Below are 72,089 nucleotides of genomic sequence, written 5' to 3' on the forward strand. Positions count from 1 at the left end.
ATTTTCAAGTATCCGAGAATGGGATTCTGAAGTTCCGTGGTCGGTTATGTGTACCCGGTGATGCAGAACTGAGGGAAGAGATTTTGTCTGAAGCACACCGTAGCAATTACAGTATTCACCCGGGTAGTACGAAAATATATCAGAACTTACGATAATATTATTGGTGGAACGGCATGAAAATGGATGTAGCCAAGCACATGGCCAAGTGTTTAACATGTCAGCAAGTGAAGGCGCAACATTGCAAGCCGGGTGGAACGTTGCAGCCATTGGAAATTCCCGAGTGGAAATGGGAGCACATCACGATGGACTTTGTGATGGGATTACCGAGAAGTCAAAGGGGTCATGATTCGATTTGGGTGGTAGTCGACCGATTGGCAAAATCAGCACATTTTCAGGCAGTGCGAAAGGACTTCGCGTTAGAAAGGTACGCAGATCTGTACGTACAATAGATAGTTCGTTTACATGGAGTGCCAGTGACGATCATCTCGGATCGTGATCCCAAGTTTATTGCTGCTTTTGGAAAAGTCTTCATACGACATTAGGAACGAAGTTACAATTTAGCACGGCCTATCATCCCCAAACGGATGGCCAGTCTGAAAGGACGATTTAGACTTTAGAACACATGCTGCGAGCGTGTGTATTGGATTTTAAAGGTAGTTAGGAGGAACAGTTACATTTGGTTGAATTTGCCTACAACAATAGCTACCAGCAGAGTATCAGAATGGTACCATTTGAAGCACTATATGGTAGAGCTTGCAAAACACCGATTTGCTGGGATGAAGTGGGTGAGAGGAGCATCATGGGCCCCGAGTTGGTTTAGCAGTCAGTCGAAGCGGTCAAGGTGATTTGGGACAGGCTTAAGACTGCTCAGAGCCGTCAAAAGAATTATGCAGATCAGAGATGTAGGCCTTTGGAATTTTAAGTAGGGGACCACGTTTTCCTCAAAGTGTCGCTGATGAGAGGATTGTCACGGTTTGGCAAGAAAGCAAAGTTAAGCCCGAGGTACGTAGGTCTATTTGAGGTCTTAGAGAGAATTGGCACCCTGGCTTATCGTCTCGCATTACCACCGAAATTGTCTCAAGTGCACAATGTGTTCCACGTGTCTACGTTAAGGAAGTACAAGCCGGATCCGACCCACGTGCTAAATTATGAACAAATAGATGTGGACGACCGAGTATCGTACGTGGAAAAGCCAGTAAGGATCGAGGATAGAATGGAACGAGTGTTGCGGAGCAAGACAATTTCGATGGTCAAGGTGATTTGGGAGCACCATGGAATCGAAGGCGCGACATGGGAAAGCAAAGAGTTGATGCGACACCAATACCTCCATTTGTTTGAATAGTTGGGTTGGATTGTAAATTTCAAGGATGAAATTTTTGTATGGGGGGAAGAGTTATGACATTCCGAATTTCGGCCCATTTTTGGGATTAATAAAACGTGTAATTCGTCAGTGTGCTTATAGTAAAATCTTACCCGGGAACTGATCACTCTCGGTTATTATTTTTAAATTGGAGAATTCGCTAGAATCGCACTCGATCGAATTTGGCCGTTATTTAGAGCCCAAACTTTGGTGTCGAATTTCTCAGAATTCCGGGACAAATTTAATTGGACGATTTTGATATTATTGTGGCCAGCCTCAAGATTACCCGGGATATGTGAAAAGTGGATTTTTTATCGGGTACAAATTTGGACTAGTAGACCTCCCTCGTAGTGTGTTTTGGGCCATTTTCTTTTGGCCCTTTATCCTAAATTATTAACTAGGATTTTCGTGGGCCGTTAGATCGTTTTTGGGTTGGAACCGTGACCGTTGGATCATAATTATCGCGTTGACTTTTCTCTCTCTCTCTCTCTCCTCCCTCTGCTGCGTCTATTCCTATCCTCTCCGCGCACGTCCACTACCCCTCCCCCATGCAGACCCGTCCCCTCCCCCTCTCTTTCTCCTCTTTTCTCTTCTTCTTGTTCTCTCTCCTTCGCCACGCCATTGTTTCTGCTTCTGCTTCTGCTTCTGCTCGCCCCAGACGACGCCGACCGAGCTCGCCTCTAGCACCGTCGTCATCGCCACCGTCGCCCGACCGTCGTCGCGCCGTCCGTCCGCCGCCGTGCCCCTTGGGCCGACTGCCTTTCTCCCTCTCATTCGCGCGCTTGCGGCAGCCCGTCGCCGTCGCGCGCCGCCGCCGCCGCCCGACCTCTGCTCGTCACCTGTCGCCGCCACCGTCACCACCGAACCCCCTAGCCATTCCTCCCATGTCTCTGTTTGCACGAGTAGCAAGCTCGCCGCCGCAACAGCCACTCACTCGTGTGCTGGCCGCTCGTCCGGCCGAGTTACCGCCGCGCAGTTCGCCCGTACGCCTTACCCGAGCTCATAGACGTCGCCGTTGCCAGCTCGCCGCCGTAGCACGTCGTCGCCACCGTGCCGCCCCATCGCCGCCGGCTGGCACCCCCTCAGCCCCAGCCCTCTCTCTCTCTCGCCATCACTACCCTAGGCTGACCTTTCCCTCCCCTTCAGTTCGTCACTGCCGCGTCGCCGTCGCAGCTGCTCGCTGTTGCCGCCTCCGCCGCCGTTCGCCCACCCCGGCCAGCCAGCCCAGGCCGTGGCCGAGCAGCCCAGGCCAGCCCAAGCCGCTCACCCAGCCGTGCCCGAGCTTGCCCAGGCCGTGGCTGAGCGCCTCGCCCGTTGCCCATGCGCCTGCTCGCCCGCTCGCTCACCCGGCCATTTGCTCGTGCCTGGCCGAGTGCCTTGCCCGTGGCTAAGCACTGTGCCCATGGCCGAGGGCCGTACCGAGCGCCTTGCCCATGGCCGACCGCCGTGCCCGTGCGTGTGCCGATCCAGCACTGTTCACCTGGGCCATTTTAGGCCCGAGGTGATTTTTCCCGGGCCAAAACCTAGTAAGTGACTTCCTAATCTCTACTTAGTACTTTGGGTATTTATAGACTTGTTTAGGGGTTAATTAGTACCGGTTTAGTAGGAAAGCTTGGGTTAGGGCCAAATTAAAAATGTGGTTAATCGGTGGATTGAATTGTGGTGATTATGTGGCATGTTTAGTGGCTAAATTATGTGGGTGCAATGATCGAATTGTCGTGGCGGGTGTGGGTGAAATTGACGTTTGATTGGGCCGATTGAGTGTTGAATTGGCGGGTTAGTGTGATGAGTTTGTGATTGGAATTGGAGTCTATGATTGATTGATGGGCACGTATGTGGCTGGTTTGTCGTGGTGCTTGCGAGTGCAATTTGATGCTTGATGGTGGCCGGTTTGTGATGGATCATGGGTTGAATATGACTGGGTCAAATGTTGGAATTGTGGGCCATAGTGGCAAGCACATGACTTGAAATTGAATATGTGCAATGTGTTAGATTGATGATTGTGCAATGTGGCTAGCTTGTGATGCTTTACGAATTGAGTTTGATACTTGCATGGATTGATTGGGATGATTGGCATGGAATCGATTGAAGCTTATGACGTGTGTGCCTGTCCAAATAACATGAGGCAGGATAGACCTGATGCGTGTTTACGCGGGTCATTGGACAAAGCTCGGATTGATCGGAGGGCTGAGCCTGAGGCGCAGTAGCGGGGGCTGTAAGAATGAGCCTGAGGCGCAGTAGTGCGGGCTGTGAGAATGGGCCTGAGGCGCAGTAGCACGGGCAGTGCGAAAGGACCTGGGAGGTTGTGAGAAAGTTGGCTGGACCACGCATGTTGCAAAGTGTTTGATTATGGAGTGAATACTGCTAGGCATGGTATGGGACATGCCTAAGTGGTTTTATCTTATAATCGAGACACGCGCGAGTGTTGTTGTATGATGCATGGGAAATTTCCTTGTGTGCTCTGAATATGAGTTATGCTGGATGCATTAATATGATTTGACTATTATATAGAGTAGGCGTGTGAATGGCGGCGAGGTATGTATGTTTATGTGAGTTCTAGTATGTCGATTGTTAGATTGCATGTTGAGACTCGTCTGGGTACGCATTGGCCTAGGTGGGGTTTAGGGTGTTACTTATTGAGACTCGTTCTCACGGTTATTATATAACCATTTTCAGATCCGCGACCGTGATTAATTGGAGATGCCACCCAGGTATCTCGGGGATAGAGGACGGGTCAAGTTACTCCATATTTTGTGCGCCCCTCTTTTGTATAGCGAAGTAGGATATCCAACCACTGTTCCCTTTTGATGTTGTGTGGTTGGAGTTATTGTTTTGTGCTACCCCTTTGTCATTATTTATTGTCTGGGTTATTTAATTTCGCTTCCGCTTGCCTTTATCGTTGGGTGTTTCGTTTGGGTCGGCGACGCGTCCTGGGACGTCGCATTCAATACGACCGTCGAAGGGGTATCACGAGCCCGTTGGGGTTCGGGGCGTGACAGTTTATTATGAATAGAGCTCACTTGCTTTCCCAACAATACAATATGTATACGAGTTAAAAAGCTCTATCTATGTCATTATAATGCCGTCACTCCGGAAAGCTAAGGGAAGAAATTGATAAGTGAAAGCAAGGAGGGAGCAGAAAGAATATGGATTGTACAGATTGTGTCAATACATAATCGACTTATTCGAGGTACATTGTCACGCCCCGAACCCTATCGAGCATGCAACACACTTCTCTGGTCGAATAAAGCGACGTCTCGGAAAATCGCCGACCTAATTAAACTTATCATAAATTTATCAATCAGCGAAAGCCACAATCAATACCCGGACAATAATAACTGGGGTAAACAGGGGAGATTAACCACATCTATTACTGATTCAAACTTATACAATATCCATAATTTACACACCACAATATACATGAGCACACCGAACTTTTACTCTATAAATCACAGACATTGAAAAAGATCAGTAGCCTGGGTATATCTATCACCAAAAATGGTACGCTTCAAAAAGCCTATTCGCAACCCCTACACTAGCCCCTACGTCATCTGCTTGGCGTCCACTCCAAATCTGATTCCCTCTGAACCTCTGGCTCGTCTGTTGGGCACTCTACCACGTCATGGTCGGTGTGCATCGGTATCCCAAAACACTGCGGTGGCGGAGGAAGATTCATTGCTCAGGCCGGGGTTCTGAAAATGTTGGTTGAAACAACCATGAGATCACATCTCAATAAGCACACACCCTAAACCCCACCTAGGCTATCACGTACCTCCAGACAATCACAACACACAATCACATTCAACCATAGCATCGCAAGCACACAATTCTGCTTACCTGGGCCTTTCCAGCGTGCAACCTGCACGTTAGGCATAACAGCACGATTTCACTCACATGCATGTTATAATTATATTTCGTGCATTTGTTCCAACCTCATCACATCTTTTCCACAACTCTCGCCAGTGACCCGCGTTATAGTACACGCCTCAGGTTCACTGCGACCAACTCATCACAACACTCCAGGGCCTGCGTTACAGTACACGCCTCAGGGCATGTCTCTTGCCCGCGTTATAGTACACGCCTCAGGCTCAACACCTACCACCTACGGCACAACCTGCGTTGAAGCACACGCCTCAGGTTGGCAGTCTTCCGGTAATAACGGGCATCGTCCCGCGTTAAAGTACACGCCTCAGGACGGCACAATTCCCCACGTAATGGTACCGCCTCAGGGATTTCCACAATCACGCATGCCACACCACACACCATTTCTTACTCATTCACATGCTCAACACTCACATGCCAACATATTGGCCATTCACACTTGGCCCGTGCACGCATCAAACCACGCATTTCTCATGCTCAATAAGCATCCAACACGGTCAATTGACAATCAATTCAATTCGACCCGAGCGTGCACAAAACAAGCACATTTCAATCCATCAAATCACGGTACAATAAACACACAAGGCCACTCACAGGCCCACAAACACAGCCACGTTCATAGGCATAAATTCGACATTTCCAAGCTCATTTCCAACCATATTAAACACCACAATCCAGCCACACTACCATACACCAAACCGACACCATTTGTCCTTAATTCGAGCCCTAAGCTCGTCAATTCCATCCCACAACGTTCGACACTCTATTCAGTCTCACTCCAGCCCCGAAACATCCTCATTTCATCCTCAAATCAACTCATATAACACACATTCAAGCATCAATTCTAGTCATGAGGGCAGCAACTATTCAACCTCGACACCCCCACCATTCCGCTCATAAAAATGAACATCCATAGAATCAGGGTAAATCTGGGTAGTTTACACAGTAACCAAAATCCCATCACAATAAATAGTAAACGAACTCCAAAAATTCTAAATTTTGGATATATCATAAAAAACATCTTAATAAACATTTCTTACGAAGAACACGAAATCCGGTTTGTCGCGACCAACCTCACGAGGGCCGAACTCGAGAAGGCGGGTTTAGAGATAAGTGTTCATGAAACGGCTCATATGGCACATCATAAAAATGATTTTACTGAAGCATAAATCTTTTGGTTATTCATATGGCCCATTGATCATGAACGTGGATTTTCCCTAAATCCATATCTCGCGTGACAGCAGATCGATTTTATTTTTTTTAGGAGTCGCCACTAGCCTAGGTCGGGGGTCGGCTAGAATACCCAACCGAAACGCGGGAGTTTCGTTTCGGTTTCTACGAAACTCAAAGATCATGGGTTCGGGGACTAGCTTACATTAATGTTTTCACTTACGCCCTTTCGGTACTGCTAAACTTAACATGGTTGTTATCTAAGTTGTTGTGCATTTGTTCTTTACCATTTTCATGTTAAAGTCTTAGTTCACTAGGTGATCATGCATCTTGTTTTTGTATTTTCATTTAAGATTCTAAACTAATCCTATCTTAGTCTAGAAAAAGAAAGAAACAATCAATTGTATTGAAAGACATTTCGTAAAGTAAACACTTAAAGTATTGAAAAGACGATCTAATTCTAAGTGCAAAAAAGTAAAACCCGCAACTCGTCCGGTGTTTATTACAACACAAATTGAAAACCCGAGACATGATCGGGGATGAATGAATTGCATACAAACTGAAACCGGATCGAACATTGGTCTATCGCCACTGTCAAGTGAATACAAATTGAAACCGGATTGGACATCGGTCTATCGACTTGGTCTTTTACAATTTTGGATTATCCCCTCCATGGACCGCCTCTCGAGTGTGAGCGTTTAGATTCACAACATACATTCACGACAAACAATGCACAAAGGAACAACCAAAGAAAAGCAATGGCGCAAACAATTCACTAATCAAACACCGGCCTCGTGGTCAGCCTTTGCTTTACATGCATTTCGATTCACCCACCCTCCTAATCATTTAACATTATTTGATCAATGGTTAACGATAACGGGCTACCATTTGCATTCACAAAACGGCAACTCATATCGATTAACCCCTAAAGTCGGGTTTTAAGTGACCATAATGGGCTACCTGCCGAACATACATCGGGCCTAACATACATCTAGCAAGCACATGCATAGCAATGAAATAAGCATACATTCAGGCCCATGAGCCTTATTTTTCAACCAATCAAGCAATGAGAAGTGGGCTTCATAAGGAGACCACCTATTCAGTTATTATCTAATTCGGATTGCTTCCGTTCAGATATGATTAACTACCCTAATGATGTCCAAATGAAGTGATTTAGGTGTCATTAGAAATATTATGACATGAGAATCAAAAGTCAAGAAGGATATTTTTCCTAAATCCTTTCCCTCGAGTTTGTTTCAACTTTTTAATTACACTATCTCTCTCCCTCGAGGAGAGATGCCGGAGTGGGTTCTCCCTATTGAAGAGGATTCCATATTTTTCATGACTTCAAATGACTTATATGACAAGTTTTTTGGATTAGCTCTCTGTGTCACTCTCGATAAGAATAATTATGAGGAGAAAATGAAAGACTCATATCATTTTGTTACCCATGTTAATGGCCAAAAGGAGGAAAGTTTTTCATTCTATTACACACCGTTGGAGTTAAATCATATCAAACTTCGTTATCTCACACCCCTGGTGTTGTGGGGAGAAGTCGATTTTGGTGAAATTGACGGGAGTCATGCACAATTTAGCCTTGCAGTATTCGGTAAATACATAAAAAAGTGAGGATTCCGAATATTTTGAAAGAAACTGGAGGATGATCTAAAAATCATGCTCCAAGATGATCGGCTAATCGATCCAGCTTTACTTTACGAGATTGATCACGAATCAATACGTTCGGAAGTCGAGAGTTTATTTATGCACGAAGGTGGTTGGACCAAAAGAGATCTACAAGAAGACCTTGGTTCGATCGAAACAGCTCTAGAGGAGGACCTGCAAGATCATCAAAGGAGAAACGAGAGAGATGAACAAATAGCACCCAAGAGAAAGCATGGGCTTATTCCCGCTCAAGGCAAGCGAATCAAGACCACGTCGACTTCCGATTCGACCGATGGAGAAGAGAATGATCAAGAAACTTGCGACGGAAGCAATTCGTAGGTAAGTGAGCTCCCAGATTTTTTCTTTTCTTACTTGTTCTTCTCGTTTTCTCCTCTTTTTATCTCTTCTTCTCTGTTTTTTTTTTTAGATTTTCTCTCTCCACCGATGCCACTTTCAGCATCACGACTCCTCCTCATCTTCCTCCATCCGACACCACCACCGATCTCTGACGAAACGGAAAATCACCACCTGCCGACGGAGGCGACGAGCGAATCGACGGCTACGGAGACCGGCGAGTGGGAGGCGACGGACTACCACCACCGACCGAAGCCACGGAAACTGAAAAAGCAGCTTGGGGTGAACGATTCTCTCTTGAGGTTTTGGGCTTCATGCAAATTGCTATAGATCAGCTCGATTTTGAATTCGATTCGCATGGCGCTACAATTGCGCGGGAGCTTGAAGAATGTGTCCGTGAATTTGTTAGAGAGACGTTGGATAAGGTGCTTCTTCGTAAGTTTAGTCTGGGGATGCTTGGTGGTGAATTCACTGGCAATCGACATTACACGCTGCAAAATCAGCAACGATCCCTAGAAGGTATTTCTTTTCTCTCTTTCTTTTGATAAGTAGCAATTTATTCGAAGAAGTAGGTGAAGTCTAGGTTCAATGGGAAAAACAAGCAGAGGGAAAGTGAAACAATGGGAAGTAGCTTGTGCATGGTTTGGTTTAGTTCGCTTTTCAGGCGAAAACTGAGCCAATCCGGGTGCTATAGGTTGGGACTCCCTTACGCGAATCCAGGCATTGCAGCGGACAACCAGCCACAGTGGTGTTAAGGGGGGTTTGCTTTTGAGGTGTCTAGGGAATGTGGATATGTAGTATGTACAATTCATACAGATGTGCAGCGGGTAAAAGGTTTTCCAGGACTATTGAATTGAGATAAACTTCGATCGCTGGGATAGGGCTCTATCTCCATGTTTTATGCGGCGCTTGAAGAGGCAAAACCATTCAGTAATGGAGGAGATGCAGTGAGATGGCAAGCCACCAGGAAAGGTTGCTGGACAGTTGAGTCCTTTTACCACTTGTTGACTTTGGCATCTACGGAGAATTAAAAACCAAATTTACTTAGAGCATGAGTTGTGCCCATGGATAACCTGGTTAGGTGGTTATTTTCTTTCTCCTTGTGGACTGTGGGTATGAAAAAGAAAAAAATCACAAGAAACACGGAGTTTACATAAGTTATTCAGTAGAATAGAGACAAAAGCACGAATAGCTGATTGTCAATTCTGATTTCTGAGGCCTTTGCAACAGTTTAGCGTTCACTTTTTATGCTTATGTGCTATAGCGTTTATGGACGAAATTGACCTAGAAGCTAAAGCTCCCAGAAGCTTCTTGAATGTTTGAGTGAAACCTAATTAATGAAAGAAAAGCTTCTGAGGTACCAATGATAAGAGTCACTGGAGTCAGCGACATGTAGTTTCTCAAATTAGTTGCTGTTTTTGCTTGAGTGTTGTTAAATCCATATCAGTTCAACAGTTAGGTGGGATTCGCATCTGAATGACAGGATGAGTATGTGGTAATAACCATTGCTTGGAATTTGTGACCAGTAGATTATACAGGACCTGCAAGATCTTGATCACATAGCTATGAGACATGCATTCATTTGATCAGTAGCTACGAGACATGCTGAATATTTCTACTGGTAGCAACTTGATGCTGATTTCCTCTTGAATTATTTCTGACTCTTATCCTCATGATTTCTTTTCCTAGCCAGTAATGAGACCTATTTGCTTTTCGTATATAACGCAAAGCTTGCTTTCGAAAGCTTGAAGTTCCAGTTGGGTAAGAAACTGATTTTCAGTAACTAGGTGCATTTCAGATGTGTTACCTTATTTTCTAATTAAGATGATTTGTATTTTAGTCTAAATTAGCGAATGGTTTTCAATAATATATCTGAACAAATCTGTTAATAGTGGAATTTTGCATGCATAATTAGGCTGTAAAGGGTTTTGTTCGCATTATTCTTTCATAAGATATGACTAAGGCCAACAATAGCAATATTCTTGCTTTATTATGCACAATGTGTTGCGTTTTTCATTTACCATTGTGCTCTGTCTGGAGCCATATTATGGTCTTTATCTGTTTTTGTGAAGTTCCTGACATTGTTTTCTTAGGCTGTATGTTAGCTTGACTTTGGTATTCTTACTTGGTATAAAAATGCACTGTGAGCATTGTATTTGTCACGCCCCGAACCCCAACGGGGTCGCGACACCCCTTCCACGGTCGTATTGAACGCGACGTCCCAGGACGCGTCGCCAACCCAAATGAACTACGCAAGCGGAAGCGAAATAAAACAACCCAGACAGTAAAATATGATGAAGGGATAGCACAAAACAACAATTCCAAATACACAACATTAAAACGGAGTAGTGGTTGGATATCCTACTTCGCTATACAAAAGAGGGGCACACAAAAATATGGGGCAACTTGACCCGTACTTGATCTCCGAGATACCCTTGCAGCGTCTCCAGTCACTCATGGTCGCGGATCTGAAATCGTTATATAATAAACGTGAGAACGAGTCTCAATAAGCAACCCCCTATACCCCATGTAGGCCAATGCGTACCCAGACAAGTCGTACATGCAATCTACCCCACAACATATAAAATTCACGTCATTGTACTTACCTCGCCATCAAACGCATGCTCTGCACGTTAGTTAAACGTGACAATGCAATATTAATAGTCTAATAACATATCACAATCACTCAAGCACCAACCACACTAGCACTCAATCAATCCAACCAATTCAATCACACATTCAATCGCCGGTCAATCAATTCAATCACACTCAACTCGCATACGTGGCCGAACAACTTTCCACGACCTCCCAGGTCCTTTCACACTGCCCTCGCCACTGCGCCTCAGGCCCAATCTCACAGCCCGCGCCACTGCGCCTCAGGCTCAGCCCTTAGATCAAGCCGGGCTTGGTCCCGCGTAACCACGCCTCAGGACATTTCTCTTGACCTGCGTAATCACGCCTCGGGTCATTACTTGCCTTTCTAGCCACCCGCGTAACCACGCCTCGGAGTTGGCAGCCTCGGATCAAGCGGGCTCGCCCTGCGTAACCACGCCTCGGGACATTTTCTCGACCCGCGTAACCACGCCTCGGGTCATTACTTGCCTTTCTAGCCACACCCGCGTAACCACGCCTCGGGTTGGCGACCCCGAGATCAAGCGGGCTCGGTCCGCGTAACCACGCCTCGGGACATTTTTCCTTTCCAATGACCCGCGTAACCTACGCCTCGGGTCTAACTCACCTTTCACGGCCGCGTAAACACGCCTCGGGCTCGACCCTCCGATCGATCCGGGCTTTTCTCATGCACATGCACCACAATACAAAATTCACCATGTTCTTAGTCATATAAATCAATTTCAATCACCACCCATTCACCAATGTCAATCTAGCACGCCACATCAGTCAACTCAATTCATGCTCCCGACATCGGCCCACCGACCTGACATTCAAGTCGGCACATTCAATTAATCGAATTCACCCACAAGCGCCACGACAATTCGGTCAGGCATATTTATCTCGGTCAATCACTAAATCAGCCGCACAATTATCGCCATAATAATTCACCAATTAAGCACAATCAGTCTAATTAGCCAACGCCTAATTAAAGTCCTAAGCCGGTACTAAATTTCACCCTAAACAAGTCTAAAAATACCCAAAGTACTAGGTAAGGTTTAGGAAGTCACTTACCTAAGTTTGGCCCGGGAAAAGTCGGCTCGGGCCCAAAATGGCCCGGGTGAAACGATCTGGGACCCGGGCGCGGCCTTGAGCAACGGGCGCGGTGGCCGGCCAACGCGGGCACAATGGCCGATCGGCGTGCTGGCGCGCAGGCGCGATGGCGTGCGCGTGCGAGGCGCACGGGGCGACGGACGGGCGACAGCGCCTGGTCGGATGGGCGACAGCGCACAGTCGGACGGGCACGGCGCGCAGCAGCTCGGCCACGGGCGCGGGCACGGGCGTGGCGGCAGGCGTGGGCACGGGCGCGGGCGTGGGCGCGGCAGTCGCGTGGGCGGCAGGCCAAGCCACGGCACTGGGGCGGCCAGGGCCAAGAGGTAGGCCCCAGTTAGGCAGAGAGCGGCGGCAGCGGCGGCCGGCGGCAGCGGCGGCGGCTGCGGCACGGCGGCGACGGCGGCGAGCACGGGAGAGAAAAAGAGTGGCCGGGGGTGAGGATGAGGGAGAGAGGGATCGAGGCGAGGGGAGGTGGCGAGCCGCGGCGGCAGGGCGGCGCGGCGGCTCGCAGCGGCAGCAGGCCTGGCTGAGCCGAATCAGCGGGCAATGCCGGCGAACCGCGACAGGCCGGACGTGGCGAGCTTTGGATGTCGCTCGCTGGCAGCGGCGGCGGCAGTCGGTGCGTCGGGGAGCAGGGCGATAGCCCGAGCACGGCCGGCAGTGGCCGGGCTGGAGCGAAGCGGAGGCGAAGCACGCGGCGGGCTCGAGCTGCAAGCCGGGCGCGAAGGGGAAGAAGAGACCGGCCGGTCGGGCAATGGCAGCGGGCGATCTGTGGCGGTCGAGCTAAATTGTGACTGGCGGCTGGCGTGGCGCCGGCTGTGATCGAGCGAGCTCGGGCGAAGCGAAGTAGAACCCGGTCGGGGCAGGGGAGGAAGAAGGAAGAGGAAGAAGAAGAAAAGAAGAAGAAGAGAGAGAGAAAGGGGAAGAAGGAAAGAGGAGAGAGAGTGTCAGGGGTCTGCATGGGCGGAGACGTGCGCGACCAGATGGGAAAGAGAGAGGGAAAGAAAGAGAGAGGGAGAGAGAGAGAGAGAAGGACAGACGTGCGCGAAGGGACGTCGCACGGGAGTGGGTGGTGCGGCGCAGAGGAGAGAGGAGAGAGAGAGACGGAGAGAGAGACTCAAAAGTCAAACCTCTCACTCAAGTGCGATCCGACGGACACGGTTCAAACCCAAAAATGATCTAACGGTCACGAAAAACCCCAAATAATAATATAGGACAAAGGGCTAAAATAAAATAATCCAAAACACACTACGAGGGAGGCCTACTAGTCCAAATTCGCACCCGGTCAAAAATCCACTTTTCACACATTCCTGGCAATAGCGACGCTGGCCACAATAATATCGACACCGTCCAATTTATTTCGTCCCGAAACACCCGAAAATCGACTGCCAAGTTCAGGGTCTAAATAACGGCCAAATTCGATCAAGTGCGATTCTAGCGAAATCTCTAATTTAAAATGATAACCGGGAGTGATCAGTTCCCGGGCGAGATTTTACTATAAGCACACTGACAAATTACGCGTTTTATAAAACCCAAAAATGGGCCGAAATTCGGGATGTCACAACTCTTCCCCCCTTACAAAAATTTCGTCTTCGAAATTTACAATCCAAACCCGACTACTCAAACAATTGGGGGTACTTGTTGTCGCATCGCCTCCTCGCTTTCCCATGTGGCACCTTCCGTCCCGTGATGTTCCCGAGATAACTTTAACCAACGGAATCGTCTTGCTCCTCAAAACCTATTCCTTCCTGTCCTCGATCCGAACTGGCTTCTCCACGTACGACACCCTATCGTCCACGTCTATTACCACATGATTCAGCACGTAGGTCGGATCCGGTTCGTACTTCCTCAACATCGACACGTGGGAGACGTTATGAACTTGCGACAAATTCGGCGGCAAGGCGAGACGGTAGGCCAACGTCCCAATCCTTTCCAAAATCTCGAACGGGTCTATATACCTTGGACTTAGTTTCCCTTTCTTGCCAAACCGAGATAGTCCCCTCATTAGCGAGATCTTAAGAAATACATGGTCGCCAATCGAAACTCTAACGGCCTACGCCTTCGGTGCGCGTAACTTTTCGACGACTACAGGCTGTTCTCAACCTTTCCTAGGATAGCCTTTCTTGTTTTCACCGATTGCTGAACTAACTCTGGACCCGTTATACTTCTTTCCCCACTTCATCCCAACACAATGGTGTTCGCATGCGCCCGCCATATAGTGCCTCAAACGGTGCCATTCGATACTCTGTGGTAGTTATTATTGTAGGTAAATTCCACCAAATGCAACTGTTCTTCCCACTTGCCCTGAAAGTCTAACACACACGCCCTCAGCATATCCTCTAATGTCTGAATAGTCCTCTCAGACTAGCCATCCGTCTGCGGATGATAGGCCGTGCTGAATTGCAACTTAGTCCCCATGGCCGATTGCAGACTTTTTCAAAAATTCGCAGTAAACCGAGGATCACGGTCCGAAGTGATTGATACCGGTACTCTATGAAGACGAACAAACGTCGCACATATAACTCTGCGGCCTTTCTAGCTCGAAGTCCTTTCGCACCGCCGGGAAGTGCGCGACTTCGTCAATCTATCTACTATCACCCAAATAGAATCATGTCCCCTCGGCTTCTCAGCGGTCCGTTACAAAATCCATTGTGATATGTTCCCATTTCTATTCTGGGATTTCCAACGGTTGCAACATTCTATCAGGCTTACAATGTTGTGCCTTCACTTGTTGGCACGTCAAACACTTGGCCACATGCTTGGCTACGTCTACTTTCATTCCATTCCACCAATAGTGTTGACGAAGGTTCTGTTACATCGTAGTGCTGCCCGGGTGGATACTGTAATTGCTCCTATGAGCCTTCGACAAAATCTCTTCCTTAAGTCCCCAATCATCGGGCACGCATAACGTCCTCGAAACTTAAGAATTCCGTCCTCGGACACTTGGAAGTCCGGTTTCCTCTTAGTGCATCCATCTCCAAAATCTTCTGAATCTCAGGGTCCATAGACTGCAACGCCTTAATCTTGGCTTGTACTTCCGGTTCAATCCTTAATGTCGCCATCGACTAGAGAGGTGTCCTACCTCGAACTTAAATTCCGAGTTCGCGCTCCCTCCAATAAAATTCACTCTTTGACCAATAAATGCGCGATGCTCGATTTCCGACTCAAGGCATCCGCTACCCGGTTGGCTTTACTGGGATGATACAATATATCACAATCATAGTCCTTTAGCAATTCCATCCAACGCCTTTGGCTCATATTCAATTCCTGAAAACTCTCTTTGCGCTTTTCCGTCCATTCAAACTTAGTCTCCTTCTTAAGCAACCTTGTCAATGGAGTGGCTATTGCCGAGAATCTTTCCACAAATCGTCTATAGTAACCTGCCAGTCCTAAGAAGCTTCGAACCTCAGTAACTGTCGTCGGTCTCGGCCAATCCATCACTGCCTCAATCTTTGCCGGATCCACGGAGATTCCTTCTCCGGAAATTATGTGCCCAAGAAACGCTACACGGTTCAGCCAAAACTCGCACTTGCTAAACTTAGTATACAGTGCATGCTCCCTTAACGTCCGTAGAACTCTTTCCAAATGTACCTCATGTTCCTCGGAACTCTTTGAATACACCAGAATATCATCTATGAACACGATCACAAACTGATCTAAAAATTCCTTGAATACCCGATTCATTAAATCCATGAAAGGAGCGAGGGCATTAGTTAGTCCAAATGGCATTACTGTAAACTCATAGTGCCCATATCTCGTCCTAAATGCCGTTTTCGGTATATCCTCCTTAATCCTCAATTGGTGGTAATCCGTCCTCAAGTCGATCTTTGAAAATATCGATGCACCTTGCAACTGATCAAACATGTCATCTATCCTTGGCAACGGATACTTATTCTTAATGGTCACCTGGTTCAATTGTCTGTAGTCAATGCACAACCTCAAGGATCCATCCTTTTTCCTCACGAACAACACTGGCGCTCCCCATGGAGACGCACTCGGCGAATAAAACCTTTATCCAATAACTCCTGCGTTTGGACCTTCAATTCCTTCAATTCCGACGGTGACATCCTATAGGGCACTTTCAAGATCGGTTCTATCCCGGGGCTAATTCACCCACAAACTCCACTTCTCTATCGGTGGCAATTCCGGCAATTCCCGAGGAAAGACATCGGGAAAGATTACACACTTCGGCTATGTCCTCTAGCCTTGACTCCTTAACTAACGAGTTAATCACAAGATAGTTATCTTTCCACACCTCAAAGACGAGACTTAATCCCTCCAATTTCAATCCAACAGTCTCCCAAATTAAATCACCTCGGTTCTTTACAAAATCTGAAATTTCTAAGCAATACTCATCCTTCCAAACCAGTCCAAAAATATCATCAGTAATTCAGAAATCTTCAAAATGATTGCACCTATTCACCATAAGTGATTATAAGTCTTACATGACCATTCAAGTAATAACTTCAAAATCATCTCCTATTGTACCCAATACCATTTCACAACGCATCTAGACTTTCAAGGCACATCCTTCACTTCCTTCTCAGCCACAACATACACTTTTCCTTACGTCCTTAGTCGATTATGATAAATCTGCGAGGCGGCTCTCAAGCTTAATGTCCCACTGCGGTCATTGCGATTGCATTAGTAACCTAACCTATCGGTTCAACAATTTCTCACTTGGTGACCTTACTGTCCACATCCACAACATGCTCCACTTCTACCTTGGCAATAGTCATTCCTATGCCTCTTTCCATAAGACCGACATGCGGCGTTGGAGTAGTAGTTCGACTTTCCAAAGTTCCTATTGTCCCTAGTCGGCGCGTATCGCGATCCATATACGGTAACCCTCTCATTCATATCCCTTTCAACCGTTTAAGCCTTGTCATACAGCTCATTACAATCCCTTAAGTTCATTAACATCAACTGACTGCGGAGGTTCGGTTTCAGTCCATCCCGGAACCTCCTTGTCCTATCCACACGATCATTAACTATCCTTGGTGCGTACTTAAACAACCTTACCAACTCTACCTCGTACTGATCGACTGACATTCAATTTTAGTGAAGCCGAAGAAACTCTGTCATTTTCTGTCCTCACGCGCTCTCTGAAAGTACCTCCCATTGAAGGCCTCGATAACGACACCCCAGCTTAGAAATATGCCCTCTGAAATATCCCACTTTGGGGGCCTTCTTACCAATCATTTACATTTCCTTAAAGTTGATATATAGCCAGGGTCACTTTCTCCTCACCAGTGCACCCGAATACCTCCAAAGCAATGTAGCCTCAGGGTCACCTTTACCATCGAACTTCGGAGGTTTCAATTTCAAATATTTTCCAACCGGTGACGCATCTATCGATCGCATTAACTTGCCCTTGACCTTGATTCCCAACATTTCCATTAACAGCGACAATAATGGCCTCAGCATCAGTGGCATTAGTAGCAACAGTAGCATTTCGCTCCTCAGTTTGCCTTCCCATTAAAATTCCAACTCCCTCGAGTGCCCTCAAAATTCCATCCACTATGGGATCCTCTGCAACTCTAACTTGCGGACCTACACGACCTCGACCTCGACCTCTTCCTCGGCTACTCATACTCACAGGGTTCACACCACCCACTTACCTGCTATAATTCCCCTCGGGAATTAAAGACCTGGGCCAACTATACCAGTCTAAAGCCCTAGGAAGTGAATCACAGCAATAATTCACTAAGCAGGCAGCCAATCACAATCGACAACCAATCACAACCAACATAGTTCGTGCACTTACCTCAAGTCCTGACGCACCTGCACCTCACATAATATTGCATAAAAATCACTTAGCAAATCACAATCACACAGTCTGGGGTACGCATGGCACACAAATCTCCCTAACTAACTACCCCAAAGTCATCGCTCCTTATCACTCCAGTTTCGACCATCTTGGTTCGAGCTAACCTTGCTCTGATACCAAATCAACAGGGATGTCACGCCCCGAACCCCAACGGGCTCGCGACACCCCTTCCACGGTCGTATTGAACGCGACGTCCCAGAACGCGTCGCCGACCCAAACGAACTACGCAAGCGGAAGCGAAATAAAACAACCCAGACAGTAAAATATGACGAAGGGATAGCACAAAACAATAATTCCAAATACACAACATTAAAACGGAGTAGTGGTTGGATATCCTACTTCGCTATACAAAAGAGGGGCACACAAAAATATGGGGCAACTTGACCCGCACTTGATCTCCGAGATACCCTTGCAGCGTCTGAAGTCACTCATGGTCGCGGATCTGAAATGGTTATATAATAACCGTGAGAACGAGTCTCAATAAGCAACCCCCTATACCCCACGTAAGCCAATGCATACCCAGACAAGTCGTACATGCAATCTACCCCACAACATATAAAATTCACGTCATTGTACTTACCTCGCCATCAAACGCATGCTCTGCACGTTAGTTAAACGTGACAATGCAATATTAATAGTCTAATAACATATCACAATCACTCAAGCACCAACCACACTAGCACTCAATCAATCCAACCAATTCAATCACACATTCAATCGCCGGTCAATCAATTCAATCACACTCAACTCGCATACGTGGCCGAACAACTTTCCACGACCTCCCGGGTCCTTTCACACTTGCCCGCGCCACGCGCTCGTGCCCAATCTCACGGCCGCGCCCTGCGCCTCGAGGCTCGGCCCTTAGATAAAGCCGGGCTCGGTCCCGCGTAACCACGCCTCAGGACATTTCTCTCGACCCGCGTAACCACGCCTCAGGTTGGCAGCCCTCAGATCAAGCCGGGCTCAGTCCCGCGTAACCATGCCTCAGGACATTTCTCTTGACCCACGTAACCACGCCTCAGGTCATTACTTGCCTTTCTAGCCACATCCGCGTAACCACGCCTTAGGTTGGCAGCCCTCAGATCAAGCCGGGCTCGGTCCCGCGTAACCACGCCTCGGGACATTTTTCCCTTTCCAATGACCCGTAACCTACGCCTCGGGTCTAACTCACCTTTCACGGCCGCGTAAACACGCTCGGGCTCGGCCCTCCGATCGATCCGGGCTTTTCTCATGCACATGCACCACAATACAAAATTCACCATGCTCTTAGTCATATAAATCAATTTCAATCACCACCCATTCACCAATGTCAATCTAGCACGCCACATCAGTCAACTCAATTCATGCTCCCGACATCGGCCCATCGACCCGACATTCAAGTCGGCACATTCAATTAATCGAATTCACCCACAAGCGCCACGACAATTCGATCGGGCATATTTATCTCGATCAATCACTAAATCAGCCGCACAATTATCGCCACAATAATTCACCAATTAAGCACAATCGGTCTAATTAGCCAACGCCTAATTAAAGTCCTAAGCCGGTACTAAATTTCACCCTAAACAAGTCTAAAAATACCCAAAGTACTAGGTAAGGTTTAGGAAGTCACTTACCTAAGTTTGGCCGGGAAAAGTCGGCTCGGGCCCAAAATGGCCAGGTGAACGATCTCGGACCAGGCGTGGGCGCGGGCCCACGAGCGCGGTGGCCGGCCAACGCGAAGCACAATGGCCGTCGGCGTGCTTGGCGCACGGGCGCGATGGCCGTGCGGCGTGCGGGGCGCACGGGCGAACGCGGCCCGGGCGGCTGGCCTGGTCGAGATGGGCGCCGCGCTGGTCGGGCAGACACGGCGCCGGGCGAAGCTTCGGCCACGGGGCGCGGGCACGGGCGTGGCGACGGGGGCGCGGGCGCGGGCGCGCGGCGTGGGCGTGGGCGCGGCTTGGTCGCATGGGCGACGAGTCGGCCACGGCACAGGGGCTGGTTGGTTGGTTGGCGGCGGCCGGCGACAGCGGCGACAGCGGTGACGACGGCTGGCGGGCGGCGGCCGAGCGGCGGCATGATTTGAGCGGGGGAGAAAAAGAGTGAGCCGGGGGAGGTGAGGATGAGGGAGAGGGATCGAGGCGAGGGAGGTGGCGAACCGGGGCGACGGGCGGGGCGGCCTCGCGGCAGCGGCCGTGGCCGAACCCGGCGGACGGCGAACGGCGAACCGCGACGGGCGTGGCGAGCTCGCGATCTGGGGCGTCCGTGGCAGCGACGGCGGCAGTCGGGGGCGAGGGCGGCGATAGCGAGCGCGCCCAGGCTGGCGCCGGGCGGCGAAGCGGAGGCGAAGACGCGGCGGGCTCGAGCAGCAAGCCGGGGCGCGGAGGAAGGAGAGACCCGGCCGGTCGGGCGGAGCGGACGGTGCGGCGGTCGAGGTTGCGGCGATGGGCGCACGGCGGTCGGCGAGCTCGGGCGGAGCGAAGCAGAACCAGTCGGGGCTGGGGGAGGAAGAAGGAAGAGGAAGAAGAAGAAAAGAAGAAGAAGAGAGAGAGAAAGGGGAAGAAGGAAAGAGGAGAGAGAGTGTCAGGGGTCTGCATGGGCGGAGACGTGCGCGACCAGATGGGAAAGAGAGAGGGAAAGAAAGAGAGAGGGAGAGAGAGAGAGAGAAGGACAGACGTGCGCGAAGGGACGTCGCACGGGAGTGGGTGGCGCGGCGCAGAGGAGAGAGGAGAGAGAGAGAGGGAGAGAGAGACTCAAAAGTCAAACCTCTCACTCAAGTGCGATCCGACGGACACGGTTCAAACCCAAAAACGATCTAACGGTCACGAAAAACCCCAAATAATAATATAGGACAAAGGGCTAAAATAAAATAATCCAAAACACACTACGAGGGAGGCCTACTAGTCCAAATTTGCACCCGGTCAAAAATCCACTTTTCACACATTCCTGGCAATAGCGACGCTGGCCACAATAATATCGACACCGTCCAATTTATTTCGTCCCGAAACTCCCGAAAATCGACTGCCAAGTTCAGGGTCTAAATAACGGCCAAATTCGATCGAGTGCGATTCTAGCGAAATCTCTAATTTAAAATGATAACCGGGAGTGATCAGTTTCCGGGCGAGATTTTACTATAAGCACACTGACAAATTACGCGTTTTATAAAACCCAAAAATGGGCCGAAATTCGGGATGTCACATTATTGCCTTTTAAGATTTAAGAACCAACTCTTTGGGCACATTTCTTCGTACAATGGCCACATGTACACAAATAGTTTAAGCCTAGTTTTTGGTAAAGATCATCTCCTGTCTAATAGTCTATTGCTGCAATTATTTATAGTTTTATGGTGATAATACACTACTATAAATGATTTTATGGACAGTAATGAATAGTTGATACGAAAAATATATGGCCCTTTTAGTATCTTGTGGAGCATACTGAAAGCATAAAGGCACCTTGCTACAGGGTATATATAAAAATACTGTTATAAAAGGCAAAGGTGGCTAATCCAGTATGAAGCCTCTTTTTCCATGTGAGATTCTCAGCAACTTCAACCGGGCAAAAATTGTTGAGTTCATGTAGTATATGCCTTAATCTATCTTATATATTCTCTCAATTAGTTAACTTGAAGGAGAAAACATTCCTCATGAAATGCATTTCCTAAATTTATGCTAACCTACACTGTGAGAAACTATCTTTCTGACAAAGCTCCTAAATTTGATATGCTTGCTTTGTTTTTCTTCTTGCTCTTTCATAGGCAACAAGACATGCAGAGATGGAAGCTCTTGATGTCCTTCAGGAACAGTGGCAGAGGACTGGATCTTCAGCTACAGAAGTTGGAGAGAAGTTTTCAGCATGCTCCCTTTACGTGACATGTGAACCATGCATATGTGTGCAGTAGCATTATCAATCATTGGTACATCTGTTGGTCATACTGAAATAAAACTAAACTTTCCTAAATTGGTTTATTCATAAATAATAAGATTTGTCTTGCCCCTTTTTAGGTATAAAGGAAGTATATTATGGCTGTGCAAATGATAAATTTGGAGACTGTGGCTCAATACTGGGTTGCATTCAAGTAGCTCCAAGGCATGCATTTCTGAACTTGCTTTTGTTGCGGATTTCATAGCTACTCAGCTCCACTTTGTAATTGTGACATTTGATGATTGACAACTAAAGCTTACTGGAGGTCTTCCTTATGTTGATTTCTGATGGATGTGATTTCGTGGTGGTTCTGTTTGTTGTCACTATTTAAATATTGCAACACATAACCATGAAAGTAAATGGAGGTTTATGAACTAATTTTCCATCTTTTCTGTCCTTAAGTGGAGTTTCTGGAAGCGTCAAGAATTCAAGTGTATATTAATTCTAAATTTCTCTGCCTTGTTTCCTTTTCCTTGAATTCTTTGTGATTGGTTAGACATTTCTGTACTCTTTTCATATGACCAAGAAGATGTACAGTTCTGGGAAGTGCTACAAGTTAAGCTAACATTAGTTTCTTCTTTCCTGTTCCCTTTCCCCCTTGTTTATCACGTTTTCTCACTGCAGTGAGATTTTTGATGTCTTTAGTGTTGTCATGGTTAAATCTGGAAATCTGCAAAGAAATGTGATAATTTAATCATGATTAAATTATACTTTCTGATATGCCATGGGCAATGTACTTGATAAGGAAACCTCTGTTTGTGTTTATTAGCTGTAATTGTCTCTTCTTGCATACGTGAGAGCAGGTGCCTACTAAGTTTCGGTGTATGGCTTGTGTTTCCAGAATGATATTTCATCTGTCTGACGCTGCTATGATCTAACATTTCATGTTTTCCAAGCTTGTTTAAAACTCATCAAGGTTTCACTCAAACTTTGTTGACACAAAAGTTAAAACGTTGAAACAGGATCTGTTTCATTGTGATTTACGCAGTACATGAAGTAGCTAATCTAGATTACGGACATTGTTTTTCTATTCAAGTATTTTTTAAAGAACAACAGCTCAAGTACAGGGAGAAGAAGCAAGAGATGTACTAAGGATGCATCTTAACAAAAAAAATTAAGGAAAAGGAAATAAACCATGAAAACTCTTGACTTTTAGAGATTGAAATTTATAGTTATATTGCTCTTAATAATCTGACTATGAGTCAAAAGTATTGTGGGAGACATGAACTAGCTTATTGCCTTTCTGAATGCGACATCAAGCAAGAGGACTCATCTTGCAGATAAAGGACTGCCTTGCTCAATTTCCTCCCTCTCGAGCTAAAAAACTAGCCCTAATCATTGCATAGTTTCACGATAGAGTATGAGACTGTTGTTATAAGGGTGAGCATGGTTCCTATGCAATGTTTGGAAGACATAGCAGATTGAAACCCACCCTAGCCAGTACTAGTAGACAAATCATCCACAAATCTTCTCTCATTGAGATGCTGGTACCAACATTTCTCTGAAGAGAAGTTGTCCATCTGAATTAAAAGCCTCTAAGTATCACCCTGTTTACAGCATGTTAGTAGTTCTCCATGGACATTGGGTTTTACGTTGAAGAGAAAATATAGAGCGGCCAAAGGCATTGTTAAAGTAAAAAATTTTAAGCTATAGTTACCCCAAACACACATCTTTTTTAGATTTGATCCAAGAATTTTGCCAAGGTCAATGGCGCTAATAGAGCCTAGTTACTGTCAATTGAATCAAATGGTACACTTCAGAGATAATTTGCTTGAATGAAAACCTATTTCCTAGAGTACAGACATTTCTTAAAATTGATAATCTGAAGACCGAAATGTAAACTTCTTAAACAAGACATATTCTCCTATCGGCAAACTTGTTTTTGCTTACATAGTACCTTCTTTTGCAAAGTGCTTTGTCAATTAGTTCTGCTAAATTATCTCTGCCGTGATATTTGGACACGTTTTGCAATTGGAATTCGTTCCGGGTTTCAAGCTGATGAACTAGGTAAAAATGCAGAATCATTAGGAACATTGGCTGGTTTTCATAGAAATTTCATCTATGTTCCCCTTTCAAGTGTCTGCCCGATTGATGAATGTTTCCAACTTTTTTCTTGTTTCTCTTGCAGTAATGGGAATTCTGGATCAAAGGGTTTCAAATGTTGTGGAGGGATAATGGCATCAAAAGCGGTTTCTCTTCTGTGAGATTTTTATGAACAAGGAAACTATAATGGTGGGTACACTTTACCAGACTGACACTAAGTATAGTTTCTTGAGTGGACCGGTTTTCAGCCATGTAATGGTTGCTATGAATAGGTGTAGAATATGCCCAGTAAAGAAAAGTTAAAGAGTTTCAGACGGCCAGTCCTTTTTTTGGGCCAATTTTCAGATGCTCTGTTTATCAAATATAGCTTTCCTCTAGACTAGGTATTCTTAGCTAGATTGCCATTTGAGAAATGGGATGTAAGGAAAAAAACGAAGTGCAGTATCTTAATAGTTGATAATCCGTTGGTTAGACTCGTTGAGAGAAATTATCTTCTTCCTTGATCCCTATCGTGAATTACTAAAACATATATGGTTCTTGGTCGAGCAATTCTCCAATTTGAGCTCTTTATTTGCAAATAGTTGAAGAGACTGATCTGACCAGAACCTTTTTGTGCTTCTGAGATCATTAGAAAGCTTTGGAAACTCGTTACATACAGAAAAGATGGTGTTGAAATAATTTATCTACGCAATGATAAAATGAATTTGGTTTTCTTCTCTATTCTATAGAACCCCGTAACATGAATATCATTCTTGTTCACCGTTTTTCCCCTCCTTTTCCATTCATTTGCTGTTTGCAACATTGTGGAATCGTTTTTTTTGTTTGAGTATTATAGATATATGCCAAATGCTAATATTTTGATTTCAGCTCCAAAGCTTCACAGGCCATGGGTTAATCAGGCTTATCATTTGATCTCTGTGCATTGATTCTTCTTGTTGAATCCTCTCCTGCCTTTGTACAACTAGGTAAGACCTTTCAACTTATGATTCCTTGTTTTTCTGAACATCATGTACATCATGTAAAGTTTTATGATGCACCTTTGCTGTGTATTGAATGATTATCAGTTCCTTGTGCATATAACAAGTGGGCTGCATTGTGTGACCTTTCTATATTATAACCTGTTAACAATGGAATGACATTGATTAGCACGCTGGGGCAATGTTTCTTGCTTTGGCAGTACGATGTGATGCTCATACCAAGATTGAGTATACTTATGGCTTTAGATTTCCTTGTATGATGGGAGTCAATAACAACATGGACAATATAAAGGTCTTCAAGATGAAGTTAGAAAATATCCTCGCTCCTCATTCCTGATTCTTGGTTTATTCTGATTTTACTGTTTATTGTTCTTATTCTTGTTGGTTAATCTCTTCATTTGACTATAACCTAAGTCAAACTTGCAGTTCAAGGTAGTTCCCATTCTTGAGTTAAGCTCATCGCAAAATAACTTGAACTATAGTGTTGTGACTCTTTGTATTCTACATGCAAAGCACAAATCTAGATGTGACGTCAGTGGTACCGGTTCTAGCAAAATAAGATTCTCTCTCATTTGTGTGTGATGTCGGAAACAGTTAATTATTTTGTCACAAGATGTTAAAACATTTCGTATTCATAGTTTGTTCAAACAGCCCTTTTAATATAGAGATCCATGTGAATGTTACTAACGATGATTAGCATTCTATTTTATGGTAAGAAGATGTAGTTAAATATCTAGCATTCCATGAAAAGGCTTAGAGGATTCTGTGCACTCTGGAATATTATGACATGGAATCCTCTCCCTCGAGGATATTTTTCCCGAAAATATCAAATTCACTCTCGGTGACAGACTGGACCCAGTTCTGTTATGGATTTCAAAATAATGGTGGGAAAAATAACAAACCTTATCAAAACTGCGTGAAATTTTTAGGAAGTTAGGATTCTCCGTGTAAAATAACTTTTATGTTTTGAGTTTTTGCTAAAAAGTCCCCCAAATTTTTATAAAATTAGGTTTTCACAAAGGACTCAATTGCAAATCAAATTTTAACCCAAGCAGGCCTTATATGAAATTTTAAGCAAATTGATCCTCCAAAAATTGCTATTAGGCCCTCAAAATTTTCAGTCAACATAATGAGATCTCAATGAACAACTTTGTAATTTTGATTTTTTGCAAAGGAGGACTCTAACTTTATCAATTTCGGAGAAACATCTTTTGAATTTCAAAGGAATGAAAATCAGATCCGAACACAGATACTGATTCGATCATAAAAATTCCTTTTGAAAATTCAAATGAACTCCGATTTTGATGAAATTAGTATCAATGGAAAGATCTCGATCTCAGTGTAAACTTTTGTGAAGAAAATTTTTTCATATTTTGAACACACGAATTTATGAAAATCGAAGAACACACGAAGGTCAATCAGAAACCAGTCTGTCACCCGATTCATGCATAGATGACGTTGCAGATTGTACCATGCTAACATGCTTGGAATTTTATGAAAATTTTATGATAAACAGATTAAGATGTAAATTACGACTTTCATGAAGTGTTTCAAAAAATGATTGTAGAAAATCGGAAATATCATCAAACAGCACAACGTCAATCAGGAAATCATCAGAACAGAGTTGAACATCACAATCTAGATTCTGATCCTAATTTTCGAAATTTGCTAAGTCCGATTGAGGCATGCAATATATCAAAACGAAGCTTAAGATGTGTTTTACGATTCTCTAGTTCATCACTTCGCAAGATTTTGACATTAACGAGCTGAAATCGGCATCTCAAACATGCAGGTTTCTCTATACACGAATTTGCAGAACAACATTCAAGTTTACTTACCTTGTTTAACGATGCTCCGACGCGCAATCGAGCGATCCGGCCTCCGTATTCAGATCAAGAACAGCACGGAGAAGTCTCGGAAAGCTCGACAACCTATGAGAAGAGATTGCACAAACTATAGTGAGAATCGATTCGATCTCGCACTAGTGAACTAATAACGGAAAATCAAGTCACAATAAACGATCCGGTGGCTGTTCAACGAGAAGCCAGCCACCACAGCGACATGAAGACGCAGAGGAATGCTGCTGGAGGTTCTGGATCGCCGGAGGGAACGCCGGTTGGCCGGTTCAGCCGCTTGAACCGGCGGATCAAATCACCGGCGGCAACGCCAGTGATGCTGCCGTGGAGGAAAACTCGCCGGAATGAGGAGCTCCGGCCACCAGCGAGGTCGCCTGGTCTTGCGACCGGCCTTGTGGCACCGTGGGGGACGACGGTGAGGCGGTGGTTCGCCGGAAAGCTGATGGCGAAGAGGCGAGATGGCCGGCGGCCGAGAGAGAACGAGAGAGAGAGATACGTGAGTTTAGAGAGAGAGGGAGAGAGAGAGAGAAAGAGGAGAGAGAATTCAGATCTGAAAATGAGTGTCCCCCCCTATTTTGGAGGGAAAAAAAACTATATACTCCCCTCAACCTTGAATCCTAGCCCTTAGATTAATCCAATGGCCTAAAATGCATCCTTAATGATTAAGAATATTCCTTAAGGGCTAAGGATTGGTGACATGGCATCATGGATGGACATGATCAATTCTAAATGAATGGCCATGATTGATTTGCTTATCCCCTAATTAATTTGCTTAATCCTTGAAGAAGGGTATTTTAGTAATTTTTCTTAGGGGCATTTTCGTAATTTTCAATTAAGGGCATTTTTGTCATTTTTTGGGCTCAAAAGGATGTGGCCGGCCTTGGCTGGTCGGAATGGACCGTCGATTGCCGGATTTTTTATCGGAAAATGGCCAATCTGATCAAACCGGTTCAATTTGAATCAAACCGGGTTGAGCCGGTTAGCCCCGAATTTGGCCTGATTGAACTAGTTCAATCCTTGATTCCATTTGTTCCTATTTTGTACAATTTGATCTCTATCATGATTAATTGACCCCATTAATATCGAATTCGATCAAATTGAATTGAATCGATTTGAAATTCATACACAAATTGATCCAATGTAACTTATTTGGCTCAATTGTTCTTGAATTTGGGTAATTGCATGGCCGAACTAGACTAACAAATTTAATTGAAGTCCAATTAGCCAAATTGAGTCTCAATTCATCAAATTGAATATTAGTCTAGAATGGGTCAAGTTGAATTGCACTAATTGGACCAATTACTCTTAGACTTCTTAATCATTGGATCACTAAATTGATCAAATGGGCTCAAATTCATGTGAATCTTCCAAAATTGATTTTGAATTTGGATTTCATATGAGAAATTAGGCTCATTCGTACCTCAATTGCACAAATCATGAAGAATCGATCCAAATCACTGATTAGGGCCAAAATTGGGGATTTTTGTGTTTGGCTTGGAATCACAAAATTGGTTCCAAAATTAAATATAAGATGACCTCTAGATCAAATGTCGTGAAGAAAACTAACCTAAAAAATTACTAGAAATGAAGTAATTTCATTTTTGGCCGATTTGAATCAAATTCCGCAAATTGGGAAATAGTTGATTCTAAATCGATTTTTGTAAAATTTCAAATGACAAAGGCAAATTGAATGTAAAATAAGATGATTTTTGGATTTTTGTATTTTTCAATTTTTTTGGTCAAAGGTTTGATCAAAAGTCAAACCCTAGTTAACTTTTCACTATGAGCTTGATTTTATGATCAAATCTTTGAATTTTTCTTGAATTTCCACTTCCAAAGTGAAATTGAACTTGAAAGGAATCTTTTTATGCAAAAAGCCCCAATTTGACTCGGGGTTGACTTTTGGTCAAAGGGTTGACCAAAAAATCAACTCGAAAGTCAACCGTTTGACTTTTCAGATTTTTGCATGAAATGAATAGAAAATTGTTTACAGAAGCTAGGCCAATAGATAGAATTAAAAAACGACACTTTTTGTTCAAGAAACGGGTTCTGTCTCGATCGTAATCTCGAATTTTCTACTTTTAATGATGCGTCGGCTAAAAATTAGGTGTCAACAGCTGCCTCTCTTTGAGTGGGAGTTCGAAGAGATTCCGCTCAAAGACCAATTGGCACCTACAAATTTTTAGTCGACTCCACTTGGGAAATGAAAGAAAATAGAGACAAAGACATTTGATCAGAGTCTTACCGGAAGCACTTACCATTGGATTGTTAGGTCATTCACGTGTTCTTCTCTCTCTCATGGGGTGGAATGAAGGGAGAAAAAGAAAGAAAGAGTTTTGCAAGAAATCTATGGTTTAGGATAAACAAAAACAAAAAATGAAGGGTATGGTTTAGGCTGACCAAAAATCGAAAATGAAGGGTATGGTTTAGGCTAACCAAAAACCGAAAATGGGGGGTATGGTTTAGGCTGACCAAAAATCGAAAATGGGGGTATGGTTTTGGCTGATCAAAAACCGAAAATGGGGGTTATGGTTTAGGCTGACCAAAAACCGAAAATGAGGGATATGGTTTAGGCTGACCAAAAATCGAAAATGGGGGTTATGGTTTAGGATGACCAAAAACCGATCCACTGGGGAAAAATATTTTGAAAAAAAGTTCCGAGATTGTTTAACGACAAATCAAACGGAATTTTTCACATTTTGGTAAAAGACACTGACTATCAAAATCCTTAAGAGGAAATTTTAACAAAATGATCTTTGAATAACCATCTAAAGATGTCAGATAAAAAAAATGCCAAATTGGAAATAACCTAATCAAAAAGGTCTTTCATACTGACTCTCATAAAGGCTTTGATTTCCATCCATTGATGTGGGAAAGCTATTCAATTCTCATTGGTGATGCCTCACGAACCTATGTCAAAGGTTTTCGGAAACGTTCACATTGAATACAAATTGATTAATCAGAAAGGTCTTTCAAAAGGACCGTAATATAGGCTTGGTCATGGGCTTACACAAAGGGCATTTGCTTTGAGGCCTAGAAAAGAAATATACCATCAACATCTTCAGCGGGTTTACAAGTCAAGAACCTTGAAGATAAGATAAGATAGGATTACTTCCACTCCTTCTAGTGGTAGCTTCTTTGTGAAATCTTTACGTCAACTCAAACCATCCCAATCGGAAGAGACTTCGAAGAGGGTTGTAATGTCGGTTTGGGTTAGGCTCAAAAGGCTTGAAATTTTGTAGAAAGGGTTTGAAAAAGAAATGGTGATTATCTTGGCATCATTACCAAATCATCCAAATTTGACATCATTTGACTCTTGAAATACAAATTGTCTCGAGAGTCCATTTTTCTTGCAACATAAGATCTTTCTAAACATCTTTTGCAATGGGAATTTTATTTTCATCATAAGCATGTTGCTTTTTTGGCTTTTGCTTTTGCTTTTGATTTTGATATATTTTCTTTTCATGGGCATTGGCCTTGCTTTTACCAGGCACACTGCTTTTTCATACCCCCTAATATTATCTTTTGAGCTCTTTGGACTCTCGAGACACTCTATACATATTCACTAATTTTTCTAAATTTCCTTGGTAAATCATATGCAATGCCCCAATGTAGGGAGATAATCAACATTTTCGGCTTTGAAATGAACATGCTTAAGGCTCAATTTGGCTAAGCAAGGGATAATTGTGTTAGGGTAGAGGAAAAGAATGCTCTTCTTCACTTTGGGTTGTTTCGAGCTTCCATAAAGATCCATCTGAAATTACCACAAGAAAGTTGATACAAATGAAAGTAATAAAATCTTTCTTAATCTTTTTGCTCCAAAAATGATCAACCAAAACCTCCTAACTCGCCCCAATGTGGGGTGGTTCTTAACAGGGGTATTTGAAAATTCTCCTTATTTGGCTCAAAGTGGCTAGCAAAGGATAAAATGAGTGTTTTAGGATAGAGAAATGAAATGCCTTTTATCATTTCAATCCATGTATTCAATGTGAACGAACCCTACGTCCTATGACATGGTTTTTTTCGCTCAATTTTCTCAAAATGTGTATAGGGACGTGTTTGATCAAAAGTTTACCTTTTATCATCCTAGGCATTTCCATTCGGCATTTTTGAGAAATCCCTTTTTTGTTTTTTCAAAGGATCATTTGGTTAAATCTCCCATCTGTGGGGAATTTTGATAAATCAAAACATTTGAAATGTTAATGTTTGTTTTTTTGACTCCTCTGGGGATGTTTTTTTTTTAAAATAAAATTTCAAACTTGAAAAACCTTTTGGACAGGAAAGGTCCTCACACATAGGATCTACTTCCTAAGCTCTAGGGAGAAGATTTTTTTATTATTTTTTTTATAGCTACTTCCTCAAGCTTGACTCTTGAGGTTTGGAATAGCTTCCCTGGAGAACAATTGAGTACCTACAAAATGAACAAATATGCAAAAATACCATGTATGCATGAGATGCATGATGCAAATGTCCTAAAGTGACTTGGATTCAATCCAAAAGCAGCTCAAAGGCTTCTTATTCAAGGAAAATATTTCTTGACAGCATCAGCATTTACAGGTTTTGGCAACTCTCGGCCATCCATTTCTACAAGAATCAATGCTCCGCTGGGCAACACTTTCTTGATGACATACGGTCCTTCATAATTGGGGATGAACTTCCCACGATCCGGAATGATGGGTAGGACTTTCCTCAAAACCAAGTCATTGATCTCAAAATGCCTGGGTCGAACCTTACGGTTGAATGACTTAGCCACTCGCTTTTGGTAGTTTTGTCCATGGCACAAGGCTTTTATCCTTTTTCTATCAATCATGTTAAGCTGTTCAAATCTTTGTTGAATCCATTCTGCTTCAAAAAGCTTTACTTGTGAAAGTACCCTTAACGAACGAATTTCCACCTCCATAGGTAAGACTGCTTCCATTCCATACACTAATGAGAATGGTGTTGCCCCAATCGAAGTGCGAATAGAAGTTCGGTAAGCCATTAACGCGTACAGCAACTGATCATGCCAATCACGGCATCCGTTTGAGAGAGACTTGCCCCAATCTTTGTTTCTTTGGGATTTTTAGAATTTCCCAAATTTACAATGACGGTTTGTTCTTTAGTGGGAGGTTTGGATTCTTCATGTCGGATCCATTCTTTTTTGATAACCTTGGAATCTTCTTCATTTTCAGGATCAGAATAATCGGGTTCGTAAGAGTTTTTTGGACATGAATCCAAGCCATGCATATGACTATCATGATTATGCAAAGTGTCATGCCTAAGATGCAACAAAAAATGGTTAGTATATGAAGATAAGAAATGCAATGCATGCAGATGTGATGAAATTATTTTTTCGAATTCCAGATTTTCGAAAATTTCATGGGGAACTCGTCCTCATATCATTGGACATCCTTGTTCCAAAGGATTGTTTTGAAAACTATAGATCGTGCAAAAGCCCAGGCCTCAAAGCATCATCATAGGGCTGGTTTGGTATACTTTCGCACATCTATTAACAAAACATGAGAATGCTTTTGGTGATATGCATTAATGTCATACAGCATATAACGTTTTGGATCCAAAGTTTGTGATCCGAATTATCACAACATGTGAAATGAACAAATGAAATGAACAAATGGAAGTCCCTCGCAGGGGAGAATTAGGTGGATTACAACTGGAAGAAAAGTAGAACACAGAAACATCCCTTACGCAGCAGGATTGATCATGGCTACAATGCCATCGTCTTCAAATTCAGGTCCCCATCTACTTGGGACGATAGTCTTGGGGTTGATAAAAGCGCTTGGAGGAGGAGTGTATTTTACCATGAAATCATATTTACCACTCGGCTGTCCAAGGGTGTCGACAATTTTGCCCTTTTCAATTGCCTTCCTAACAAACTCTCGGTCCCAGTAGGAAGTATGGCATTCAAATTCCGAATCAGCATCGGAAAGAACTTCTCTATTATCTTCGTCGTTCCATTCAGTCGGAACAATGTCTTTTAAGTCTTTCTCGTGGGCCTTCTTCATAAATTCACGATCTCGACAAGCATTCTTGCTCTCACATTCCAAATCGGTATCGGAATACATGTCACTCCAAAGTTCGTCAACATCTGGCTCGTATCCATCATCTTTTGGCTTAGATCATGTAACTTCACCTACGAACTTGCAAGAGAATTTTTCGGATGACAAATCAATCACGGCGGTCTCGATGGACCCTTCGGGTTTCTTTCCTTGACATGGCTGGATTATGCCTAAAGCAGCCATCTTGGCTAGGCAATACATTTTCTCCTCTTGGGATGCATTTCCTTCTTTCGGTTGACATCTAGCTATGGTCAATAGCTCTTCCAACTTCACCATGTCGAACAAGAAGGGTTTCTCATTCTCGTCTCCAAATATCACATTAACGGCTTCGGTATGATTGGGGAGTGGATGTTGTTGAACATTTGGTGTAGCATCTTTAAATGACAAGATCTTCTTATCTAGCAGGTTCTGAATCTTGACCTTGAGAGTATAACAGTTGTCCACATCATGGCCCTTCTCACCCATGTGGTACACGCAAGATTTTGCTATATCAAACCCAACAAACTTTGGTGGGTTGTCTCTCGGGATTTCTTTTGCTGCGAGTCTTTGTTCAATCAACATCGGCAGCAACTGAGACATAGGTCTTGGCAACGGAGTGAATTGTCTTTGTGGAGCTTTTCCTTTTCGATCAAAATTTCGAGAAGAGCCCCCCTGCTTCCATATCGGACCTTTGAACTAGTGAGTTTAATGGCTTTTGAGTATTAGGATTTTGAATATAGGCAACCCCCACCATTGGCTCCTTATCTTTCTTTGAGGTAAATCTGCGAGTCGTCATCTTAGATAATCGACCCTCTCGCATGATTGCTTCGATACGTTCTCCCAGTTCAACCATTGCGGGGAAATTGATGCAAGTGTTATTAAACATCTTATCGAAGTATTCTCGAGGTAGAGCTCGAAGAAACAGTTGCATGATCTCTTTCTCGGACAGCGGAGGTTTGACTTGGGACGTCGTAGTTCTCCACCTTTAGGCATACGCTCTAAAAGTTTCATTTCTCCTTTTATCAACCCGGACTAGCTCTTCACGGGTTGGAGCAATTTCAGTATTAAACTTGTATTGTTGGAGGAATTCATCTGCGAGGTCTTCCCAGGTGCAAATTTTCTCCAAATCTATCTCGATGAACCACGTTAAAGCGGAATCAGCCAAACTATCTTGAAAATTGTTGATCAAGAGCGGAGTGTTATCGGAGTAACGAGCCATCTTATTCAAATAATATTTCAAGTGGGTCTTAGGGCACCCAGTTCCATCGTACTTCCTCGAGAATTCAGGCTCCTTGCAAAAATCAGGGACTTTCACCTTTGTAAAAGGCGACAGCTTATCAAAGCCTTGGAGTTGGTAGCCTTGCAACATACACAAGCGTTCTTCCAATTTTGCGAGACGTCTCGCACTCTCTTCATCCAAGTGAACAGCAGGCGACTCCTTAGGTGGAGCTTCCAAATCAATGACGGCGGGAATAGCATTAGCGGGGACTTCTTCAGCAGGTCCTTTGTTGACAGGATCTATCATCGGTGCGTTAGTAGGCGCATTAAGAGTAGAAGTTGCAGCAGTAGGAGCCATAGGCGTGAGGTTCTTTACTTGATTTGCAAGATCAGTCAAGAGCGCCATCATTTGCGCCATCTGATTCTCAATGGTAATAACGCGGGTGCGAGTGTCCTCGTTTTCCATCCTTGCTTGGCGACGGGTGCGTATAATAGAACGCGTCTCGGCCGTATTTTAGTACCTTTGTAAAAAAAAACAAGAATCAGGTTAGTATGCGGAAAATGAATTGAAACGAAAATATAAAACCCTTCAATTTTATATTTTCTTTGGATGAAATAGAGATAAGAAATATTCTCATGATCCCAATATCATGTGAATAATCTCTTATCACAATTTCTTCACAAGAAATTATACAATTGAAGGGGTAACACGCGATGATTAATCAAGATGCCCCATCTATATTCCATTGGAATCTCGAAAAAGAAAGTACACAAAAGGGAAATTTCATTATTAACAACAAAATTCGTGAAATATAATCCCTATAGATCAATCTAAAAACAAGAAGAGAATCCTATTACATCATTACTAAAATGAGTAAAAAAGAAATCCTATACATCAAATCTATAAAATGAAAATTACATGAAAGGAGATTTCCTCATGAAATATAGCCAAAATCCTAATGGATCTTCCTTAGGTGCGAGGCGAATTCGTTTGTTTTCTTGGGTCAAATGTTCAACCTCGGCTAAAGCCTCATCCTTTTCCCGAAGAGCTCTTGCGGCTATAGCTTGCTGTTGAGTTGGCTTCTCGGGGACATTAGGGAGATCCACTTTAAGCTCGGGCTCGAGACGACGGTGTATGTACTCCGGCAATGCGTGATGTATCTTCATTTCCCCTTCCAATTCTGACTCATCGGTAATGAGAATCGGCTCCGGGTGGCATTTGTACCACATATCAATGATAGACTTGATCATTTCTTTCAAATCTGCCATTTGGTTCTTTTGGATGACATATTTGCAATAGTCAAAATGATATAACCCCATCTTGAGGAATGGTGGAATCTTTTGAAGCGCGCAATATTGACGGATCACCCTAAAAGGGTAATATGACGTAGACCCCGTGAGACCCAAAAGTGGGATTGGGTTGTCGGATCCGTTATTAAGGCGCACCTCGGGATTTCCAAGCCAATGAACATGCCATTGGATTTGATTTGGAACAAGGTTCTTGAAAAAATTAAACCAAGTTGAGAATGACCAATAAGGAAAGATTTCTTCCTTTTCTCGGAAGAGCGAGATAGGATGACAATCTTTGGACACATCTATGATTTTCAAGCTCAAACCGAAGTCTTTGAGATGAGAGACCAACCAAATTTGGAGTAAACCTATTGGGGCTCTAAAGACACCATTTCTGTTTTGTTTGAACCTATTGAGTGATACGAAGGTCTCACCTAGGATCATATTAGAAAATCTTTTGAACATACACACTTGATTGACAATGTGGACTACCAAAGGATCCATAGTCTTTTTGGTCTATGGAAAGATCACAAAACCAAGGAATGCTAAGAGAAAAACGCGAGGAATTTGATTACCAGCTTCTTTTGGCAAGCTAAAAAAATGTCGTTCTAAGAATGTAAAAGGGAGTGCATTAAAATTTCCTCTAAGAACGCCTTTGATTTGGAGAATGTCAACTCCTAAGAATTGGCTCAAAAGAGTTATAGGATCTATATCTATCGGAGGACTAACTAGACCAAAAGACCCGACTCTTCCAATGGCAATATCGTACTCCTCAATTATAGGGGTCAACTCATTTCGACCAAACACAAAAGAGGATGTCTTTGAGTTCCAAAAATGGGACAATGCCTTAATCATGGCGATACGAGGCTCGATGTATAAAAGTGCGGGAAGATATCCGATCCTCTTTTCCACGTAGTCCTTGTGCTTTGACTCGAGACTTTCCCACATGGTCACGAGAGCTCTAGGTACGGGGATGATTCGAATCTCCGACATATCCATTTTGACTAATCCTAATTTGGGGCATCAAGATTAATCACTACGCATTATAGAAAGGAATATAACGTGGAATTGAAATGGCGTAATTGAAATTGCCGAAGGATACAACCAACCTTACCATGAAAAAAAAAATGGCAAACACATCGACACATCGCATGAGGACATGTGGGTTTTGACATCTAAGGGTAGGATTCTAAAGATTTAACGTCCCCATCTTAATTAGATAAGAAGAGTTTACCCACTGCTACTAACGTCGGTCGGTGCACTTCTTACTAATCAAGATGAGCGGTATTGAAGAATGGATTACCACATGCATTCACATGCGGATTCCACTCTTAATACCTCCTAAAGGTGCCCTAAAGCGATCCGGGGTTTTAGACCGCGGGACGTGGGTGCATTGTGTCGTGCTAAAGCAAGTAAACATGCATTTAAATCTAAAGCAAACAACACTTCAATATAATCTCATACATTCGACATTCACCCGAATGCCACCTGCAAAACAAAGGGTTTGCATTCACTCCACCCCTTATGTCTCCTACCTACAAAACCATTTAACACATGGTTAGTGGACTAACCTCATTTTCCACGCGACTTCGACATGCAGTCGATGCTACAAAATGTAGACAAATGAGATAACAACCAACAAGTTTATTACGGCTTTAATCCACTTAGGTTTGTAACCTAGTCCCCAGCGGAGTCGCCAAGCCTGTCGCGGCCTACCTCACGAGGGCCGAACTCGATAAGGCGGGTTTAGAGATAAGTGTTCATGAAACGGCTCATATGGCACATCATAAAAATGATTTTACTGAAGCATAAATCTTTTGGTTATCCATATGGCCCATTGATCATGAACGTGGATTTTCCCTAAATCCATATCTCGCGTGACAGCGGATCAATTTTATTTTTTTTAGGAGTCGCCACTAGCCTAGGTCGGGGGTCGGCTAGAATACCCAACCGAAACGCGGGAGTTTCATTTCGGTTTCTACGAAAACCAGAGATCGAAGGTTCGGGGACTAGCTTACGTTAATATTTCTATTAACGCCCTTTCGGTACCGCTAAACTTAAGATGGTTGTTATCTAAGTTGTTGTGCATTTGTTCTTTACCATTTTCATGTTAAAATCTTAGTCCACTAGGTGATCATGCATCTTGTTTTTGTATTTTCATTTAAGATTCTAAACTAATCCTATCTTAGTCTAGAAAAAGAAAGAAACAATCAATTGTATTGAAAGACATTTCGTAAAGTAAACACTCGAAGTATCGAAAAAACGAGCTAATTCTAAGTGCGAGAAAGTAAAAACGCGCAACTCATCGGGTGTTTATTACAACACAAATTGAGAACCCGAGACATGATCGGGGACGAATGAATTGAATATGAATTGAAACCGGATCGGACATCGGTCTATCGCCATCATCAAATGAATACAAATTGAGACCGGATTGGACATCGGTCAATCGCCTTAGTCTTTCACCATTTTGGATTATCTCCCATGGACCGCCTCTCGGGTGTCGGCGTTTACATTCACAACATACATTCACGACAAACAATGTACAAAGGAATAACCAAAGAAAAGCAATGGTGCAAACAATTCACTAATCAAACACGGGCCTCGCGATCGGCCTTTGTTTTTCATGCATTTCGATTCACCACCCACCTAATCATCTAACATTATTTGATCAATGGTTAACGATAATGGGCTACCATTTGCCTTCACAAAACGGCAACTCATATCAATTAACCCCTAAAGTCGGGTTCTAAATGACCACAATGGACTACCCGCCGAACATGCATCGGGCCTAATATTCATCTAACAAACGCATGCATAGCAATGGAATAAGCATGCATTCAGGCCCATGGGCCTTATTTCGAAGCCAATCAAGCATTGGGAAGTGGGCTTCATAAGGAGACCACCTATTCAGTTATTATCTAATTCGGATTGCTTCTGTTCAGATGTGATTAACTACCCTAATGATGTCCAAATGAAGTGATTCAGGTGTCATTAGAAATATTATGACATGAGAATCAAAAGTCAAGAAGGATATTTTTTCTAAATCCTCACCGATTTTCCCGAAAATATCAAATTCACTCTCGGTGGCAGACTGGACCCAGTTCTATTATGGATTTGAAAATAATGGCGGGAAAAATAACAAACCTTCTCAAAACTGCGTGAACATTTTTAGATAGTTAGGATTCACCGTGTGCAACAACTTTTATGTTTTGAGTTTTTGCTAAAAAGTCCTCCAAATTTTTATAAAATTCTGTTTTCACAAAAGACTCAATTGCAAATCAAATTTTAACCCAAGAAGGCCTTATATGAAATTTTAAGCAAATTGATCCTCCAAAAATTGCTATTAGGCCCTCAAAATTTTCAGTCAACATAATGAGACCTCAATGAACAACTTTGTAATTTTGACGTTTTGCAAAGGAGGACTCTAACTTTATCAAATTCGGAGAAACATCTTTTGAATTTCAAAGGAATGAAAATCAGATCTGAACACAGATACTGATTCGATCATAAAAATTCCTTTTGAAAATTCAAATGAACTCCACTTTTGATGAAATTAGTATCAATGGAAAGATATCGATCTCAGTGTAAAATTTCGTGAAGAAATTTTTTTTATATTTTGAGCACACGAATTTATGAAAATCGAAGAACACACGAAGGTCAATCAGAAACCAGTCTGTCACCCGATTCATGCATAGATGACGTTGTAGATCGTACCATGCTAACATGCTTGGAATTTTATGAAAATGTTATGATAAATAGATTAAGATGTGTTTTACGAATTTCATGAAGGAAGTGTTTTCAAAAAATGATTGTAGAAAATCGGAAAAATCATCAAACAGCACAACGTCAATCAGGAAATCATCAGAACAGAGTTGAACATCACAATCCAGATTCTGATCCTAACTTTCGAAAGAGTTTTGACATAGCAAACTAAGTCCGATTGGGGCATGCAATATATCAAATCGAAGCTTAAGACGTGTTTTACGATTCTCTGGTTCATCACTTCGCAAGATTTCAACATTAACGATCTGAAATCGGCATCTCAAACATGCAGGTTTCTCTGTACACAAATTTGCAGAACAACATTCAAGTTTACTTACCTTGTTTAACGATGCTCCGACGCGCAATCGAGCGATCCGGCCTCCGTATTCAGATCAAGAACAGCACGGAGAAGTCTCGGAAAGCTCGACAACCTATGAGAGGAGATTGCACAAACTATAGTGAGAATCGATTCGATCTCACACTAGTGAACTAATAACGGAAAATCAAGTCAAAATAAACGATCCGGTGGCTGTTCAACGAGAAGCCAGCCACCACAGCGACATGAAGATGCAGAGGAATGCTGCTGGAGGTTCTGGATCGCCGGAGGGAACGCCGGTTGGCCGGTTCAGCCGCTTGAACCGGCGGATCAAATCACCGGCGGCAACGCCGGTGATGCTGCCTTGGAGGAAAACTCGCCGGAATGAGGAGCTCCGGCCACCAGCGAGGTCGCCTGGTCTTGCGACCGGCCTTGTGGCACCGTGGCGGACGACGGTGAGGCAGTGGTTCGCCGGAAAACGGCTGGCGAAGAGGCGAGATGGCCGGCGGCCGAGAGAGAACGAGAGAGAGAGATACGTGAGTTTAGAGAGAGAGCGAGAGTGAGAGAAAGAGGAGAGAGAATTCATATCTGAAAATGAGTGTCCCCCCCTATTTTGGAGGGAAAAAAAACTATATACTCCCCTCAACTTTGAATCCTAGCCCTTAGATTAATCCAATAGCCTAAAATGCATCATTAATGATTAAGAATATTCTTTAAGGGCTAAGGATTGGTGACATGGCATCATGGATGGACATGATCAATTCTAAATGAATGGCCATGATTGATTTGCTTATCCCTTAATTAATTTGCTTAATCCTTGAAGAAGGGTATTTTAGTAATTTTTCTTAGGGGCATTTTCGTAATTTTCAATTAAGGGCATTTTTGTCATTTTTTGGGCTCAAAAGGATGTGGCCGGCCTTTGCTAGTCGGAATGGACCGTCGATTACCGGATTTTTGATCGGAAAATGGCCAATCTGATCAAACCGGTTCAATTTGAATCAAATCGGGTTGAACCGGTTAGCCCCGAATTTGGCCTGATTGAACTAGTTCAATCCTTGATTCCATTTGTTCCTATTTTGTACAATTTGATCTCTATCATGATTAATTGACCCCATTAATATCGAATTCGATCAAATTGAATTGAACCGATTTGAAATTCATGCACAAATTGATCCAATTTAACTTGTTTGGCTCAATTGTTCTTGAATTTGGGTAATCGCATGGCCGAACTAGACTAACAAATTTAATTGAAGTCCAATTAGCCAAATTGAGTCTCAATTCATCAAATTGAGTATTAGTCTAGAGTGGGTCAAGTTGAATTGCACTAATTGGACCAATTACTCTTAGACTTCTTAATCATTGGATCACTAAATTGATCAAATGGGCTCAAATTCATGTGAATCTTCCAAAATTGATTTTGAATTTGGATTTCATATAAGAAATTAGGCTCATTCGTGCCTCAATTGCGCAAATCATGAAGAATCGATCCAAATCACTGATTATGGCCAAAATTGGGGGTTTTTGTGTTTGGCTTGGAATCACAAAATTGGTTCCAAAATTGAATATAAGATGACCTCTAAATCAAATGTCATGAAGAAAACTAACCTAAAAAATGACTAGAAATGAAGTAATTTCATTTTTTGCCGATTTGAATCAAATTCCGCAAATTAGGAAAAAGTTGATTCTAAATCGATTTTTGTAAAATTTCAAATGACAAAGGCAAATTGAATGTAAAATAAGATGATTTTTGGATTTTTGTATTTTTAATTTTTTTGGTCAAAGGTTTGATCAAAAGTCAAACCCTAGTTGACTTTTCACTATTAGCTTGATGTTATGATCAAATCTTTGAATTTTTCTCGAATTTCCACTTCTAAAGTGAAATTGAACTTGAAAGGAATCTTTTTATGTGAAAAGCCCCAATTTGACCAGGGGTTGACATTTGGTCAAAGGGTTGACCAAAAAGTCAACTCAAAAGTCAACCGTTTGACTTTTCGGATTTTTGCATGAAATGAATACAAAATTGTTTACAGAAGCTAGGCCAACAGACAGAATTAAAAAACGACACTTTTTGTTCAAGAAACAGGTTCCGTGGTGATCGAAAACCGTAATCTCGAATTTTCTACTTTTAATAACTTGTCGGCTAAAAATTAGGTGTCAACACGGTTCAATCTGCAACCATGCCTTTTTGTCCCTCGAAATCAGACCAAAATCAGTTCGCTCTAACAGAGTGTTTTGTCCTCAAAATACATTTATTTCAACACCCAAATCACCTTGAAAAGCATTGAAATTTTTATATGTCATAGAAAAGAAAGTCGGGAACAACTTTTGTGAAGGAAGTTTCTTGAAAATAGATCTGGAAAATTTTATAAAAATTCAACCAGACAAGAAGGTCGGGATGAACAGTATTCCGGGCAGTTTTAATACGGTATGAAAATGGGTTTTCGTGCGACCCAAATGGCCTCCAAAAATTTCAAATTTAAAATATGTCATACTTCAAGATGTTGGGAGCAACTTTCATGAAGAAACTTCCTCAAATTCGGCCTACACAATTGTCCACAAAAATAGCAAACCGGACGGGTACAGTAACCGCAAATCCGAGAATCTTACCAAACCTCCAAGATTCAAACCCTAATTGATTTCTACCGAATTTCAACTGCCAAAACTCATTCCACCATGTCCAAACTATCATCCAACAGCCACATGAACATCCATGAATACAACAAGGGATCAAGCTCTCCTCTAATCCATCTATAATCACTTCCATCAACCCCTAACCAACTAAACTGTGTCTAAACTAGTCCGTTAATACCCGATATCCTAAATAGGGTTTAGGGGGCGACTTACCAAACTCTAGACTAACGCGGCTAGAGTGGAAAGCGGCGGCGATCGGCGGGGACGGCGGCGCAGCTCGGCGGTGGCGCGGATGGCGACGGCCTCCTTGCCGTGAGTCACGGTCACGGGAGAGGGGAGAGAAAGAGAGCTCACGGTGAGGGAGGGGAGGGAGCCGTGAGATGAGAGAGAGAGAATGAGGAGAGAGAGATTGGTTTTGGCCTTTAATAGTCAAACCAAATAATTGAGGGCCAAAATGATGATCTTGCCCTTCTCTCACAAATTCAACCGACGGCCTAGATTTGATCTTATCCTGAAATCAACGGCCCGGATCGAATCTTTTCCAAAATATCCAAGGGCAATTTGGGGATTTCTCAAAAAGTCCAAGGGTAAAATTGTCATTTTCCAAAGCCAGGGCAAAATGACCAAAATGCCCTTCCCTCTTAAAACTTGCCCTTAACAAACTCCTAGGGGTAAAACGGTCACTTTCCTCATCTCTCGCCGAAATTGAATTTTCCTGAAGGATTCGGGCAAATCCGAAGCTGTACGTTCCCACCACAACGTCATCTTAACGCCCCGTTGTGACTTCCTAATTTTCCGATGTCCAAATTGGGCTCAAATAAATAATTAAATTTTATGAAACGTAACTCGAGCGTTTCTCAGACTAACGGGCGGCTTTTTGGGGAAATTCGCATATTCGACCCGTGACTGATAATAAATCGAGTCACGTGTAAGGTCATTCGGTTCGTGACGACTTCGGTTGTCATTTAAATCGCGAGGATCGACAGCTAGATCCGAGGGGCACGATCGTTTGGTATAGGTTCAGGATCATCCGTCAATTCATTTTGTGGTCCCACGGAATCACCCGCGATCCACTACTATGACAGTGGTGAACTGACCCCTGGCTATCCTTGGATCGGCCAACAGTGGCTCGAAATGTCAGCTCGACGATTTTATGGTCGAAAATCAATTCACGATCAAATTTTCTTTAGTCGGACGAATTTAAATTCCTAATTAGCCTTTCTCTAATAGTTAGTATCCTAGGAATGATCAGTTCCGGGTGAGAACTAACTTCGAGTACGTTCATAAAACCAACATTTCATAAATCCCAAATGAACAATTTCAGGATGTCACAATTTTTCCCCCTTACAAAAATTTCATCCTCGAAATTTACAAATCTCACTACTACTCAAACAAATAGGGGTATTGACGTTGCATTTGCTTTTCACTTTCCCACGTCGCACCTTCTGTCCCGCGGTGTTCCCAAATAACCTTGACCATCGGGATCATCTTGTTCCTCAACACTCGCTCTTTCTAATCCTCAATCGTTACTGGTCTCTCGACATAGGACACCTTGTCATCGACTTCTATCTCCTCATAATTTAACACATGAGTTGGGTCCGGTTTATATTTCCTTAACATCGATACGTGGAACACATTATGCACTTGCAATAAATTCGGTGGAAGTGTAAGGCGATACGCTAATTCCCTGATCCTTTCTAAAACCTCAAAAGGTCCCACGTACCTCGGACTTAACTTGCCTTTCTTACCGAACCTGGATAGTCCTCTCATGGGCGATACCTTAAGAAATACGTGATCCTCTACTTGAAACTCCAAAGGTCTATGCCTTTTATCTGCATAACTCTTTTGACGGCTTTGAGCTGTTTTCAGCCTTTCACGAATCACTTTAACAGCCTCAACTGACTGTTGAACTAACTCTGGTCCAGTTATACTCCTTTCTTCTACTTCATCCCAACACACGGGCGTTCTACAGCCCTGCCATATAGCGCTTCAAAGGGCGCCATACCTATGCTCTGCTGAAAACTATTGTTATAAGCAAATTCTACTAAGGGCAATTGCTCTTCCCACTTACCCTAAAAATCCAACACACATGCCCGAAGCATATCCTTTAAAGTCTGAATCGTCCTCTCAGACTGACCATCCGTTTGCGGATGATAAGTAGTACTGAATTGCAGCTTTGATCCTAATGCCGTCTGTAGACTTTTCCAAAAATGTACGGTAAACCTAGGATCACGATCTAAGGTAATCAACACCGGTACCCCATGCAAACGAATTATCTGCTGCACATACAACTGAGCATATCGATCTAATGCGAAGTCCTTTTGCACAGCTAAAAAGTGTGCCGACTTGGTCAATCTGTCCACCATCACCTAAATAACATCATGGCCTCTTTGGCTCCTTGGTAATCCCGTCACAAAATCCACAATTATATGCTCCCATTTCCATTCTGGGATTTCCAAAGGTTGCAATAATTCCCCGGGCTTACAATGTTGTGCCTTCACTTGCCGGCACGTCAGACATTTGGCTACATGCCTGGCTATGTCTACCTTCATACCATTCCACCAGTAGTACTGCCTCAAGTTCTGGTACATTTTCGTACTACCTGGATGGATATTATAACTGCTACGATGCGCTTCTGACAAAATCTCTTCCTTAATTTCCGCATCGTCAGGCACACATAATTGTCCACGGAACTTCAATATCCCATCTTCAGATATCTGGAAGTCCGGCTTTCTCTTGATCTCCTCCATCTCTAAAATTCTTTGGATTTCTTGATCCGTAGACTGCAACATCTTAATCTTAGCCTGGATCTCCAGTTCAAACTTAAGCATAGCCAGCAAGCTCGAGACTTGACTTACTTCGAATCTAAACTCCGAGTCTCGCACTTTTTCTAACAATGTCCATTCCTTGACCATTAAATGCGCGATGCTCGACTTCCGACTCAATGCATCGGCTACCCGGTTGGCCTTCCCGGGATGATATAGTATATCACAGTCATAATCTTTCAACCACTCCATCCACCGACGTTGCCTCATGTTTAACTCTTTTTGAGAAAACAGATATTTGAGGCTCTGATGGTCGGTATAGATCTGAAATTTCTCTCTGCATAAGTAGTGTTGCCAAATCTTCAGGGCGAATACTATTGCGGCTAATTCCAAATCATGCGTCGGGTAATTCAACTCATGCGGTCTTAACTGTCTAGACGCGTAGGCCACTACCTACCCATTTTGCATGAGTACACACCCCAATCCCTTCAACGACGTATCACTATAAATTTCATATCCTCCGGGTCCTGATGGAATAGTCAACACGGGTGTCGTTGTCAATCTATGCTTCAATTCCTGAAAACTCCTCTCACATTTGTCGGTCCATTCAAATCTAGTCTCCTTTTTCAATAAATGGGTCAACGGCGTCGCTATTGCCGAAAACCCTTCCATGAAACGACGATAATATCCTGCCAGACCCAAAAAACTTCTAACCTCCGTTACCGTCGTCGGTCTTGGTCATTTCATTATCGCCTCAATCTTTGATGGATCCACTGAGATTCCTTCCCCAGAGATCACATGTCCGAGAAATGCTACTCGATTGAGCCAGAATTCGCACTTGCTAAACTTAGCATACAGTGCGTTCTCTCTTAAAGTCTGCAACACTCTACTCAAGTGAAATTCATGCTCCTCTAGGCTCCTCGAGTACACCAATATGTCGTCTATGAACACAATCACAAATTGATCTAAGAATTCCTTAAACACCTGATTCATTAGATCCATAAAGGCAGCAGGGGTGTTCGTCAATATGAATGGCATTACCGAAAATTCATAACGTCCATATCTCGTCCTAAATGCCGTCTTCGGTATATCCTCCTTCCTAATCCTCAACTGATGAAACCCTGTTCTCAAATCAATTTTAGAGAACACCGAAACCCCTTGTAACTGATCAAATAAATCATCAATCCTCGTCAAGGGATGTTTATTCTTGATCGTCACCCGATTTAGCTGCCTATAATCAATACATAATCTCAACGATCCATCATTCTTTCTCACAAATAAAACCGGCGCTTCCCACGGAGACGCACTCGGACGAATAAATCCTTTGTCTAATAACTCTTACATTTGCACATTTAATTCCTTTAACTCCGATAGCGACATCCTATAAGGTGCCTTCGAGATTGGCTCAGTTCCAGGTGCCAACTCAATTACAAACTCTACTTCTCTTTCTGGTGGCAATCTCGGCAATTCTTGAGGAAACACATCGGGATACTCGCACACCACGGCTATGTCCTCTAGCCTCGACTCCTCAGCCGTTGAATCAACTACAGCCGCTAGAAATCCTTGACACCCTTCATCCAATAACTTAGTCCTTTCTAGTGACGAAATCCATGGAATTGAAGGTCCTCCTCGATTTCCCACAAATTTGAATTCCGGGTGTCCAACGGAATTAAATTGGATCACCCTACTATTGCAATCCATTACTGCCCTTTGCTTAGACGGCCAGTCCATACCTACTATCACATCAAAATCATACATGGCTAAGACCGCCAGGTCTATCCTTTCTTCTCTATCACCAATCATTTGCATTTCCCTGCAATTGATATACTACTAATGTCACCTTCTCCTCATCTGTACATCCCAACACCTCAAAAGCCTTTTCTAATTCCTCTACCCAAAGCGATGCACCCTCGAGATCGCCTCTGCCATCAAACTTAGGAGGCTTCAATTTTATAAACTGCTCGACCAATTGGTACATTTGCCTATTCACATTCGCTTGCCCCTGTCCTTGATTCCCATTATTATTATTGGGAGCAGCGGCCACAGCGGCCTTGGCAGTTTGGGCAATCATAGCAGCTCGTTCTTGAGTCTGCTATCCTATCAGATTACCAATCTGTTCTAGGGTCCTCATGACCGCTTCCATTCTAGGATCCTCTGCAGGTCTAACATCAACTCTGGGGTCCACTGCAGCTTCAACATCAACTCCAGGGTTTTCTACCGCTCTAGCACCCATTCCGAGGTCCTTTATAGCTCTAGCTCGAGCACGACCTCCACCCCTTGTTCCTCTTCCTGCGCCCCTTCTTGGGACTCTTCCTACACCTCTTCCTTCGCTGCTCATTATATCAGCTTCCTACCACTCTCCTACCTGCTATAATTCCACTCAGGAATTAGTAACCTAGGCCAACTAGATCCATCTAGTCCTAGGTAGTGAATTAACGCAAGAATTCACTTAGCGGGCACTTAATCACCACAGGCACAAGGCCACAATCAATAGGGTCTGAACACTTACGTCAGGTCCAGACGCACCTACATTTCAATTACCATAACAATCATTTCACTCAATCAATCACAACAAACAATCTGGAGGCACGTGTAGCTCATTCCGCCCTATAACTAGCTAAGGTCTCCCTAAATTATTACCCCAGGGTCTCTACTCCTTATCACTCCAAACTTTGACCAGTTTAGATCGAGCTGTCCTCGCTCTGATACCAATTCAACACGTGATGTCACGCCCCGAACCCCATCGAGCACGCAACACACTTCTCTGGTCGAATAAAGCGACGTCCCGGAAAATCACCGACCCAATTAAACTTATCAGAGATTTATCAATCAGCGAAAGCCACAATCAATACCCGGACAATAATAACTGGGGTAAACAGGGGAGATTAACCACATCTATTACTAATTCAAACTTATACAATATCCACAATTTACACACCACAATATACATGAGCACACCGAACTTTTACTCTATAAACCACAAACGTTGAAAAAGATCAGTAGCCTGGGTATACCTATCACCAAAAATGGTACGCTTCAAAAAGCCTATTCCCAACCCCTACACTAGCCCCTACGCCCTCTGCTTGGCGTCCACTCCAAATCTGATTCCCTCTGAACCTCTGGCTCGTCTGTTGGGCACTCTACCACGTCATGGTCGGTGTGCATCGGTATCCCAAAATACTGCGGAGGCGGAGGAAGATTCATTGCTCAGGCTGGGGTTCTGAAAATGTTGGTTGAAACAATCATGAGATCACATCTCAATAAGCACACACCCTAAACCCCACCTAGGCTATCACGTACCTCCAGACAATCACAACACACAATCACATTCAACCATAGCATCGCAAGCACACAATTCTGCTTACCTGGGCCTTTCAAGCATGTAACCTGCACGTTAGGCATAAGAGCACAATTTCACTCACATGCATGTTATAATTATATTTCGTGCATTTGTTCCAACCTCATCACATCTTTTCCACAACTTTCGCCAGTGACCAGCGTTACAGTACACGCCTCAGGTTCACTGCGACCAACTCATCACAACACTCCAGGGCCTGCGTTACAGTACACGCCTCAGGCCATGTCTCTTGCCCGCGTTACAGTACACGCCTCAGGCTCAGCACCTACCACCTACGGCACAACCCGTGTTGAAGTACACGTCTCAGGTTGACAATCTTCCGGTAATACCGGGCATCGTCCCGCGTTAAAGTACACGCCTCAGGACGGCACAATTCCCCGCGTAATGGTACCGCCTCAGGGATTTCCACAATCACGCATGCCACACCACACACCATTTCTTACTCATTCACATGCTCAACACTCACATGCCAACATATTGGCCATTCACACTTGGTCCGTGCATGCATCAAACCACGCATTTCTCATGCTCAATAAGCATCCAACACGGTCAATTGACAATCAATTCAATTCGACCCGAGCGTGCACATAACAAGCACATTTCAATCCATCAAATCACGGTACAATAAACACACAAGGCCACTCACGGGCCCACAAACACAGCCACGTTCATAGGCATAAATTCGACATTTCCAAGCTCATTTCCAACCATATTAAACACCACAATCCAGCCACACTACCGCACACCAAACCGACACCATTTGTCCTTAACTCGAGCCCTAAGCTCGTCAATTCCATCCCACAACGTCCGGCACTCTATTCAGTCTCACTTCAGCCCCGAAACATCCTCATTTCATCCTCAAATCAACTCATATAACACACATTCAAGCATCAATTCCATTCACGAGGGCAGCAACTATTCAACCTCGACACCCCCACCATTCCGCTCATAAAAATGAACATCCATAGAATCAGGGTAAATCTGGGCAGTTTACACAGTAACCGAAATCCCATCACAATAAATAGTAAACGAACTTCAAAAATTCTAAATTTTGGATATATCATAAAAAACATCTTAACAAACATTTCTTACGAAGAACACAAAATCCGTTTCAATCTGTAACCATGCCTTTTTGTCCCTCGAAATCAGACCAAAATCAGTTCGCTCTAACAGACTGTTTTGTCCTCAAAATACATTTATTTCAATACCCAAATCACCTTCAAAAGCTTTGAAATTTTTATATGTCATATAAAATAAAGTCACCAACAACTTTTGTGAAGGAAGTTTATTGAAAATATATCTGAAAAATTTTATAAAAATTCAACCATACAAGAAGGTCGGGATGAACAGTGTTCCGGGCAGTTTTAATACGGTCTGAAAATGGGTTTTCATACGACTCAAATGGCCTCCAAAAATTACAAATTTAAAATATGTCATACTTCAAGATGTTGGGAGCAACTTTCATGAAGAAAACTTCCTCAAATTCGACCCACACAATTATCCAAAAAAATAGCAAACCGGACGGGTACAATAACCGCGAATCCGAGAATCATACCAAACCTCCAAGATTCAAACCCTAATTGATTTCTACCGAATTTCAACTGCCAAAACTCATTCCACCATGTCCAAACTATCATCCAACAGCCACATGAACATCCATGAACACAACAAGGGATCAAGCTCTCCTCTAATCCATCTATAATCACTTCCATCAACCCCTAAAACCAACTAAACTGTGTCTAAACTAGTCCGTTAATACCCGATATCCTAAATAGGGTTTAGGGGGCGACTTACCAAACTCTAGACTAACGCGGCTAGAGTGGAAAGCGGTGGCGATCGGCGGGGACGGCGGCGTGCGGCGGCACGGCTCGGCGGTGGCGCGGACGGCGACGGCCTCCTTGCCGTGAGTCACGGCCACGGGAGAGGGGAGAGAGAGAGAGCTCACGGTGAGGGAGGGGAGGGAGCCGTGAGATGAGAGAGAGAGAATGAGGAGAGAGAGATTGGTTTGGGCCTTTAATAGTCAAACCAAATAATTGAGGGCCAAAATGACGATCTTGCCCTTCTCTCACAAATTCAACCGACGGCCCAAATTCGATCTTATCCTGAAATCAACGGCCCAGATCGAATCTGTTCGAAAATATCCAAGGGCAATTTGGGGATTTCTCAAAAAGTCCAAGGGTAAAATTGTCATTTTCCAAAGCCAGGGCAAAATGACCAAAATGCCCTTCCCTCTTAAAACTTGCCCTTAACAAACTCCTAGGGGTAAAACGGTCACTTTCCTCATCTCTCGCCGAAATTGAATTTTCTTGAAGGATTCGGGCAAATCCGAAGCTGTACATTCCCACCACGACGTCATCTTAACGCCCCGTTGTGACTTCCTAATTTTCCGATGTCCAAATTGGGCTCAAATAAATAATTAAATTTTATTAAACGTAACTCGAGCGTTTCTCAGACTAACGGGCAGCTTTTTGGGGAAATTCGCATATTCAACCCGTGACTGATAATAAATCGAGTCACGTGCAAGTTCATTCGGTTTGTGACGACTTCGGTTGTCATTTAAATCGCGAGGATCGACCGCTAGATCCGAGGGGCACGACCGTTTGGTATAGGTTCAGGATCATCCGTCAATTCATTTCATGGTCCCGCGGAATCACCCGCGATCCCCTACTATGACAGTGGCGAACTGACCTCTGGCTATCCTTGGATCGGCCAACAGTGGCTCAAAATGTCAGCTCGACGATTTTATGGTCGAAAATCAATTCACGATCGAATTTTCTTTAGTCGGACGAATTTAAATTCCTAATTAGCCTTTCCCTAATGGTTAGTATCCCAGGAATGATCAGTTCCGGACGAGAACTAACTTCGAGTACGTTCATAAAACCAACATTTTATAAATCCCAAATGGACAATTTCAGGATGTCACATACATGGAGTCTGGAGAGAGTCAACATAAAGATAGGATTTCAGCTATAATAGTTTATAGTTTGGTTTCTCAATGATCAAATTTAATTCCCATTATTTTCTTCGTCCTAAATCGTCATCATACTGTCAAGATATGACTTCCCTTGAAGCTCACGAGAGAAGAGTCCCTTGAAGTAATCGGCAATGCCAATCTCTTGAACAGTGCTGGCTTGTCCGGTGTGATCAGGCTTGGTGCAGGACCCATTTCCCCTTCCAGTTTCGGGCTATAAAATGTGGCAATTGAGAGCCTCTGCTTCATCGAGTTAACTGTTGCCCGGTGTTCAATGCTACAATAAGTACCATTCGTCACAATCTGTGTCGATCATCAAATGCACAAACGATTTTGTCAAATTTTGATGAATTTTGTTCATGAAATCCATTGTCCCTACTTATTCTATCAGGCTAATTAGCTCAGCTTATGAATAAACATTGATGTCCACATTGGGACTCGGAAAATATATACATAACTACACAAATTTCCTGCATCTGTCCACCATATTATTCAAGATAATCATTGCATTCACAACGGTATAAATTCCTGTTATGTAGACTATCCATCCAAAGATATTATTAAAATTTGTATAAATAAAATGTTACTCAGATTGTGTACGAAATATGTGACATTCTGGAATCCCACCCGCTTGGGATTTATAAAATGGATGATTTATGGACGTGCTTGTAGTTAGATCTCGCCCGGAATTGATCACTCCTGGGATACTAACCGTTAGGGAAAGACTAATTAGGGATTTAAATTCGCACGACTAAAGAACTCGATTGTGAACCGACTTTCGACCATGAAAATTGTCGAGGTGACATTTGAGCCAATGTAGGCCGATCCAAGGATAGTTAGGGATCAGTTCGCCATTGTCATATGAGTGGATCGCGGGTGAGTCCGCCTGACTACGAGATGAATTGACGACTGATCCTAAACCTATACAAAACAATCGTGCCCGTTGAAACTAGCGATCGATCCTCGCGATTACATGACAACCGAGGTCGTCACAATCCGAGTAAGTTTAAACGTGGCTTGATTTAGTATCGGTCATGGGTCGAATGTGCAAATTTCCCCAAAAGCCACCCGTTAGTTCGAGATACGTTCAAGTTACATTAATTAGAGACCAAGTTGGGCATTGGAAATTTAGAAAGTCACGACAGAACATTTGGACGACGATGTTATTACCATGATCAGCCTTAGAATCGTCCGGATCCTTCAGAAAAATCGAATTTCGGTGATAAATGGAAAATGATTGTTTTACCCTTGGGACTTTATTAAGGTCAAGTATAATGGGAGAAGGGCATTTTGGTCATTTCACCCTCACTTTAGAAATGACAATTTTTGGACAATTTTTCCCTTGGACTTTTTGTGAAATTCCCATTTTACCCTTGGATATTTTGGAAAAGATTCGATCTCGGCCATTGATCTCAAGATAAGAACGAATCGTGGCCGTCGATTGGAAAGTAGAGAGAGGGGCAAGATGGTCATTTTGCAAAAAGGGACACCAATTATTGGTATATTTAGGCCTTTCTCTCTCTCTCCCCTCATTCTCTCCCCCCTCTCTCTCGGCACACTCTCTCTCTCCCCTCTCCTACTGGCCGATCGCCCCCTCTCCCCCTTGCCACGCGGCCATCGCTGTCCACCCCGTCGCCGCCTGTCCGGGACCGGCTTGCCGTAGCCGCACCCCCACCCTCACGCCGCCGTCTCTATCTCCCTCTCGACCGATCTCTCTCTCTTTCCCGTGGCCGTGACTGTGGCCAACCGGCTAAAGCCGCCGCTGTCTTGCCGGACCGCCGTAGCCGCCGTTTAGCCGCTGCGTGACCGCCGGCTCACCACCCTCTCTCTCTTACTTGGCACTTAGGATTTCAAGTAAGTTACAATCTAAACCCTATTTAGGATATCGGGTATTAACGGGCTCGTTTAGACGCGGTTTAGTGTAGTTTAGGGGCTGATTTGAATGAGGGGCCTTAGGGATGAATTTGTGGCATTTTGGGGGAAAATTAGGGCTGAGAATGATTGGTTTGAATGCTGGAAAATTCTGTTTGGCGCGTGGAATGGATAGTTTGATTCGGCAATTAATTGCGTGAAATTGTCATGTAGTGCTGTGATAGTTGTGCCATGGTTTGCGATGTAAAATGGCATGTTGTATGATGGTTGTATGTTTGTTGTGGGCTGAATTGTGACGGTCGGATTTGATGTATTTAAGTGCGTATGATTAATGCTCGAGTATGTGTAAATGTGAAATTTGAGGCGTGCGATGTGCGTGTGATCACTAAAAAGCCCTGAGGCGTGTTTACGCGGGGTATAGATAAAATACGGTGTGTTGGCATGTTCGCGTGATCACTAAATCCCTGAGATGTGTTTATGCGGGGAATTGAACCGGCCTGAGGCGTGTTTACGCGGGTCATGATACGATTGTAAAGCCTGAGGCGTGTTTACGCGGGTTGTGGAAAGAGAATGAGAATGAGATGTACGATGTGGCAAGTGAGAATATGATCGAGCTTGAGGTGTGTTTATGCGGGTCGCGATAGGAATGTGGGCCTGAGGCGTGTTTACGCGGGCCGTGAAAAGAGATTGAAAGTGAAATGTGTGATGTGGCAAGTGAAAGTAAGATTGGACCTAAGGCGTGTTTACGCGGGTCACTGGCAAGTTAAATGAAAATGGTGTGGTAGTGCATGAACGAGTGTGAAATGTGGAGTTCGGAAATGTCATGTGTACGACGTGTGCTTTTGGGCATGAGAATAGCTTGGAATGTGCACGTGGTTTGAAATTCGTGTATTTGAGACTAATGTGCAGGTTGAGCCCAGGTAAGTGCATTTGTGTGCGTGATACGTATGTATTGAGTGATTGTGTGTTTGGACCTGTCTGGAGATACGTGGTAGCTTAAGTAGGGTTTAGGCTGTCAACTTATTGAGATTCGTCTCATGGTTGTTTAACCAAATCATTTCAGAACCCCGCCCTGAACCATGAATCCACCACCGCCACCACCGCTCCAGCGTTTTGGTATACCGATGCACACCGAGCATTCAGTTGTAGAGTATCCGGTAGACGACAATATGGCTTGGATCAAACATATGACCGTAGTCTGGGTAGACATAGGGCAACCCCTCTAGCAAGCCTACACCTATACCGCCTGGATGTTTCGGGATGGGTTTGATGAGTTTGGCCCTGTTCGAGATTTTGATGTCCCCTTTGACGGAGTGGGGGACTGGGACCCGTCAGCTATACCCCCTTCCGATGGCGAGATGACTAGCTTAGACACTAGTCTCGCACAGTCAGGGCATCAGTATGCTCCTACAGCGCTCGAGCCTACAGTGGCGGAGCCAGATCCGGAACCGGAGGAGTCGCAGGCTGGGTATGACCCGATGGATTCGGACTTAGGGGTAGAGCCGGAGGAGGAACCTGTAGAAGAGCCGCCCGAAGAGGAGTACGAGGAGGCCTCGGAGGAGGAACCAGAAGAGGAGTCAGAGGAAGAATCAGGGGAGGAGCATAAGGAAAATTTGCAGGAGGAGTCTGAATCAGAGGAACGGATTGAGGTGCAATTAGAGTCGGGGGACGAAGATAACCCGATCAAGATTGAGGCAGACTCCGAGTCTTCAGAGGAACACGTGTCTCAGGAGGATTCAGATTCGGATTCTGGGGAGACCGAATCGGCATGGACGCCGTCTACAGGGCATAGGGGCTAGACTAAGGGTAGCCAAGCCTTTTGAAGTGTCCCATTTTTGGATATAGAATATACCCATACTACTAACCGTTTTGGAGTTCATGACATGATCCAGAGAAGCCAGTTTCTATGTGTATTATAGGTTGAAGTAAATTTGGTGAGTGCTCGAAGCGACTAGTGGTTGTGTAATGGATGAGAATGGATACTGTATACATATCGAGGTGTAATGTTATGTTGGGTGGCTTGGTGAATTATCTCTCCCTATTACCCCATGATTTTACTGTCAGGGTTTATGTTCTTGTTTCTGCCTTGTGCAAACTCTGATGTGATCGTTTGGGTCGGCGACGTTTCCTGGGACGTCGCACTAATTCGACCAAAGAGGGATGTCACGAGCTCGATAGGGTTCAGGGCGTGACAAAATAATAGGCTTGTTATCAGTACCACATGTATCTAGAAAATACTGCCCGCATATCAAACAAAACTAGATGGAACTCCACATCAAGACAACATAAATAGGGCAGATCGAAGATTTATACCTCTAGAATGTCTCCGACATTGACAATGAAAGCATTAAGAAGGGGGCTTGATGGGGACCCAGTTGCCCTCTTTCCTTATTTGGAGACCTTCCATTTTATTCACTTGGAGAAGATTGATGAGGCCTATGGCGTCAGAGGGAGGAGTGAGGCCGATAACGAGGTCGGGTCGCGGACATGGAGGGTAATAGTTTATCCTAAAGGCTTGCATGCCCCCATCAAACAGTTCTATCATTTCCTTGGTGTCCATCTTCAGAGCTTTTTCCATGAGAAGGAGGATCTTCCTTGCAAGATCTCGGAGCTCTGAGGAGTATTCATCCAAGACATCTCTGCATAATGATGAAATAGTAAATAGCAGAATAGATTACAGATTTTCTTACAAAATGTGAGAAGTGTGAGAAGTGTTAAGCAAGATGTGTATACAATACTCATAATAAAACTAAGGTATCCTTAATGATGTGGGCTAATCTTGAAGCCAATCTTGCATGCTTCTAGCCCATGCGTAGCCCAACTCACATGCACCCCAACGGTGCGTGTGAATTGGCTACACATCCACTGGGTGCAACAAAAGAATTTTCCTAATTGTAACCTTATAATTTGATTGGTGATGTGTCAACCATTTAGAGTAAACTTAAAATCCTCCTAAATTTAGATCCCACGTCGAAAAAATCCATACTGAGCTAGTAGCCAGAAACGGAGCGAAAAGTCCAACTTCAAGGAGCAGGGGAGGGGAGGGCGAAAGTTTTCACATCTCTCTTACAAATGATGGGAGACACTTTACATACTTGAGAGATGTATATTTGAACTTCTAGTGTACTCAATGCACGAGAGAGAGAGAGAGAGAGAGAGAGAGAGAGAGAGAGAGAGAGAGAGAGAGAGAGAACCTGAACGGAGAAGGAAGCATGGGAAAAAGGTGAGGCTTTCTTAGATGTTTTGGGAGGGAAACCATGCAAAAGAGGTCGGCCCAATCAGGCTTCTGCTCCTCGGACACAACAAACGCCTGCCCAAAACTCTCCAACTCTCCTTCTTGTTGCCAAAACTTCCTCTTCTCCCCCATTGGAAGCTTGAAGAGCTCTTGTATTTCCGACTTCACCTCCACCACCAATGAACAACTCACTCCATGGTTTGCCAACTGCATCCACAGAAAGGGATCAATGAACTTCAAAAGTCGCTTATTAGAAAATAGCTACACATTTTGTCTCAAGTTATCCTCACAAATAGAAAAAGCTAATCTCGTGAAATTTTACCTGGAAGAATCCCCAATCCCTGCATGCAAAGTGCAACTTTTCCAGCTCGGACTCCATCAGATCACCATTGCTTGACAAGAGTTTGTTCAGGCCAATTACTGGTACCTGAAGCAAGGGAGTTCCTTGATCATCATGCATGAACAGGTGATCTTGCTCGGTACGGACATAGCGAGGTGGGACTTCAGTTGTGGCCTCTTTTGCTAACTCTTGAACACTTGGGACTAGAAGAGAACCACCGAACTTTGTGAGATTCGCGTCCATTGTTGCAATGCGAGGATCTGACAACAAAAACCTCGAAAGAGTAGGTTATGAGTTACAATAATTATTTGAGGATTTCTAATGGTTGTAGGATGTTATGCAACCTGATTTCTCATTTATAGTAGTTGCGTCAAGAGATGTTGCATTTCGAAATAGAAGTACACAAGCTTCCAAACAACTCTTTTTAGCATTGTAATAGGGCCAACGCACAACCATCTTGACGTTATCTTTACCTGAAAATGACATGGTCCAAGTCAAATTTTGCATGTCTATTTCGCGGTTTTCCAATATTGAGTTGTTTTTTGGCTTCTAGCCAAACCCAACCAACTTAGAAGAGTGCGGCTTCTTATCTCTGCATATCACTCTGTCAATTTATAGACAAACAATATTTGGTGCTTCGTGATCGGCCTTATCTTATAGAATATAGTAAAGTGACAGCTTCGAGAAATTTAATTATTGTTAACATGATGCGCAAATTATTGTAGTTACCATAATAAGCAAGCAATCTTAAGCGAATCACTTTGTGTTGATTTCTAGAAAGCAATAACGCAAGGATTAGGAATTAGACAAGCAACCAAACTTAAGTAAACGAAACTATCTTGATTTATAAAAAGTAAGAGCATTATAGTTAAGATCTAGACAAAAATTACTTCATTCAAAATTTTTAAGCAAATGAAGGTTAACTAACATAAGATGACTCCCAAACTAAAAATAAGTATCTCAACGAACATAATAAATGGCAATAACATAATATTACAAATGCGATTTTAATAAATACTTACTCATCCCAACAATAAGTGGGAGTATCATCATCTCAATTTAGGAGGTATATCCCTTTGATATCCTGCCACATTAATATTTGAATACCTAACAAAGTGTATGTGTTAACATGATAAATTTTTTTTGGGTGTAAATATGTGAATATCATTAATTAGATGAGGTACAAAGGCTTAAGGAAAACCCTTAGCATTTTAAAAGAGACTAATTATGCGAGAAGATGGAGGAAGGAAGCTTCCATACAGTAGCTAATAAAACATTTGCCTAGGAAGGCCTACACTATTCATAGAGTGACGCCCTACCTCTTACAACCTTTCAAATCCTAGCCAACAGAAGATGAGCTTCAATCGACTTGTTTTGAAATCGTCTACGGTTGCATTCCTTCCATATGCAATAGATAGTTGCTAAGAAAGACAGCTTGAGGAGTCTCGCCTCCAAGTTTTTGCCCTTGGTAGCCCCGATTGTGACATCCTGAAATTTGTCCATTTGGGGTTTATGAAATGCTTGATTTTATGAACGTACTCGTAGTTAGTTCTTGCCCGGAACTGATCATTCCTGGGATACTAACCAATAGGGAAAGGCTAATTAGGGATTTAAATTTGTGAGACTAAAGAAAATTCGATCGTGAATTGATTTTCGATCATAAAATCGCCGAGGTGACATTTTGAACCACTGTTGGTCAATCCAAGGATAGCTAGGGGTCAGTTCGCCACTGTCATAGTAGTGGATCGCGGGTGATTCCGCTGGACCACGAAATGAATTGACGAATGATCCTGAACCTATACCAAACGATCATGCCCCTCGGATCTAGCGATCGACCCTCGCGATTAAGTGACAACCGAAGTCATCACGGACCGAAAGAACTTGCACGTGACTCGATTTATTATCAATCACGAGTCGAATATACGAATTTCCCCCCAAAACCCGCCCGTTAGTTTGAAAAACACTCGAGTTACGTTTAATGAAATTCGATTATTAATTAGAACCCAAATTGGACATCAGAAAATTAGGAAGTCACAACGGGACGTTAGGACGACGTTGTGGTTGAAACGTGCAGCTTCGGATTTGCCCGAATCCTTCAGAAAAATTCAAATTTGGCGAGAAATGAGGAAAGTGACCAAATTACCCTTAGGAATTTGTTAAGGGTAAGTTTGAAGAGGGAATGGCATTTTGGTCATTTTGGCCTAACTTTTTGATTGGACATTTTTGCCCTTGGAATTTTATGAAATTCCCAAATTACCCTTAGATATTTTTGGGAAAGATTCGATCTCGGCCGTCGGTTTCAAGATAAGATCGAATCTGAGCCGTCGATTGGAATTGTGAGTAAAGGGCATGATGGTAATTTGCCACTTTTGGTCAAAATTGGACTATTTTAGTCCAAATCACCTCTCTCTCTCTCCTCATTCTCTCTCTCCTCTCTCCCGGTCTCCCCCTCCCTCACGTGAGCTCTCCCTCCCCCTTGGCCGAGCTTGCCACACCACCGTCGCCGCCGGCCACCGCCCGTCACCGCCGCACTGCCTCACCACCCTCACGCCACCACCACCACCTCACACCGTTCCTTCACCCTCCCGGCTCTCTCTCCCGTGTGGCTGTGGGTCACGGCCAAGGAAGCCGCGCCGCCGTCGCCAAGCCGCTCCGCCGTTTGCCGCCGTCCCCGCCGATCGCCGCCACTTTCTGCTCTAGCCGCGTTAGTCTAGAGTTTCGGTAAGTCGCGCCCTAAACCCTATTTAGGACGTCGGGTATCGACGGACAAAATTAGGAGTGTAATCGGGTTTATTTAGATGTGGATCGGTATAGTTTTGAGGCGGAATTGATTAGCGGGCCCTAGGATTGAATTTGGGAAATTTTGGTGAAAATTGGAGGTCAAAAGCGGGCTGTGGGTGGCTGAATTGAGTGCTGTGGTGTTGTGTTCGGTACGTAAATTGGATATTTGGATTCGGCGATTAAGTGTGAGAAAATGTCGTGAAAGACCGGAATTGATTCGCCGAAGTTTAGAGGTGGAAAAATGAGAAATTGTATGTCGATGGTGTGTTTATGATGTGACTGAATTGTGGTAACGAAATTAGGTGCATTTGTGTGCAATTGATTGATTGGAAATATGCTTGATTATGTGCACGCTTGGGCCAAATTGAATTAATTGTCAATTGGCCATCGGATGCTTATTGAGCATAAAATTGTGTGTGAATTGATGCGTGCATGGGCCACGTGTGATTGGCCAATTAATTGGCAAGTGAGTGTTGAGCACGTGAATGAGTAAGAGATTGTGTGTGGGGTGGCATGTGTGATTATGGAAATCCCTGAGGCGGTACCATTACGCGAGGAATTGTGCCGTCCTGAGGCGTGTACTTTAATGCGGGACGATGCTCGGTATTACCGGAAGATTGCCAACCTAAGGCGTGTACTTCAACGCGGGTTGTGCCGTAGGTGGTAGATGTTGAGCCTGAGGCGTGTACTGTAACGCGGGCCCTGGAGTGTTGTGATGAGATAGTCGCAGTGAACCTGAGGCGTGTACTGTAACACGGGTCACTGGCGAGTGGTGTGAAAAAGAATGTGATGAGGCAAGCGTGAATGCGTGAAATGTGATTCGAACGTGCATGTGATTGGAAAATATAATATTACGACTAACGTGCAGATTGCACGTTGGGAAGGCCAGGTAAGTACTGATTGTGTGCCTGCTATGTGATGGTTGGGTGTGTGATTGTGTTTTGTGATTGTCTGGAGGTACGTGATAGCCTAGGTGGGGTTTATGGGTGTACTTACTGAGATATAATCTCACGGTTGTTTCAACCAAACATTTGAGAACCCCCGCAGGAATAATGAATCCTCAACCGCCGCCGCCACCTGAGCGTTTTGGAGTACCAACGCACACCGAGCATGATGTCGTAGAGTTTCCTATGGAAGACCATATGACCTGGATTAGGCATACTACTGTAGTGTTTGTAGATGTAGGATTACCCCCGTGGGAGCCCCATACATACACCGCCTGGTTCTTTAGGGACGGGGTAGATGAGTTCGATCCTGTCCGCGGATTTGACGTCCCCTTTTATGGAGTTGGGGACTGGGACCCTTCTGCGATTCCTCCCCCGGATGGTGAATTGACTAGTGTAGAGACCAGTCTGGCGCAGTCAGGACAACATCCGGCGCCCGCAGCACCAGGGTCTTCGGGGGCTAAGCACGAGCCAGAGCCGGAAGGGTCTCTAGCAGGAGATGACCCCATGGATGTGGATCTTGAGCCAATTCCAGAGGAAGAACCGGAACAAGAAGGGGCAGAGGCCGAACTCGAAGATGTACCTGCGGAACCGGAGGACGAGCCTGCAGAAGAACCGGAGTATATACTCCCGTTTGAGCAGTGGATGGATCCCAATTTTGTACCCGAGGACGATTTCTTTGAGGAGCTGGTCGAGGAGGAACAGGTCGAGGTTCCAGTTGAGTCGGGTGATATAGACCACCCGATCGAGATTGAGGCAGAGTCGGAGTCCTCGGAGGAACAGGCTGATTAGGGAAGTTCAGATTCAGAGGACGAGGAATCAGACTTAGAGTGAACGCCGAGTAAAGGGCGTAGGGGGCTAGCGTAGGGGTTGGAATAGGTTTTTGGAGGTATACCATTTTTGGCGATAGAATATCCAGGTCATCGATCCTTTTTGAATATCGGTGGTTTTAAAGTATGGTGTGCATGTGTATATGGCAGATGTCAACTGTGAATATTGTATAAGTTTAGATGAGAAATAAATATGTATATTCTCCCTGATTATCCCAGTTTTATTTGTCCGGGTATTTTGTGGTTTCCGCTGATCGATTTAAATCTCTGATATTTATAAGTGAGGTCGGCGATACCCTGGGACGTCGCATTAATCGACCAATGAAGGATGGCGCGTGCTCGATGGGGTTCGGGCCGTGACACCGATCATCCAATGAAGTTCTAGATTCCAACCTCCTGCAAAACGCCAAATTCCATTTTGCGCCAGAATACTACGCCATACACTACCTGTCCAAGTGCACTCAAAGAATAAGTAATAGAAAAAAAAATTATTGACAAAATTTGTTGTCATAAACATGACAATTTTTATCAGCAAGTTTTAGATTAGAAAAATTTATTGACAAAAGAAAGTCACTCCTTCATTCCTTTCCATTGAAGTTCTCTAAGATGATAAGGAAGCCAATTAAAGATAATAACTTAGGGAGAGAGAGAGAGAGAGAGAGAGAGCGCGCCGGAATGAAGAAGGAAGCAAGGGAAACAGGTGACGTTTTCTCAATTGTCTTGGGATGGACACCATGTAATAGAGGTCGTCACAGTCAAGCTTCTGCTCTTCGGACATAGCAAACGCCTCCCCAAAGCCCTCCAAGTCACCTTCTTGCCATAACTTCTTCTTCCCCTCCATTGGAAGCATGAAGAACTCTTGTATTTCCAACTTCATCCCCTTCACTTATAAACAACTAACTCCATGTTTTATCATTGGTATGCACAAAAAGTAAATCGATAACGAAACCTTCATATTGATTAACCTTTTTCACTAGATATGTGGAATTTTACTTCTCAGCACACCGTTCTGTAAATAAATTTAGTGGTGTGTGTTGTGGGGATCTGAAGGAAGAGGTCAAATTTCGGGGTGGGGCATATCTGTGATGCTATCTTAAAGATAATGATTTTCTTGGTAGGATTCATGATCCAAACTAGTTGGGTCCGATGGAAATCCTGTCTGAGGATACAATGCCCAGATACTAACCCGAGGTTGAACACGATTCAAGTCTTGAAAATGATAGTCAATATGGAGTGGATGTTTTTGATTGACAATGGAAGTGGAGAACAAAGAACAGGGACAGAGCGAACAGTTCTACATAATTTCTCTAGTTGATGTTCCAGGTCCTTATGCAATTTTAAGAGACACAGACCACGGAAGACAAATTCATGGATATCCAATTGTGGTGTTGTAAACGAACTAGAGGTAAGATTAAAGGAAACGGTGCAAGACCAACTGCTGCAAAGAGAAGACAACCGGGACATAGATTATTTAATCAACATAGTTTTCTATGAAATTTACGACATTCCCCCAACTATTTCTAAAAGAAAATAACAAATAGCAAAATATTGACTATCAATACAATGTATAAACCGTATGTGAATATTCTTAAACCATGGCAAAACAAAATTTAGTAGTTGAGAACCTTACTCTCAAACAATCAATACAGATTTTGCTCATATAGGATGAGCTTGTCGGTTCTTCTAAGGTAGTGCGTTCTAGGTCATCCTCTTGTCCCAGTTAGTGAGAGCTTTAAGCGTTACTATGGCTCATGGGAAGCTATCCTAACTTCCACACTCGAAAAGTCGAATCCACTAAGAACGTTTGAATCCACCTTTTGTGCTCCACTTGTGCTACAGGTTCGTCACAAATAGTTAAGTTCAGCCTTACTTTGTTGCGAATGAAACAACGCACATTTTGCAATGGTAAGAAGAATAGAGATTCAAAGAAATCCGAGAATGTTGAACTAATACATTTTCTGTGGCAGATTAACACTGCTTTCCTTGTTATGAATAAAGTTCACTTGCTTTCCTAACAAAACAGGAACGTGTACGAGTTAAAAGATTCAATTTATGTCATTATAATATCATCAATCCGGAAAACCAAGGGATGAAATTGATCAACAAAAGCAAGGAAGGATTATGATTGAAGGATTGTAGATTTAGGAAATTTTTTTTTTAATTAATTATTAAAAAAATAAAAAAAAAATTTTAAGAATATACCGCACATGCAACAGCCTCAGCCCAAAATTCCTTTGGCATCTTTTTGCTTCTAAGCATGCTTCGGACCATGTTGAGAATGGTTCTATTCTTCCGCTCTACGACACCATTTTGCTGTGGAGACCTTGGAATAGTCAAGAAATGACGAATCCCATTGGTGTCACAAAAAGTTTCAAAATCCCCGGAAGTGAATTCTCCACCTCGATCGGTCCTTAATGCTTTAATATAATAGCTACTTTCTTTCTCAACAAGGGTCTTGAATTTTTGGAATGCTCCAAAAACTTCATTTTTGGCTTTCAAAAAATAGACCCAAGTTTTGCGAGAATAATTATCAATAAAGAGTAGGAAATAATTGGCTTTACCATGTGAAGATGGTTTGACGGGTCTACACACATCGGCGTGAACAAGTTGGAGTGGCTTCGATGCTCTTGAAGTGGCCTCCCTAGGAAAACTTTTTCTAGCTTGTTTGCCAAAAAGACATCCTTCACACAGTTGGTTGGGATGATTGATTTTGGGCAACCCATGCACCATATCTTCATTCGCCAAAGTCTTCAAGCAACCAAAATTCAAATGGCCAAATCTCAAGTGCCAAAGCCAAGAAGTATCTTCAACACAACTCTTCAAGCACCTTGGATGATCAACTTGAACATTGAGCAAGAACATTCTATTTTTCTCCATAGGCACCTTTGCTATCAACTTATGAGAAACATCTCTCAAAAGAAGGCAACGATCTTTCAAGTGAATATCATATCCCATCTCAAGTAATTGTCCCAAACTTAGAATATTAGACTTCAAAGTAGGAACATAATAAACTTGAGATATCAAAAGATGACTTCCATTTTTAGCACGGATTAAGACATCACCTTTTCCTTTGATTGGGGCTTTAGTATTATCTCCAAAGATGATGTTGCCATTCACCACCTCATTAAGAGTTGAGAATGACTCTATGTTGCCACTCATGTGATTTGCGGCACCGGTGTCAAGATACCATTCTCCTTTCTCTCTTTCTTCATTCGTTGCCAATAACAACAATGTCTCGTCTTCTTCTTCTTTAAGTTCAATATAATTGACCTTCACTTCATTGTTTGTAGTGGCACTCCTACATTCATTAGCATAGTGCCCAAATTTGTGACAAGAATAACATTGAATATTAGCTTTATCATACCTTCTCCTTTCACCTCTATTGTAGCCATAATTTCCACGTCCTCCTATTTGAAAGCTTGACCTTTCATTGATGGAATGTTGGTCTCCACTCCTTCCACGACCACGACCAAAGTTTCCTCCACGGCCATGACCATGACCACGACCACGATCACGGCCACGATTTTGACCTCTCCCCTGAGACCATTCTTGCTTTTTCACTTGATCTCCAAAAGAGACCTTAGTTTGGAGTACTTGGGTCGCCGTCTCTCCCTTCTTCTTTAATCTTTCTTCATATGCTTGCAATGACCCCATGAGCTGATCAAGGGTCATAGTCTTCAAGTCATTGGATTCCTCAATGGCAACACCAACAAGATCAAGCTTTGAGTCAAGCAATCTAAGAATCTTTTCAATAACACGAACATCGTCAATATTTTCGCCATATTGCCTCATTTGATTGGTTACGGAGGACACTCTAGTGAAGAAATCAGAAACGGATTCGGACCCCGTCACATGTAGAGATTCGAATTCACCACGTAGAGATTGAAGACGTACCCTCTTCACCTTTTCAATTCCTTTGAAATTATTTTCTAAAATATTCCAGGCTTCTTTGGCCTTTGATGCGGAAGCAACTTTCTCGAACATGGCTTCATCCAAGCCCATGTGAATAATAGAGAGGGCATGTTGATCACCTTTACGAAGCTTGTTCAACGCGTTCTTTTGATTTTGATTCAAAGCCGCTTCATCCTCCGGTTCATCATAGCCTTTTTGAACAACTTCACACACGTCTTGTGAGCCAAGCAACACCTTCATGCGAATGCACCATTGTCCATAATTTTGTTTCCAAAGCTTGGGAACGGCATAAGGAAAAGAGCTATTTATCTTCAACCGTAGCTCTGATACCACTTTGTTGAAAATGAGAAGTTGAGAGAAAGGAACACATGAGAATACTTAGAATGCTCTTTGATATTTTTGTGGCTTGGCTATTTTTTAAATGATTCAATCGCAAGCCCTTTTATAGGTACATAAAGACCCTTAGTACATTGTATGCATTTATTAAGACCTCATAAAACTCCTAGAACTTTGTAGTACATGAATCTTGAAAATCTAATGGACTAATTAAATGCATGACACATACATGAACTACATTAATGCACCTAGGAAGAAGTACATGGATAATATCAACCTTAGAATAATGCACCTAGATTCATGAATCAAGTTTAATTTTCAACAAACTATTGCTCGGTGCTCAATGCTACGATATGTACCATTCGTCACAATCTGCGTCAACCATCATATACACAGACTATTTTGTCACGTCTCTGATGGATTTTTCTTCGTGTATATCACTCTTTCAAACTAATTAGCTCATTTCATATGAATAAATAATGAAGTCCACATTAGGATTATGAAAATATACATGTAACTACACAAATTTCCCGCAGCCCATAATTGAAAGGTCTGCCAGATGAATATAGACCATACTAGCATATATCAGACAAAATTAGGTGGAACTCCGCATTAAAAAAAAAGGGAGATAGGGCCAATCGTAATATTTACCTCTAAAATGTCTCCGACGTTGACCCCGGATACATTAGGAAGGGGCTTGACAGAGACCCACTTACCCTCTTTCCTTACTTGGAGACCTTCTATTTCATTGACTTGCAGAAGAATGGTGAGGCCTACGGAGTCGGAGTGAGGCCCATGACGAGGTCGGGTCGCGGACACGGAGGGTAATAGTTCATCCTAGGGGTTTGCCTGCCCTCATCAAACAGTTCTATCTTCTCCTTGGTGTCCATCTTCAGAGCTTTTACAATGAGGAGTATCTTCATTGCAAGTTCTCGTAGCTTCGAGGTGTATTCGTCCAAGACGTCTCTGCATAATAATTAGATGATACATAGCAGAATAGGTTACAAAGGTGAGAGAGACAGAAAGATCACGACTTTTCTCACAAAATATGAGGCATTTTATGATATAGTGTACTCAATGCATGAGTTAGAGAGAGAGAGAACCTGAAGGGAGATGGAAGCATGGGAAAAAGATAGCTTTTCTCAAATGTCTTGGGAGGGACACCATGAAAAAGAGGTCGGCCCAATCAAGCTTCTGCTCCTCGGACACAACAAACGCCTGACCGAAACCCTCCAAGTCTCCTTCTTGCCAAAACTTTCTCTTCTCCTCCATTGGAAGTGTTAGAGATATATATATATATATATATATATATATATATATATATATATATTGTGATATTCTATGATTCTGTATATTATTCTGTGATTCGGTATATCTTCATTTTTTTTGTTACTTTAAATAGTTGTTATGTAAAGCCTATAAATAGGCTCGTGTACTATTCACTAGTTAATGAAAATAATATTATTTTTCTCTTCATTCACAATTGTCAACTTGGTATCAGAGCTAGTATTATCCAAGGTGCGCCCATCGAGGCTACTACACTGTGGCCGTCATGACGCCAGCCGGCTGCACCACTACCGATTCTTCGTCGAGAACAAAGCTTTTAGTCATTGTTCGACATAATTCTGCTACTCATTTTGAAAAATTGTCACCACCATCAAACTTACCGCCCTCAGATAAGCGAAATACTGAAATTTCGTTGCCAACAGATTCTAGATGCCACCACACGCGCCTCCACGTGTCGTTGTGTCTTGGACCCGGGAAACCCGCCACTATTCCATTGTGATTTAGACGTCTTCTGCCGCGTGTTTTGGAAAACAAACACAAACCCAAGACTCATTGTCCTTCGCCGAGCCAGGCCGTGAAGTTTTGCAGCCAAACACCACTGGACGCGCCCTTACGCGCCGCCTGAAGGATTTGCGCATGAGATCCACACGCCACCGCAGCGACACATGCCTACATGCGCCACGTGTCTCTGCTATGATGACATCATCTGACATGTCAGCACCACGTCACCTCTGACAGTTGACTATTAACCGGGTTTGACTGGACCAGTCGGACCGTTTCTATCACATTTTTTACTGGTTCAATCGTTTTTTGACCAGTTCTTGGTGATTTGTGATTGGCTCCCAAGGTATTTCGGCGTGCTGAGTTAATTTTTGGGCTTATTTTCTCCATATATGCTCTTCAGGAACTATTTTCTTGACATTTATTGTCCAACCTACTGTGTTTAACACGGTAAAGTGCATATGATGGATAAATTTTGTAAGCATTGTTACCGACGTGGTCATCATATGGCATCCCATTGTTATCGATTACGATATAAGCAACCTATTAGGTTGATCAATCAACTCTGAAGCTGAGATTCATATGCATACCCATCTACCATTGCTGCTGCTATAGATACTTCTCCCAATGGATTGTCGGTCAGTTTTTTTGTAACATCCTGAATTCGATTCACTTTCGTGATCAATGAAATAGATGTTTATTTCTCATTTCGTTTTAGTGAGTCTTGCCCGGAACTGATTATTCTCGGGATACTGACCAATAGGGAATGGCTAGCTAGGAAAATGGTACGTGGACCTAAGAACTCGACCGTGAATTGAGTCCGATTCCGAGGAACGACAAGAGAATATTTTGGGCCAATGTGGGCCGATCCACGGAGGGTGACGGATTTGGTTTGGCCAATGACGTACGATCGGATCGCGGGTGATTCCGCACGATCAAGAGTACGCGTGGCAAACAATCCTGAACATGTTCCGAACAATCGCGATCCTCGGAACTAGCGATAAATCCTCGCGTTCTCTTGAAAATCGAGACCGTTACGACTCGAGTAATCCTAAGTCGATACGCGTAACCCCTAAATAGTCGCCCGTTAGTGAGAGACGCTAAAATTGCATTTGAGTAGAATTAATCGTTGAATTGGATCCGGACTTCGGTGTCGAATTTCACGAACGTACGCGACTATTTTGCAAGGACAACGTCGTATAAGAGTGGCCAATCATATTTGAGATTGGTGTGATCGAAAAATGGAATTTCGGACAGGAAGTGGAAATTTACCGATTTGCCCTTGGACCCCTAAGTGTTAATTTCGAATTTTTGGGATCTAATTTGGACTAATCAGCCCCTATTATTGCCAAAAATCAAGGACTAAATTGCCCCTAGATATTTTGGCGAGAGATGATCCTAGCCATTGGATTTAGGACAAGATGGACATCTTTGGTGGGTTTGGTCAACCACCCCACTCACCATTTTCTTCAAAACTCCTTCTCAATCTCTCTCTCCTCTCACTCTCACCATCTTCCTCTGGCCACTCCTCCCCCTCTCGCCACTCTCTCCATTTCCTTCCCTCTCGGCCGCGCGAAGGAGACGCCGGAGCAGCCCGCCGCCGCCCGCTGGTGTTGCACGCCGCTCACCATCGCCCGTCTGCCACCATCTCGCCTCATCACCGCCCCCATTTGACCAACTCTCTCTCTCTCTCTCTCTTCCTTCTCATTTCGGCACCATCTCCATCACCGTCGCCCCCTCGCCGTGTGAGCCAGCTAAGAGCCGCCCACCGTCCGCCGCCGTAAGGACCACCGGAGCGCCGCCGCTGAACCGGCTTGAGCCGGCCACCGTGCAGCCCATTCCTCCTCCTTGTTCAGCCACATTTGAAGCTTGAAACCTAGTGAGTACAAACCCTAACCCTTAATTAGGATTATGTGCACTTTAGACAAGTTTTAGGGGTTAATTAGGGTATTTTAGGGGTTAAATTGTGGAGGAGGATTAGGGCTGAATATGTGATGTTATTCGTGGCTTAGTGTGGTAGATTAAATGTGATTTGGTGGCCTCGAATGGGTGGATTAATGGCTGATCATTGTGGACTTAGTTTGGGCAACTATATGGATTAAAATAGGTACAATGTGTGGGCCGTATAGTGGCTGGTTGTATGGTGAATTTCGGGAGCCTAATGTGATGATTTGGAGGTGGATTAGTGGCCTAGAGTGGCCTGTATAGCGGCTGTTCATTATGGAATTAATTGGGCCTTGTTCGGTTAATATGTAATTTATTTGTGAAATGCTTAGAGTGTCTTGATTGCCTATGTAGTGGTTGAATTGCGCACAATTTTGTGATTGATTATGTGATGCCATGTTGTGTGCTTAGTGTGGCCGAATGATGAGATGCTTGGTGGGCCTTAAGCATGCGTAATTCTACTGGCTCGATCGCGTAATTTCGTGTGCCAATTAGGTACCAGGGCTGATTTGATTGAATTGATTAAGTGAACATATTGAGATGCGAATTGTGCATATTGTGGCATTATTTAAGCATGTGGCCGAGTTAAATTGATGCCGAGTATGGATGTTTTAGCCATGATTGTGCATATCGAGCATTGGCATGACATGTGCATTATGCGAGTGTGCACGAATGACATGAGCATATGATCACCTAAAATGCCCTGATGCGTTTTACGCGGGGTTCAGATAATAATTGACGGTATGAGTATGTGTGATCACATAAAACCCTGATGCGTTTTACGTGGGCTATTAAACCCGTTCCTGATGCGTTTTACGCAGGAGGATGCCCTGACTACCGGAAGATGGCCAACATGATACGTTTTACGCGGGTTGTGTCATGAGCCTGATGCGTTTTACGCGAGCCGGAGATTGATCTCAAAATGATAGACCTGATGCGTTTTACGCAGTCGGTGATGGCATGCATGCAAGAGTGCATTAACGGCGCAAGCATGTGAATGGCATGCGTTCGTGGCCAAGTGATTGCGCGTGCGTGCCATGATGGGATTCTGCCTTAATACTGCTATTGTTATGTGCCTAACCAGCAGTGTCACTAAAATGCTTGATTTGGGCCCGAGGGCCTAAATCCTTTGTGTACTGTGCTATTGTTGTTTAATACTTGTCAGGAGGTGCATGTTAGCCTAGTTTAGGTTTAGGGGGCCTACTTGCTGAGATTTATTCTCACTGTTGTTTAAACCCCAACTTTTCAGACCTCCGACCTTGAGATGGCAGGAGTACCGATCCGTTTTGGGATCCCGTACTTCATAGAGCGGTCGGTGATCGAGTACCCCGTAGGGAACGGGGAGACTTATATTAGACATTTTACCATAGTTTGGGTCGATGTGGGTGGGTCGCAGTTCTAGGCTCATCAGTATTTGGATTGGTGCTTTCGGAACCCATTCGGGATTTATGGACCCTTAGGACCTTTGATGTTCCGATCGTCGGAGTGAGCCAATGGGACTCGCAACATATTAATGGAGAGGTAGCCAGCCCTGAGGCCGAGGCCGAGTCCAAAGAGGATTCTGATCCCCGGCCGATCATTTTCGAGATGGATTCTGACCCGGAGGAGGAGCCGATAGAGTAGGAGTCTGACCCCGAGCCAGAACCGATGGAACTGGAGCCTAAGCCGGAGCACAAGTTCGAGGAGGAGCCAGTGGAGGCTGAGTCCGAGCCGGATTCTATGGACTCCGAGTCTGAGTCGTCTAACGATTCGTCCGAGTCCTCGGGATCCGACCCGGACTGGTTACCCTAGGGTTTACCCTTGACCGTAGTTAGGTTAGGCCAACACTTTTTGGATAGGAGCCCTTCCTAGTTTTAGTACCCTGACCACCCAAGCCACATACCTCTTTTTGACGTTAGTGGCTGCTGACCCGTTATGGTATTTTGTATATCTCTGTTGTAATGATTATTGTAAATCCCTGTTATTAATGCAAGTTGTATTTATTGCTATCCTTGGTCATGAGTGTTTTATTATGTTCGGGTGTAATGTTGCTTCCGCATGTGCACTGTTCTCTGTTTTGGGTTTTGGGTCGGCAACGCGTCCTGGGACGTCGTACTAGATTCGACCTCGGTAGGGTTGTCGCGTGCCGTAGGGTTCGGGACGTGACATTCTCACTAGAGGATTTCCATTCAATTCTTCGAGAATCTGGTACTTTTAGCTCCTCTATTTCTCCTATTATGTCTGTCGCTTCAGGTAACTCCAATTCGTGGTATTTTGATTTTGCTTGCTACAATCATATGACATCAAATTCTAATTTGTTTAAGTCAAAATCCTTCCCTTCATATGCACCTACTATCCGTACAACCGATAATTCTCTAATGCAAGTTAGTCATACAGGATACATTTCCATATCCACCTTGTCCTTACCTAATACTTTTATGGTTCCCAAACTCTCTCTAAATTTAATTTCAGTTGGACAATTATGTGAACTTGGCTTTCATGTTCACTTCTCTCCTCATGGTTGTCATGTACAAGATCCACGAACGGGACAGACTATTGGAATTGGCCGTAGAGTAGGATGCCTATTTAAGCTCGTTTCTTTAAATATTCCCAACTCTTTACTAGTTATGCTGCCACAGTGTCATCTAAAACTTGGCATTCTCGGTTAGGTCATCCTTTCTCTTCTAGATTAAAATCCATGATTTCAAGTGGTCATTTAGGCTCTGTTGATGATAAATATTTTGATTGCTTGCATTGCCAATTAGGAAAACATCATGCATTGCCAATTGATCTTAGTGAATCTATCTCTCACGCTCCCTTTGATCTAATTCACTCTGACATTTGGACACCTTCTCCAACACCCACCATAGGAGGTTCTCGTTATTTTATAATTTTTGTTGATGATTATTTTCGTAATACCTGGCTTTATCTTATAAAAAATCAATATGAGCTTACTTGTATCTACCGTGATTTTGTTGCCATGATAAAAACATAATTTTCTAAAGATATCAAGGTTTTT

At 43.6% G+C, this 72,089-nt stretch overlaps 1 protein-coding gene, 2 long non-coding RNA genes and 1 pseudogene across 5 annotated transcripts; 2 read left to right on the plus strand and 2 right to left on the minus strand.

The window, feature by feature from the left end:
- Positions 1–7,996: 7,996 nt before the first annotated feature.
- Positions 7,997–22,012, plus strand: LOC115667795 (uncharacterized). Of its 3 annotated transcripts, none has more exons than XR_008818567.1 (5): positions 7,997–8,413; positions 8,502–8,947; positions 9,123–9,400; positions 21,718–21,876; positions 21,965–22,012. It is a non-coding gene; the product is annotated as an uncharacterized LOC115667795 (long non-coding RNA). The 3 variants fall into 3 exon arrangements; XR_008818568.1 differs by lacking the exon at positions 9,123–9,400 and adding an exon at positions 10,122–10,189 and having other exon boundaries at positions 8,001–8,413; XR_008818565.1 differs by lacking the exon at positions 9,123–9,400 and having other exon boundaries at positions 8,005–8,413.
- Positions 22,013–24,010: 1,998 nt separating this feature from the next.
- Positions 24,011–25,073, plus strand: LOC130140590 (uncharacterized). Its single transcript, XR_008818570.1, has 2 exons — positions 24,011–24,116; positions 24,795–25,073. It is a non-coding gene; the product is annotated as an uncharacterized LOC130140590 (long non-coding RNA).
- An 8,707-nt stretch (positions 25,074–33,780) lies between these two features.
- On the minus strand, positions 33,781–34,479 carry LOC130139686 (uncharacterized). Its single transcript, XM_056317214.1, has one exon. It carries the CDS (start codon positions 34,477–34,479, stop codon positions 33,781–33,783), a length of 699 nt encoding a protein of 232 aa, XP_056173189.1.
- A 16,688-nt stretch (positions 34,480–51,167) lies between these two features.
- LOC115662092 (protein SRG1-like) lies at positions 51,168–56,814 on the minus strand (annotated as a pseudogene).
- Positions 56,815–72,089: the final 15,275 nt, after the last annotated feature.

Source organism: Syzygium oleosum, unplaced genomic scaffold (assembly GCF_021117445.2).
Source record: "Syzygium oleosum isolate NSW1041296 unplaced genomic scaffold, Sole_v2.1 Sole_v2.01, whole genome shotgun sequence".
NCBI classification, from domain to species: Eukaryota; Viridiplantae; Streptophyta; class Magnoliopsida; order Myrtales; family Myrtaceae; genus Syzygium; species Syzygium oleosum.

What these genes read in the sequence shown, in the direction of transcription:
- LOC130139686 (XM_056317214.1), bottom strand. Translation starts at nt 34,479, where the DNA reads ATGGAAAACGAGGACACTCGCACCCGCGTTATTACCATTGAGAATCAG.